This window comes from Nelumbo nucifera, chromosome 8 (assembly GCF_055504915.1).
Source record: "Nelumbo nucifera cultivar China Antique chromosome 8, China Antique-T2T, whole genome shotgun sequence".
NCBI lineage: Eukaryota > Viridiplantae > Streptophyta > Magnoliopsida > Proteales > Nelumbonaceae > Nelumbo > Nelumbo nucifera.
This window is the reverse complement of record NC_142656.1, coordinates 38,091,964-38,164,052: the sequence shown is the minus strand read 5'-3', so window position 1 is coordinate 38,164,052 and position 72,089 is coordinate 38,091,964. Positions and strand designations below refer to the sequence as shown.

The 72,089-nt window shown below is 41.5% G+C and overlaps 3 protein-coding genes, 1 non-coding gene and 1 pseudogene across 6 annotated transcripts in view; 2 read left to right on the top strand and 3 right to left on the bottom strand.

The window, feature by feature from the left end:
• Window positions 1–33,452: 33,452 nt before the first annotated feature.
• Window positions 33,453–40,848, top strand: LOC104589791 (potassium channel KAT1-like; annotated as a pseudogene).
• Window positions 40,849–43,523: 2,675 nt separating this feature from the next.
• LOC104589787 (peroxidase 16-like) lies at window positions 43,524–45,115 on the bottom strand. The gene is made up of 4 exons (XM_010248224.2): window positions 44,808–45,115; window positions 44,530–44,727; window positions 44,249–44,414; window positions 43,524–44,162 (listed from the first exon to the last, which is right to left on the bottom strand). The coding sequence occupies exons 1-4, from the start codon at window positions 45,012–45,014 to the stop codon at window positions 43,756–43,758; spliced, it is 978 nt and encodes a 325-aa protein (XP_010246526.1). The 5' UTR covers window positions 45,015–45,115; the 3' UTR covers window positions 43,524–43,755.
• Window positions 45,116–46,824: 1,709 nt separating this feature from the next.
• Window positions 46,825–52,167, bottom strand: LOC148789889 (uncharacterized). Its single transcript, XM_088893801.1, has 2 exons — window positions 51,655–52,167; window positions 46,825–47,004 (listed from the first exon to the last, which is right to left on the bottom strand). The coding sequence occupies exons 1-2, from the start codon at window positions 52,165–52,167 to the stop codon at window positions 46,825–46,827; spliced, it is 693 nt and encodes a 230-aa protein (XP_088749927.1).
• Window positions 52,168–53,125: 958 nt separating this feature from the next.
• LOC148789888 (small nucleolar RNA R71) lies at window positions 53,126–53,232 on the top strand. Its single transcript, XR_016079956.1, has one exon. It is a non-coding gene; the product is annotated as a small nucleolar RNA R71 (small nucleolar RNA).
• Window positions 53,233–64,799: 11,567 nt separating this feature from the next.
• Window positions 64,800–72,089, bottom strand: part of LOC148789887 (uncharacterized) — an 8,202-nt gene continuing 912 nt past the window's right edge. Inside the window, exons 2-4 of one of the 3 annotated variants that reach the window (XM_088892599.1) lie at window positions 68,736–69,068; window positions 65,971–68,457; window positions 64,800–65,180 (exon numbers count right to left, since the gene is read on the bottom strand). In XM_088892599.1, coding sequence (XP_088748725.1) covers window positions 67,960–68,457; window positions 68,736–69,065 — 828 coding nt within the window. In that variant the 5' untranslated portion in view covers window positions 69,066–69,068 and the 3' untranslated portion in view covers window positions 64,800–65,180; window positions 65,971–67,959. Of the gene's footprint in view, window positions 65,181–65,217 lie in introns of those variants that run through there. The other 2 variants (XR_016079208.1, XM_088892598.1) reach the window with 2 other exon arrangements.

Here is a 72,089-nt window from a genome sequence, read left to right as displayed (position 1 = left end):
CAAATTCGAACAGTATTGAGAATAACAAGTGTAGAAAAAAATAAATAAATAACAGAAACAAATCAATAAAAGAAACAAAATAAAAATGTCTGAGAATCCGATCAGAGGTAGTAGTTTCCGGATCTCTCCTTCCACCCTCGAACTTCTCGAGCTAGGCCTTCCGTCTTACTTGGGCGAATTTCATATCTGCAGAAGAGAATTAAAACATGAATTAAAAAATAAGTAAATTTGCATGAAGGAAAAATAAACTAAAACTAAAGAACATAAAGTAATTCTAAAGTTGAAGAAAAAGTGGTTAGGATTCAAATCTAGAGGCGGCAATAGTGGTGTTGGTGAACTGCAAGTAGGAACCCCTCCTCTTGCCTGGGCATCCTCCTCTTCCTCTACCCTTGAACTTCTCAAGATTAGCCTTCCTTCTTACTTGGGTGAATTGGCCAACCCCTTCTACAGGGCCCCCTGGGACCCTTTTTATAGAGAATGGTGGACACAATTGAAAATAGGGAGAAAGATGAGGGGCAGCAGCTGGGATTTAGCAAAGTCAGGGACACCCTAAGGTTTCTAATGGATGGCTAAGATGGTTTTGGGGTGATCCTATGGCTTAAAATAAAAGGAGAGGGTGCCCAATATTATGTAGGGCTGAGATTTGGGCGCCCAAAAATAGAGGGTGTAGATTAGAACATCTAGGGTTGAAGGGTTAAGATTAAAAGAATAGGTAGTGCCCTAGATTAAATGGTTGGGATATAAGATGGAGGGAGTGGCTGAGATTTGGAGGTGATGGGCTGAATGGTGAGGATTAGCAGAATTTGTGGCGCTCTATGGTTTAAAAGCTATAAAGGAGAGCCCTAAAATGAGTGGTTGAAATTAAAAGAGGTGGAGGGTGGAGATTAAACACCTAGGGGCGGCTAGGGTTTGCTAAGAGTGAAAAGATTAGGTTAAAAAGCCTCCCTAGGGTTTGATAAGGAGAGGGGAGCATGGTAAATTGGTAATACAAATAGGATGGGCGCCAACTCTGTTTAGCGGATAAGAGGCGCCCTCCTATTCTTAGTTCTTTACAGAAACACCCCTTCTCTCAGCTGATTTTCACACCAGCTTCCCAAAAACTACACTTTAGCCTAGAAAACTTCATATTTTTCTACATACTTTGCATAGAGACCCTCAGAGGTCACATAATTGGTTTTAACTGAGAAAAATGTACAATTTGACTACTCTAAGGCCGAAAATACACCTAAATTAATGCGCTTAAGGCATCAAAATGCAGGGTTATCAGCTAATGTGAAAAAGATCATAATACCAACACATCCACAATCATGTTCCTCGTCGCCCTAACATGAAACCCCAAAATAAATGCGATGACAAAAATGTACTTACTGATAAGCAGGGGGGCTAATGTAGGTACATAGTGGTCGCTAAGATCATCAGAGTGCAAAGGATACCAAATTAATACCACATGGACGCTTGCGATGAGTTCATAACTCATCGGACGTTTGTGATGAACGTTAAATGCACACAAATCTAAGATGAACCTCAGATATGCATAGACTTGCGATGAACTTTAGACATTAGTGGAGCTAAGATGAGTTCAACATCGGTGTAGAATCGTGACAAACGTAGGAATTGCCATAAACCAGGAATAAATATTATTTGCACGTGCACCTTTAATTCACACAAGTGGCAAGACACCCTGTGGTTTTTACAGAGGCATGTCTACTAAACGATGATGTCATTCACACCACGTTGGTTAAATGGGTCACAAAAGGAGATAGCATACGTGGATTATGAGAATCCTTAAGAGAAATGAAACCTTGTCTTCAAAGGATCTCGCTAGACATATGGCAAAACCCCAATGGCTCTCCTTAATTGTCAACATAAAGAAAAGATCCCCTTTCCTAATAGGAAATGTCTCCTTTTTAAATCCTTATCCTTATAGCCTTGGCTTTCTCTTTATAAAAAGGGAGAACAACTTTGGAGGGATGGGAGATCCATCATATGGATGGTCAAACCCTGTAGGAAGGTTGGGCGAAATTTCAAAAATTTCTTTCTCTCCCATCCGAGAATCGTATTCCCTAATTTAGAAAACTGCATTTTCAAGGTTCATTCTTGAATTAAAACTAAACCAGATCTGAAACCAAAAGGGAAGAGAGGGATATACTTGATACGAAGTAATAATAACTCCTAGTGTAGGTGTTCATGCCCAAGGAGAAGACCAAAACCCACCTCCACTGAAGATGACACGGTGTATGGTGAAGCAGGATCAGCAGGATGGTTCTTCAGCAAAAATCGAACAAGGGCTGGTGAGCATGACTTCAGATTGTTTCTTCTAGCAAGAAACAATATCAAGAACCTTTCTTAATCAATTCTACAGGTGGAAATCGAATTGGGTAGGAGCAGCAAGAACAGGGGAGAATTCTGCAGGTTGCTGAGTGTGTGAGAGTGCCTTTCAACTGAAGAATTTGCCCCTATTTATAGCCTTCTATGGATCAACCTCCTAATCCAATTAGGAGAGAGTTTCTTGATCCAAATCTAATATTTGGATCTGGACTCTTAAATGGATAAGACTTATCTTATCCTTCAACTAATCCTAATTTAAGCCCAGTTCAAAATGGGCTTTAGGCCCATTAAGTCACATAGCTCACTTACCCTTTAATTTGCTTGCTTACTTGGCTCTCTTTGTATGGAGTGGGAGCCTAACACCGATTTACACATCAGCGACATGGGTTCAGCCCAACCTCTGTTACAAGGCCTGGCCGAATTCACTGTAGGACACAGTGAACCCTTGAGTCCGTCACTATGGGCTCTTAATGGGCCCAACATTTATACTAAATGGTCCTTGGGTCCAGCCACCTTATGAAAACCCAAGGACTGAGGGCAGATGCAAGATTAGCCCATCAGGTATTACCCTCAATGGTCTTATACTTAACCTCTCAGCCCTTAATGATCATACATTGCCCGACAAGAGAGGACCTCTCCCTCGGCTGCAAGATATAGTGTTGCACTCTCTACTCACACGAATTTCGGGAATTAAAACCTTTTGCAAACATTTTGTGAAACCATAATGTATAACTATATCTTTATATAAATATATTTTGCAAAACAAATTTCAAACACAATTGAAATCCACTGCCAGGAGTTTAGGTTTCCATTAGAGAGAGTGCATTCCCTGATCATTCACTTTGTCCGACAAAGGGGCTGATCCTATCACTATGATCACCCACTCAGATGAATTGTCAGACTGTCCCAACATACCCAGGTTTTGACCCCCTCTAAGGATCTCACTGATTGGCATATCAAAGACAACACAATCCGACACCAAGTGAAGTACCATAATCGAGTTTAGGGGTCAGGTGTAACATTCCAGTTTTGTCCATCTATCTCCAAGGTTCAGGGCAATATTGGAATTTGGTCTGGTTCAGGGTTTCAAGAAAACCCACATTGCATGTACCTCAGGTCTCACCCTGGTAGATGAGAAAAGCCACTCCAACCAACTTGGTGGCACATCAGTGTCAGCATTAGCAAGGTAAATCTCCCCAGATCTATCCAACGGCTGTGAAGATTCTAAACTAACACAAGTCTCATAAGTGTCCAGTTTAAGGGTATTACATAGAAACACACCAAATCACATGAATCAATTATGCACTTTATTCATTTACAATAAATAACATAATGTACATCTATCTGATTGGAGCTAAGGGCATACACTACCTAACAAACTCTTCCCTGGGGGAGACAATATGAGAGAATTTTGACCTAGGGTTTCTCAAAAGAGTGACTCTCACTTCTCCCCTTTCTTCTTCTCTCTTCCCCACGACCTCTCTCTTTCTAGTCGTCTTCTCTAGACCTTTGGAGAGTTAACCAACCACCAATAGCTTTACCATGGCACCAACACCTACATAGGCTTGCGATGAGGTTAAAGCCTGAAACGAGCTTGTGATGAGCTTAGGGTCATCGCAGACCTACAAAAGACCCAAAACTAGGGCACCAAAAAGGAATCCAAAGTCACCAGAGAATCGCAATGAGCACGAAGCCATCACGAGCCTACGATGAGCTCAGAGGTATCGCAAACCTGCGATGAGCTCATGGCTATCGCAGGTCAAAGACGAACAAAGAAATATGTGATTTACCAACATCATTCATGATAAGATGCCCAGTAGGATTTAGAAAGACACGTAAGATTAGTAATGACATCATCCATTCCACATCAGTCTAGAAGACTCGCAAAAGGAAGTAGCATACGTGTATTATGAGAATCCTTAGATGAATGTTAGACAATGTATGCCCTTAACTCCAATCAGATTGATGTACATATGCATTTATTGTAATTGAATAAAAGTACATAATTGATTCATGTTATAATTGGTGTGTTTCTGTGTAATTACCCTTAAAGTGGACAATTATGAGACTCAAGTTAGTTTAGAATGTTCTCAGCCGTTGGATAGACTTGGGTAAGTTTATCCTACCATGGTTGACACTGATGTGCTGCCAAGAAGGTTGGGGCAGCCTGTCTCAGTTGCTAGGGTTGGACCCGAATCATATGCAATGTGTGTTTGTTCAAAACACTAAACCTGGACCAATTTCCAGTTATGCCCTAGACCTTGGAGACTGGTAGGCAAAACTGGAAAGTTACACATAACCCTTAGACTAGATTATGGTACTGCACTGGGTATTGGATTGGGTTGTCTTTGATGTGCCAATCAGTAAGATCCTTTGGGGGTCAAGACCTGGGTATGTTGGGGAAGTCTGAGAATTCACTCGAGTGTATGATCATAGTTTCAAGATCAGCCCTTTGTCGGACAAAGTAAATGATAAGCACTGCACTCTCTCTGATGGAAACAAAAACTGTCGGCAATCGATTTCAAACTTGTTTGAGATTTGTTTTGCAAAATACATTTATATGATAACATATATGTTATGTTTTAAGAAAAAGGTTCGCTAAAATTTTTGATTCCCAGGACCTATCCGAGTAGAGAGTGCAACATTGCACCTTGTTGCCAGGGGAGACGTCCTTCCCTATCGGGTAGTGGTTGATCATTCTGGGCTGAGAGGTTAAGTGTAAGAGGCCATTTAGAGTTGTTTTACCTGATGGGTTATATCTCACTTAAGTCCATTATCCTTGGGTCTTCATAGGATAGCTGGACTCAAGGATCATTTAGTGTAAATGTTGGGCCCATTAAGAGTCCATACTAATGGACTCAAGGTTTACTGTACTTGATAGTGAATTTGGCTAGGCTTTTTATAGAAGTCGGTCCGAACCCATATGGGCTTATGTGAGGTCATTGTTGGGGTCCCACACCATATAAAGATAACCAAATGGGCCAACAACTATCTAGGGTCGTGAGCAACTAACTTAATGGGCCTAAAGCCCATGATTAAATAAATTAATCAAGTAGTCACATGACAGCTTAAGCAGTCATGTGACATAGGCGAATATGGGTTTGGATTAGTAATTAGGATAAGAGGATAAGTTTTATCCACTTAAAGAGTCCAAATCCAAATAAATATTTGGATTAGGACCCTCCTAATTTGATTAGGAGTGCTGATCCTTAAGGCTTATAAAAGGAGGATGAAGAATTGCTCTCAGTTCTCTCCTTCTGCTCTTGCCGCCCAGAAACCCTAGTTCAACCTCCAGTTCTTGAACTGATAAAAATCAGTTCTGATTTTTAATTTTTGCAAGAAAATATCAGTTTTAATTCGTGCTCACCACCCTTGCTCGATCCAAGTTGTTGGATTACACTTTTTGCTGAAAGACTATATTGTTGAACCGACTTCGTTTCAAGTTGCGCCATTTTTAGTGGAAGTTGGTTTTGGTACCCTCATTGGGCATGAAGTACCACTTTGGGAGATACATTTGTGGAATCCATATCATGTATACTTGTCCCTTCCTTTTGGTTTCAGATCTGGTCTGGTTCTGTGCGAGAACGGTCCTTGAAAAATATAGTTTTTCTAAAATTGGGAATACGATTCCTAAAAGGGTAAAAGAAAATTTTAAAAATTCACCTAGCCATCTAGCATGGTTCGGCCATCCATATGATGGATTTTCCCTTCCTCCAATGGTATCAGAGCCGGGTTCAATCTTGAACCGCAATAAACCAAATCTGAAACAAGACCCAAATCGGTAGAACTATTCTACCCGATTTGTGCAGTTAGCAGTTTTCTGAGAAACTGGTTCTCAATTTTTGGGCAATTTGATCTGAATTTATTTTTTTTTATATTCTGATATAATCTTATAATTGTTTTATTATTATTTCTTAAATTTTTGGGCTGTTTGTGTGATGGAGATCGAATTCTTTAATTGGCGCCAAGATCGAACTCTGGTGTAATTAATAGAAAATTAGGGTTTTTCTATTTTTTTACATTGGAAAACATGCTGGAGCATGCGGAGAAGGAGATTTTTGCAGAAAATCAACAATATGCGATTAACTAGTTTTCTTGCAGGTTTGCAGCTCGTCCAGACCAGATTCAAACCATCACACTTGCAGCCCTAGATTATTTATTTTTGTTGTGATTGATTGTCAATATTCAGATGTTAAAATTTTTAGATCAAATTTCCATGAATTGTTGCATGTTTTGGACAAACCCTAGGCCGAATTGACCTAGTTTGGTCCAAATTGGTTAGACCAAACCAATGGTTTGATGGGGTCTGATCTCAGTCCCATGGGTCATGTTTTAGGTGGCTCAAATTTGGTTATGGGCCAAGGGTTTTATGACCCATCACATGGACCAATTCGGCCCCCTCTTGGAAACCTAGTTTATGATAAGTTAAAGCAACATCAGCCCATTTAAGCATTGTTGCTATGTGGGCCGAACTATTTTTTGTAGTTTAGCCCATACACCAAGATGAAATTTATGGACAATTCACGAGCCTTTAATGGGCTGATTGTGTATTAACTTAAATTAATTAGGGTTTTACAAGCTTTTAATTGATTGGATCAATTTGTGGTTGTGCTTGTGTTTGTTATGTGATGAATGTAATTCGTTCATGGGCCATAAGTGCTTGGCCCATGTTTAATCGTATGTGGCTCTCTATGAACACCATGACTAAATGCACATCATTTCCATGGTGCCCTCAGATCATTGGATGATCTTCCTTTTCAATAGGCCCCCTGATTAGCTTCCTCCCCAAGAGGAATACCACGGAACCCTACCCCATTTTGGGCCCATTTGAATCTGACTTTATGAAAGTCAGTGGGAGCCACTTTGGTATGACCTAAACCAGACCAAGGGACTATTCCCTCCGGATTAATATAAGTGGAAGAGATAGAGAATATCATATGATGAATTCTCTGAAGGCCTTCTGTCATTAGAATGAAGGCAGGCTGAATTGGTGGGTGGAGATGCACCATAAAATTGGGCTATCCATTTGCTGGTCCAATCGGTTGGATTACTTCATGAAATGATAGGGACGTCATAGACCGAGGTGGGAGAGGCCTATCCTAAAATAGAAGATTCTTTCATGATACCTTGGGGTCCACGATATGACGGGTCAGCACTTACTAGACAAAAAGGTTTAACCTAAAATGGCAATGAACCTTGTCTAGTGGAGGCCAAAGGGAAAACTCATTGGATGGGGTGGATATGATCCTTTAGAGAAAGTGGTCGGTTTGCAACTGAAATAGTTGGCTCAATGCACCTATGTGATTTCCCACATTTCCAGTGGCATGTGTCATGATCTCGTCACTAAGATAGGAGGGAAATCTCAGAGATGAATAAATGGAGATGGAACATAGATAAAAGACCATTTTATGTAAGATAACATGAATTAATTTTAGGTCGTGGACTAATATTTGTTGCTTTTTATCAGAAGTGGCACAAGACAATTCACCAAACTATTAGATGACAACAAACTTAAGGGACCTAATTATGCTGACTGGTACCATAACCTTAATTTGGTCCTGACGTCCGAGAAATTGGACAAGGTTACCAAGAATCCAACTCCGAATCGTCTAGGTGATAGGGCATCTGAGGTCCATATGAGGGAATATCAGGAATGGGAGAAGAAAAATTCTTTTGCCTGGTGTTATGTCGTAGTATCTTTAGATAATGCTATCTAGAGACAATTCGATAAGATCGAAGTCTGTAAAGACATTCTAGATAGTTTAAAGACAATGTATGAGGAGTAGAATCGTTCTTCCCATCAGAAGGTCCTCAAGCTATTGATGACCACAAGGATGACTGAGAGCCAGCTAGTTCATAACCACGCCATGTGGATGATGGAGTACATTAATGAATTGGAGGCTCTTGGATCCCAGCTCGATGATGACACTAAGACTGATGTCGTCCTAAACTCTCTGTCTCCCTCCTTTAATTAGTTTTTCATGAACTATAACATGAACAAGCTAAAGGTTAGCTTTCAAGAACTCAACAATATGTTGTAGAGGGTTGAAGAATTGAGAAAGAAGGACAAGCCAGTAGCCATGCTTGTTGAAGGTGGAAAATCGAGCAAAAGAAAGAGGAAGGGCAAGAAGAGGCCTCAGAAAAAGGTAGGCAAGTTGAAAAGGCAAAAGAAAGACAAGTCATCAGATGAATATCACTTCTATAAACAGAACAGACATTGGAAGAGGAATTATCCTCAATATCTAGAATCCAAGAACAAAGAAGGTAATTTTGAATCTCTTGTCATAGAGACCAAAATTACTTGGGGACATCTACAATAGTGGCAGCTATAGCTATAGGATTTGTAGATTTAATATTTAGAGAAGGAATTGTAATGCTTAAAGATTTTCTTTATGTACCGTTACTAAGAAGAAATCTAAATTCAGTTTCAAAATTGTGTAAGGATGGTTATTCTGTTTTATTTAGTGATAAGATTACTATTAAATTGAATAACAAATTCCTCACCTATGGAGAACTTGAGAATGGTCTCTATGTCCTCCGCCCTTCTCTAAAATGAACATAACCGAAACTACGTTGGAAATAATCCCCAAGAAAAGAACACGTGATACAGTTACATGCCTGTGGCATTATCAACTTGGCCATATTAATATAGATCGTATCACATTGGTAAAGGATGGTCATTTGGATTTTCTAATTGTAGAAGATCTTCCAACTTGTGATTCTTGACTTCAGGGTAAGATGACGAAATGACCATTTACGGGAAAACCTGAAAGATCTACGGGCACACTTGACCTAAAACATATATCAGTATGTGGTCCCATGAATGTTAGGACACGAAACCAGCACTATTATTTCATAACTTTCACCGTTGATTATTCTTGGTATGGTTACGTGTATCTAATGAGACATAAGTCTGAATCCTTTGAAAAGTTCAAGGAGTTTAGACAAGAAGTCAAGAAACATTTAGGGAGACAAATCAAAACCTTTCGATCAGATCGAGGAGGTGAATATCTCTTCGACGAATTTAGGGACTACCAAAAGGACAACAAGATTATATCACAATTGTCTCCTCCTACTACACCACAATTAAACGGTGTGTCAGAGAGGAGAAACCAGACTCTATTAGAGATGGTTCGATCACTTCTCGTCCATTCAGAACTACCTATATATACGTGCTGAGCCGGGTTCCAACCAAATCCGTTCCTAAGACTCCGTATTCGCTATGGACCGGTAACAAACCAAGTGTAAGACACTTGAAGATTTGGGGTTGTCGAGCACATGTTAAAAGAACAAGTGTAGACAAATTGGAATTGATGATTGCAAAATGTTTGCAAAAGGTTTTAATTTTCGGGATCCATGGGAGTAGAGAGTGCAACACTATACCTTGCAGCCGAGGGAGAGGTCCTCTCTTATTGGGCAGTGTTTGATCATTATGGGCTGAGAGATTAAGTCTAAGACCCATTGAGGGTTATACCTGATGGGCCAATCTTGCATCTGCCCACAGTCCTTGGGCCTTCACTAGATGGCTGGACCCAAGGACCATTTAGTGTAAATGTTGGGCCCATTGAGAGCCCATACTGATGGACTCAAGAGTTCACTGTGTTCTGCAGTGAATTCGGTCAAGCCTTGTAACACAGGCAGGGTTGGACCCATGTGGCTGATGTGTAGATTAATGCTAGGGTCCCACGCCATATAAAGAGAGCCAAACTAGCCAGCATTTAAAGGGTAAAGTGAGCAGTGTGACTTAATGGGCCTAAAGCTCATTTCAAACTGGGCTTAAGTGATTTAATTAAATGCATGAATTTGCATTTATAATCTGATTAGGATTAGCAGTTGGATATGATCAAGAAAAATCACTTCTTTTCTACAATAAGGGGGTGAATTCTATAGAAAGATCACTTCTTTTCTACAATCTTTTTCTCCCTCTACTCTTGCTACCCTGCCTATTTCGATCTCTACCTCTTGCAGTGATCAAGAACTATTCTTGATATTGTTTCTTGGTGAAGAAACAATCTAAAGTCGTGCTCACACAACCCTACACGATTCTTGCTGAAGAATCACAGGTTCTTACTGAAGAACCCTTCTTGCTGATCCTGCTTCAACATTCGTTGTGTCATCTTCAGTGTAGCCGGATTTGGTAACATCTTTGGGTGTGAACACGTATGTTGGGAGTTACTTCTATTCCGTATCAGGTATATCCCTACTTGCCTCGTTTTGGTTTCAGATCTGGTCCGGTTTGTTTCAAGAACGAACCTTGAAAAATGTAGTTTTTCTAAATTAGGGAGTAGGATTACCGGATGGGAGAAAGAAATTTTTGAAATTTTGCCTAGCCACCCTGCATGGTTCGGCCATCCATATGATGGATCTCCCATCCCTTCAGTAGTATCAGAGCCAAGTATAATTCTTGAACCAAATCATACCTGATTTGAATTTGTGCAAATGGGCAGATGGTGTTTTACCCGATTTGCGCAATTTAAAGTTTTTTTGGGAATTGGTTCCCAGTTTTTGGGCGTATGGTCTGAAAATTAATTCTTTATTTATCTACAAGAATTATAGAATTTGCGCACCCTACTGTATTATTCTATTCAATGCAGTCTATAAATAATTTTTTTTTTATTTTTAGACGAAATATATTGGATTTATTCTAATGTCAATTAATAGAGAAAATAGGATTTTTCTATTTTTTTCATTGGAAGAGATGCTGGTATGCATGGAGGAGAAGAAGGCCCATTCGTAGATACAAGATCTACAATCTGTGATTTGTAGAAAATGAACATGCAAACTATGACTAACTTTTTTCTTGTAGGATTGTAGCAACCCGAACAGCCCTCTGATTCTTGTTTTGCTGATTCTTGATTGTCTTTTATTAGCTTTAATTAATTTTCAGATCATTTTCTTGAATTGGATTTTGCAATAGACACCAAACCCTAGGCCGATTTAACCCAGATTGAACCAAACTGGTTGGACCGAATCTGTGGTTCAATATGAACTGTTCTCAACCCTAAATTTTGATTATGGGTCAGGGGTTTGATGGCTCATTACAAGATGCAATTCGGCCCACCCTGTAAAAACCCAATTTTATTAAGTTAAAACTGCATCAGCCCTAATTTAGCATAAATGCTATATGGGCCAAATTGCTTTTTGTAGAACAACCCATATACCTAGATAATGTTATATGATAATGTTATAGGCTTTAATGAGCTGATATTGATTTAACTTGAATTAATTTAGGGTTTTACACTTGATTTAATTGATTGGATCAATTGTGTGTTTGTTTCATGCATGTGATGTATGATGTGTGATGTGCTACGTACATGGGCCATAAGCAGTTGGCCCATGTTCATTTGATTAGTTTGCTCTCTACGCACACCATGGCTGAATGCACATCATTGCCATGTTGTGCATAAGATCATTGGATGATCTCCCTTCTTGATAGGCCCCACATTAGCTTCCTCCCCAAGAGGAACCGTGCGGAACCCTAGCCCGTTTAGGCCCCATCTAAATCTAACTTTGAGAAAGTCAGTGGAAGCCACTTTGGTTTGAACTAAATAAGAACTAGGGCATAATTATGCGTTCCCTCCAACAAAATATAAGTGCATGTAATAGGGAGATTCATATCATTAACTCTCTAAAGCCCTTCCATCATTAGTATAAATATGGGCTTATCAATAACAAGGAGATGCATCATAAAATTGGGCTATCCATTTGCTAATAAGTATGTTGGATTATTTCATAAGATGATAGTGGCGTCATAGACCGATGCGGGAGGGGCCTATCCTAAAATGGAAGACTCTCTCATGGTACATTGGCGTTCACCAATATGATTGATAAGCACTTACTAGACAGAAAGGTTTAACCTAAAATGGCAATGAACCATGTCTGACTAATGCCAAAGGGAAAGCTTATATGATAAGTGGATATGATCCTTCACAGAAGGTGGTGGGGTTATGCAGCTAAATCAATTGGCTCCATGCACTATATATTGTTTCCCACATTTCCAGAGACGTAATCGCAGTCTCTGTCACTGAGATGGGAGGGAAATCTCAAAGATGAATAAATGGAAATGGAAGATAGATTAAAAGTCATTTCTATGTAGTTAACATTAATTAATTTAGGTTGTGGACTGATAATTTGCTTTGCCTTTATTAGAAATGGCGAACGGATAGTTCACCAAATTGTTGGACGACAATAAGAATAAGGGCCCAAACTATGCTGACTAGTTCCATAACATTATGCTGGTATTAATGTCTGAGAAATTGGACAAGGTTACTAAAAACCCTGCTCTGGATCGTCCAGGTGATAGGGCTTCTGAGGCCCGTAGGAAGGAATATCAAGAATGTGAAGAGAAGAACTCCCATGCCTGATGTTACATCATAGCCTCCCTCGACAATCTGATACATAGACAGTTCAATCAGATCGAAGTGTCCAAGCATATCCTGGATAGTCTATGGACGATGTATAAAGAGCAAAATCGTTATACTCGATAGAAGGTCCTAAAGCTGTTTTTGATCGCTAAAATGATTGAGAGCCAAATGGTTCATGACCATTGTCTAAATATGATGGGCTGCACCAATGAACTGGAGGCTCTCAGGTCAGGGCTTGATCATGTCACCAAAGTTGATGCCATCCTAAACTCCTTGCTTCCCTCCTTCAATCAGCTTATCATGATTTATAACATGAATAAGCTAAATGTTAGCCCTCAGGAACTCAACAATATGTTGCAGAGGGTTGAAGAACTAATTAAGAAGGACAAATCGATAGCCATGCTTGTTGAATGTGGCAATTCGGGTAAGAAAAAGAGGAGGGCAAAGAAAAAGCCTCAAAAAGAGGTTAACAAGCATAAAAGGCAAAAGAAGGACAAGACATCAGATGCTTGCCACTTTTGCAAGTAGGCCAACCACTACAAGAGGAATTGTCAGTTCCTGGAGATCAAGAAACAAGGTAATTTCGAATCTTTTTTCATAGATACCAATTTGTTGGTCACTTCTGCCTCCTGGTGTATTGACTCTGGGGCTTCTACTCATGCGTGTAACTCACTATAGGGGTTCAAGAAAAGCAGAAGGCTGAGTGATGGGGAAGTGACTCTTTACTTGGGGACTTCTGCAATAGTTGTAGCTACAACTATAGGAACTAAAATACATAGTTTAAGGGTATTACACAAAAACATACCACAATAACATGAATCAAATATGTACTTTATTCATTTACAATAAATGTCATAATGTACATCATGCTGATTGGAGCTAAGGGCGTACACTGTCTAACACCTACTAGCTGTAGCAGCACACCATGATTATGAGATTTGGCAAATGAATGTCAAAATCGTGTTCCTGAATGGAGATCTTACTGAAGATATATACATGCAGCAACTACAAGGATTCATTGCTACAGGTCAGGAACACATGGTGTGTAAACTTAACCGATCCATATATGGACTGAAGCAAGTTTCTTGGAGCTAGAACATCCGGTTTGACTCTATGGTCAAACAGTTTAACTTTGTGCATAATCTGGATGAGCCCTATGTTTATAGGAAGACAGTGGAAGATAATGTTACATTCTTGGTTCTGTATGTAGATGATATCCTACTCATTGGGAATGATATGGGAATGTTAAATACGGTGAAAGTGTGGCTTTCACAGCAATTATCCATGAAAGGTCTTGGAGAACTCTCCTATATCTTGGGTCTTTGACTCTATAGAGATAGATCGAAGAGGATAATAGGATTATCCCAGTCTACTTACATAGACAAAATTGTCAAGAGATATAGTATGGAGAACTCCAAGAAAGGAAATGTTCCTTTCAGGCATGGAGTCACTCTCTCCAAGGGTAGGTCTCCCAAGACTCCCGAGGAGATTGATGGCATAAGAGAAGTTCCCTATGCCTTAGCCATATGGAGCATCATGTATGTCATGCTGTGCACTCGGACTGACATTGCTTAGGTAGTGAGTGTGGTGAGTAGATATCAATCTAATCCAGGACAAGAGCACTAGACAGCTGTGAAAAACATACTGAAATACCTTTGAAGGACAAAAGGAGTTTTGTCTGGGATTCGATAGTAGTTCACTATAGATAGTTAGGTATACTGATGCCGATTTTTAGTTAGATCCAAATGGTAGAATGTCTATATCTAGTTACATCTTCATGATGAGGTCTTGTGTAGTAAGAGTAACAGTCCACAACCCAAGCCGAGCACATTGTTGTAAGTGAGGTTGACTACGGATGAAGTGGTTCATCTTAGAATTTGGGATCCTACCACTATTGTGTGACAACACTATTGGTAGAGGGGACGTCCAGATTCAGAAGGTAGCATCAGCGGAGAATGTGGTAGACCCATTGACTAAGCTAGTGACATAGAAAGAGTTTGAGAAACATGAGGAAAGTATGAGACTCCTGCATGTACCCAATTGGACCTAAGTGTAAATGGGAGCTGTTAGACAATTATGCCCTTAGCTCCAATCAGATTGATGTACCTTTTGTTATTTATTGTAAATGAATAAAGTACATATTTAATTCATGTTATATTGGTGTGTTTCTGTGTAATACCCTAAAACTGGACACTTATGAGACTCGTGATAGTTTAGAATCTTTACAGCCATTGGATAGATCTGGGGAGATTTATCTTGCCAAGGCTAACACTGATGTGCCGCCAAGTGGGTTGGGGTGGCTTGTCTCAACTACTAAGGTGAGACCTAAGATGCATGCAATGTGGATTTTCTTGAAACCCTAAACTACATCAAATTCTAGTACTGCCCTGTTGGAGACAGATGGGCAAAACTGGAATGTTACACCTAACCCCTAGACTCGATTATTGTACTACACTAGGTGTCAGATTGGGTTGTCTTTGATAAAGTGAGCAGTATGACTGAATGAGAGCCAAACTAGCTAGCATTTAAAGGGTAAAGTGAGCAGTATGACTGAATGGGCCTAAGGCCCATTTTGAACTGGGCTTAAGTGATTTAATTAAATGCATGGATTTGGGTTTATAATTTGATTAGGTTTAGTAGTTGGATAAGATAAGTCTTATCCACTTGAGAGTCCAGATCCAAATGTCAGATTTGGATCAAGAAACTCATTATTAATTGGATTAGGAAGCTGCTCTAGGGAAGGTTATAAATAAGGGGGCAAATTCTACAGAAAGATCACTTCTTTTCTGCAATATTTTTCTCCCTCTGCTCTTGCTACCTTGCCTATTTTGATCTTTACCTCTTGGAGTGATCAAGAACTGTTCTTGATATTGTTTCTTGGTGAAGAAACAATCTGAAGTCGTGCACACAGAACCCTACACGATTCTTGCTGAAGAATCACAGGTTCTTACTGAAGACCCTTCTTGTTGATCCTGCCTCAACATTCGCTGTATCATCTTTAGTGGATCTAGATTTGGTAACCTATTTGGGTGTGAACACCTACGTTGGGAGTTACTGCTATTTGGGTGTGAACACCTGGTTTGTTTAAAGAACAAACCTTGAAAAATGCAATTTTTCTAAATTAGGGAATAGGAGTCCCGGATGGGAGAAAGAAATTTTTGAAATTTTGCCCAACCACCCAGCATGGTTCAGCCATCCATATGATGGATCTCCCATCCCTTCACCCGATGGAAAGGTTGAGACCTACAAAGCTCGTCTTGTAGCGAAAGGGTACACTATGACTACGAGATTTGGCATATGGATGTCAAAACTGCGTTCCTGAATGGAGATTTTACTGAAGATATCTATATGCAGCAGGCACAAGGCTCTATTGTTGTTGGTCAGGAACACATGGTGTGTAAACAGAATAGATCCATTTATAGACTTAAGCAAGCTTCTAGAAGTTGGAACATTCGATTTGACTCTACGGTGAAACAGTTTGACTTTGAGTAGAATCCGGATGAACCCTATGTTTACAAGAAATCAGTGGGAGATAAGGTTACGTTCCTTGTTCTGTAGGTAGACAACATTCTACTCAGTGGAATGATATAGTAATGTTGACTACAGCGAAGGTATGGCTTTTGCAGCAATTATCCATGAAAGATTTTGGAGAGGCTTCCTACATCTTGGGACTTCGACTCTATAGAGATAGATTGAAGAAGATAATAGGATTATCCCAATCTACTTACATTGACAAGATTGTCAACAAGTACAACATGGAGAACTCCAAGAAGGGATATGTCCCTTTCAGACACAGAGTCACTCTCTCCAAGGGTATGTCTACTAAGACTCCTAAGGAGATTGAGGGCATGAGAGAGGTTCCCTATGCCTCAACCATAGGGAGCATCATGTATTTGTGCACTCGACCAGACATTGCTCAGGCAGTGAGTGTAGTAAGTAGATACTAGTCAAACCCAAGACAGGAGCATTGGACTGCTGTAAAGAACATACTCAAATACCTTCTGAGGACAAAAGAGTTTTGCCTTGTCTTTGACGATAGTTCACTACAGATCCTCGGGTATACTGATGTCGACTTCCAATTAGATCTAGATGATCGAAAGTCTACATCTGGTTACATCTTCACGATGGGGTCCTGTGCAGTTAGCTAGAAAAGCAGCAAACAAGGGTCCATAGCAGATTCCACAACCGATGCCGAGTACATTGCTGCAAGTGAAGCTGCCAAGGAAGCAGTGTGGATGAAGTTCATTCATGAATTAAGAGTTGTTCCATCCAGCACATCACCCACTCCACTATTGTGTGACAACACTGAATCCATTGGTCAAGCTAAGGAACCAAGAGCCCACTCGAAGTCAAAGCACATCGAGAGGAAGTATCATGTACTTTGGGAGATTGTTGGTAGAGGGGACACAGATTTAGAAGGTAGCATCAGCGGAGAATGTGGCCGACCCATTGACTAAGCCACTCACATAGAAAGTGTTTGAGAAACATGTGGACAGTATGAGACTCCAACATGTACCCAATTGAACCTAAGTGCAAGTGGGAGTTGTTAGATAGTGTATGCCCTTAGCTCCAATCAGATTCATGTACATATGCATTTATTCTAAATGAATAAAAGTACATAATTGATTCATGTTATAATTGGTGTATTTCTATGTAATTACCCTTAAACTAGACACTTATGAGACTCGTGTTAGTTTAGAATGTGCTCAACCGTTGGATAAACTTGGGGAAGTTTATCTAGTAAGGCTGACACTGATGTGATGCCAAGAAGGTTGGGGTAGCCTGTCTTAGCTGCCAGGGTTAGACCCGAAGCACATGTAGTGTGTGTTTGTTCGAAACACTGAACCCAGAGCAATTTCCAATTATGCCCTAGACCTTAGAGACTAGGGGGCAAAACTGGAAAGTTACACCTAACCCCTAGACTCGATTATGGTACTGCACTGGGTGCCAGATTGGGTTGTCTTTGATGTGCCAATTAGTGAGATCCTTTGGGGGTCAAAACTTGGGTATGTTGGGGTAGTCTGAGAATTCACTCGAGTGGGTGATCATAGTGATAGGATCAGCCCCTTTGTTGGACAGTGAATGATCGGGACTGTACTCTCTCTAATGAAACCAAAACTACTAGCTGTCGATTTAAATTTGTTTGAGATTTGTTTTGCAAAATATATTTATATGATAATATATATATTACATTTTAAGAAAAAGGTTTGCAAAATGTTTTAATTCCTAAGACCCATCCGAGTAGAGAGTGCAACACTGCACCTTGCAACCAGGGTCAAGGTCCTTCCCTGTCGGGCAGTAGTTGACCATTATGAGCTGAGAGGTTAAGTGTAAGAGACCATTTAGGGTTGTTTTACCTAATGGACTTAGTGGTTCACTGTACTTGATAGTGAATTTGGCCAGGCTTTTTCACAGAAGTTGGGCCAAACCCATATGGGCTTATGTGAGGTCATTGTTGGGGTCCCACGCCATATAAAGAGAACCAAATGAGCCAGCAGCTATCTAGGGTCGTGAGTAGACCTGTTCATGGGCCGGGTCGAGCCGGGCTTGGGCCGGGCTTTTGCTCTTTTATTAACATAAACTTTTCAGGCCCGAGCCCGAGCCCAGCCCGACCAACAGGCCTAAAACTTGGGCCCGAGCCTGGCCCTCGTAAAAAGCCCGAAGCCCGGGCCCGAGCTCGAAGCCCGGGCCTGAGCTCGAAGCCCGACTTGGGAGTCTGAGCGTCGGTGCTCTCTGAGGATTGAGAGAATGGTGCTGTTGAGTTCGTCGATTCCTGGGAGTCTGAGAGTGAGAATAGAAACCCAGAAAGTGAGAAAATAGAAGATGAAAACAATGCCAGCTAGAGAGAGAGAGAGAAAGAGAGCTCACCGCGAGAGAGACGATCTAGATCTGGTGGTGCTAGCCGCCAGTGCCTGAGTTCGCAGAATGAAAATGGTGCGCCTGGGTTCTGGTGGCGCCGGTTGGAGAGAGAACTGAGAATGAGAAGAAAGAAGATGAAAACGGTGCTAGCTAGAGAGACAGAGAGAGAGAGAGAGAGAGAGAGATGACTAGTTTTAGTGGAGTCGGCCGTCTGTGACTAAGTTCGCAAGTGCAGTTGGGTTCACCGGTTCTGAGAGTTGAGAGGGAGAAATGAGAGCCGCCACTTCTAAGAGTGAGTGAGAAAGGAAAATGAAAAGAAAAAATTTAAATATTTAGGGTTAGGGTTAGGTAGTTTAGGAAAAGTCGGGTCAAGCCGGGCTCGGGCCGGGCTTTTTTAACAAATCCCAAGCCCGGCCCGTAAAATAGTCGGGCTCAGGCTTTTAGGCCCAAGGTCAAGCCCACGGGCTAAAACACATGCCCAAGCCGGGCCGGGCCGGGCCAGCCCGTCGGGCCACTCAGCCCATGAACAGGTCTAGTCGTGAGCCACTTACTTAATGGGCCTAAAGCCCATGATTAATTAGATTAATCAAGTGGTCACATGACAGGTTAAGCAGTCATGTGACATGGGCGAATATGGGTATGGATATGGGTTTGAATTAGTGATTAGGATAAGAGGATTAGTCTTATCCACTTAAAGAGTCCAAATCAAAATAAATATTTGGATTAGGATCCTCCTAATTTGATTAGGAGTGTTGATCCTTAAGGCTTATAAAAGGAGAAGGGTGAACTACTCTATTTATCAATCTGCTCTCAGTTCTCTCCTTCTGCTCTTGCTGCCTAGAAACCCTAGTTCGACCTCAAGTTCTTGAACTGATAAAGATCAGTTCTGATTTTTGATTTTTGCAAGAAACTATTAGATTCAATTCGTGCTCACCACCCTTGCTCGATCCAATTTAAGTTGTGTTGCTGAACCAGCTTCAATTTAAGCTGCGCCATCTTCAGCGAAAGCTAGTTTTGGTACCCTCTTTGGGTGTGAACTACCACTTTGGGAACTACATTTGTGGAATCCGTATCAGGTATACTTCTCCCTTCCTTTTGGTTTCAGGTCTGGTTTGGTTCGGTGCAAGAATGATCCTTGAAAAATGTAGTTTTTCTAAAACTAGGAATACGATTCCTAAAAGGGTAAAAGAAAATTTTTGAAATTTATCCCAGCCATCTAGCATGGTTCGGCCATCCATATGATGGATTTCCCCTTCCTTTAGCAAAACCCTAGCGATGTGCCCTTGACAACTAACACTAAATCAAAGATTCCCTTCCTAATGGTAATGGGAATAGACACTTTTGGTTGCTTCCTTTCAGGACCTCGGGCTCCCTCCCTATAAAAGGAGGCCTAACTCATAATGAGAACAACATTTTGATTGTTGTTCATAATGTGGCAATCTCACTGGTGGGTGGTCGAGTCTCCGAAAGTCTAGAGAAGGCGGCGAGAAAGAGAGGGGATGTGGAGAAGAGAGATGAAGAGAGGAGAGAAGGGTGAGTCCCCTTTTCTAAGAAACCCTTTTTTTGGTCCAGATCATCTATTGTTCCCCCTTTTTTGTAGAAAGATACCCTAATCTATAAGGAGAATGATTTAAAAGGAGACCTTTCCTATTAGGAAAGAGGATCTTTTCTTTATGTTGACTATTAAGAGATTATCATTGGGGTTTCTCCATGTGTCCAACGAGATCTTTTGAAGATAGGATTTTGTTTCCCTTGAGTATTCTCTATGTATGCTACTTCTTTTTGTGACCCTTTGATACTGATGTGGCATGGGTGACGTCGCTATTTGCATTGCTCACCTTTATTAGGCCCATGGGGCGTCCCATCATGCACATAATTTAAAGATGCACATGTATCTAATATTTATTCTTGGTTGTACAGTAATTCCATGTTTGCCATGGACCCGCGAAGGCTTTCAAGCTCATCACAGGTTCGTACGCATCCAAAACTCATCATGGGTCCACACATGTCTAAATCTTATCGTAAGTCTACGCATGTTTGAAACTCATGACAAATATATTAACATACCCAAAGTTCATCGCAACTCGTTTCGGACACGAGTTTGTCATAATCATGTGATGAGTTATGAACTCACCGCAAATGTCCAATGAGTTGTGAACTCACCGCAGGCATCTGTGTGGTATTAATTTGACACCTTTTGTGCTCTGATGATTTGAGCGACCACTATGTACCTACATTAGCCCACCTTCTTATCAGTAAGTGGGAACTTACTGATAAACAATTTTGTCATCGTGTTTACTTTGGGTTTTCATGATGGGGTGATGAGGAACAAGATTGGAGATGTTGTGGTATCCTGATCTTTTCGCATTAGGTCTGGTTATCATTCCTGTTTTTGATGAAAAGCTCTACGAACATTGTGTACAGAAAAATTTTATTTGGGTATTGTTGATAGCCCCCCTGCTTATTGACAAGTGTGAACTTTGTCAATAAGCATTTTGGCATTCAACTTAGTAATGTCCTTGGATGGGAAACGGGAGTGTTAATTCTATGATTCAACCCACTGTCTTTTGACAGGGTGTTATTTGTCGTATTGACTCGTACTTGTTTTCTGGGTCGTTTGAGTCATGCACGGAGTTTTTGACAGTGTTGGTGATGGTAAAATCATAGGAGCATTTTGTAAGGTATGGCTCAATACTTCCTATCCTTTAGCCCCCTTGTTTCTTGATAGAAGTCAGTGTATCAAGAAACAGGTGAAATGAATAGTTGGCTACTTTAATGTTTATCCCCCTTGTATCTTGATAGAATGTCTTCTATCGATAAACATTGGAGTGAGGTTTTCTAGGTGTGCGACCTTCGTTGTCTCCCTATGTGTGTGTGGGGGGGATGTTGCATGGGTGTTTCACGGGCAGAGTACTCAGCCCCCTTTTGCTTTAGTAAAAGGCATTGTTAGTAAAGCATCGGGTAGGGAAAATATGGCATGAAGGAAACCCCCCCCCCCATTTATTGTGCAAGATTTTGGAACATGCTAGCGTTGATGTGATTTGAGCAGCATACTTATATTCTTGTGATAATATCGTGGATCATTTATTTGAATTTGTAATTATATGGGGTGTGCTCCCTCTTTCTTGGGTGTTCCCTCTCTCTTGGGTTTGCCAAGGGTTTTCTTTTCCCAAGGTCCACTAGTGTGGTTGGGATTGTTGAAACTTTCCTGATCCAGCCAGGACATTTCACCACACTTGGTTATGTAAGTACTAAGATTGATTGTCATGTCTATTTGCCGATGTTTTCCATCATCCTCGAGGTTTTCGAGTTTTTTGGTATTTTCCAAAATGTTTCAACGCAATCAAGACAGCTAAGTGTCATCATATTAAATGTCATCGCATATGTGAAGATTGGGTGTTATCGCTTTTGGGAAAGTTAAATGTCATTGCATATGTGAAAGTTGAATGATATCATAACTAAGGGTTAATTAATATTGTATTTGAGAGAAATAGACATCATCACATATGAGAGGTAAATAACATCGCAAAAAGGTGTTAGACAGTTTATGTATGCCCTTAGCTTCAATCTGATTTGATGTACTTTTGTTATTTAGTGGAAATAAATAAAGTGCATGTTTGATTCATGTTGTTTGATTTAATTCTGTGCAAAACCCTAAAACTGGACATTTATAGAGATTCATGTTAGTTTTAAATGTTCACAGCCGTTGGATAAGTCTGGGGAGATTTATCCTGCCAAGGCTGATGCTGGTGTGCCACCAAGTGTTGGGATGGCCTGTCTCAGCCACCAGGGTAAGACCCGAGGCACATGCAGTATGGGATTACTTGAATCCTTGAACCGGACCAGATTTCCAGTCTTGCCCTGGACCTTGGAGATAGATGGGCAAAACTGGAAAGTTACACCTGACCCCTAGACTCGATTATGACACTTCACTAGGTGTCGGATCAGGCTGTCTTTGATATACCAATCAGTGAGATCCTTAGCGGGGATCAAAACCTGGGTATGTTGGGGCAGTTTGAGAATTCATTTGAGTGGGTGGTCATAGTGACAGAATCAGCCACTTTGACGGACAAAGGGTAATGATCGGGAATGCACTCTCTCTGATGGAAACCAAACTGCCGGCAGTTGATTTCAATCGTTGGAATTTTGTTTTGCAAAATTAATATACTTATATTTATATGTACGGTTTCAAAATGTTTGCAAATGGTTTTAATTCCCGGGATCCATGTGAGAGGGAAGTGCGGCACTGTTCCTTACAGTCGAGGGAGAGGTCCTCTCTTGTCGGGCAGTGCTTGATCATTAAGGGCTGAGAGGTTAAGTGTAAGACCATTTAGGATAATACCTGATGGGCTAATCTTGCACCTGCCCACAGTCCCTGGGTTTTTATAAGATGGCTTGGCCCAGGGACCACTTAATGTAAGTGTTGGGCCCATAGGGTCCATATGATGGACTCAAGGGGTTCATTGAGTTTTTCAGTGAATTCGGCTGGGCCTTGTATTAAAGGCTGGGTCGAACCCATGTGGCTGGTGTGTAGATCAATGCTTGGGTCCCACGCCATACAAAGAAGCCCAACTGGGCAGCAGATTGGAAAGTAATTAGACACTGAACACTTAATGGGCCAAAAGCCCATTTCGAGGTGAGCTGATATGATCACCCATCCATGGGGCGAATTTGAGATTGAAGTTAGTAAAAGGATTGGGCATTTAGCCTTATCCACTCTTAGAGACCAAATTCAAGTTAGATTTGAATCTGGTAACCTCCTGATAAGATCAGGAGTAAGCTAACTCTATCTGCAGAAAGGATTAAGATTATCCCCTATCCAAATACTGATTTGGATTGGGATAACTCCTGATTTAGGAGGTTTCTTAATCAAGAAGAAAGGAGGAGAAAAACAACAGATTTCAAACCAAGGAAAATCGCAAGAAAGGTTCCTGCGAATAGAGATCAGATTTCGTACTCTCCATAAAAAGAGAAAAGCAGTTCAGCCTTTTCGTTTTTGGAGATCTCCTCCTGCCGCCGCCATCTACCTTTGCAAGATTAGATCTTTGCAGAAAAAGAAAGTCAAGAAATCTGTTCTTGACATCAGTCTTGCAAGAAAGACTGAGAAGGATTCAGTGTTTAGTACTTCCAGAGGATTCTTGTGAAGGATCCTGTGTGTAGGACACACCCTGCTGGTTCTGTTCCATCCACAGCTGTGTCATCTTCAGCAGGAACGGATCTTGGTGCATTCTTTGGGCGTGAACACCAACTTTGGGAGATACTGCTTCTCCGGATCAGGTATATTCCTCCCATTTATTTTTGGGTACAGATCTGGTTTGATTATGGTTCAAGTAGGATCCTTGAATATTATATTCTAAATTTAGGGAATATGATTCCCAGTTGGGAGAAGGTAGGAAATTTTTGAAATTCGCCCACCCATTCCGCAACCTTTATGGCGTCCATTGGATGGATCCTACCATTCTTTCAAAAGGAAAATTGAAGTTCATTGTGCTTCGGAAAGCTAAGTGTTAGAAAATCTCATCGCATTTCAGGATACTATGTATTTCATTGGTTATTGCTCCTGGGGTTGCTAGGGCCTTCACATGGAGCATGTGGCATTTTGGACTAGCCAGGGCATCCTGAAACTAGCCAGGGTATGTATGTGTGCACTTAGGGTTGCTAGGGCCTTCACATGAAGCATGCATCATTGTGGAACCTACCACAACATCCTGGAACCGACCAAGGTATGTAAGTGTACGCCTGGGGCTGCCAAGGCCTTCTCATGGAGCATGCGGCATCATGGAACCGACCATGGTATCCTAGAATCAGCCAGGGGTATGTAAGTGTGCGACTGGGGTTGTTAGGGTCTTCGCATAGAGCATGCGACACCATGGAACCAGCCACGGCATCGGAATGCCTTTAAACTAGGAATAAATATTAGTTTAGGATTCAATGATGATCTTTTGGCAAAACGGTGTCCTTCTTCCGCAAAATGGTGCTTCTTTCCTTAAGCCTTTGGTCTCTGTTGATTCCTTCGTCAAAACCATTGGTCTTTCAGTGGCCTAATTCGAGATTGTGGTAGAAAAAAAACTTGAGTTGTGATGTCGGACAGAGTTTGAAATGATTCTACAATGAGTCCTCTTCGTTTTAGATCATCTTCTCAAACAATTTCAGTAACTTTGAGCCGTGCACATCATGGTTCCGATAGAGTAGTGTTGCCAATGCTGGATGACAATGATTTGCAGTCATTGTCGGTTATGTAAGGTCGAGGGAAACAAGGAGTTTGATGCCGAGTATTTGATTTGTCACTGAGAGGTAACAGTTTGGTGTCGAATTCTGCTTGCGACCTTGGGACCTGTCTGCCCAAGTGAACTCAATGAAAAAAGGATCGGTTCAAACTTAGGGGATTGAAGATGACAAGTTGGGCCTCTAGGGGTTTTCTCATTTTTATCGTCGGAAGAGGATGACGATGAATAGCGCCCCTTCTTCGGTCAACTGGTGGAGGGGAGGGAGACATCACCACCCTTGTTCAGCGTTAAGAGTAGGAAGATGAACAATAGAAAAATGGGAATATCGTTCGAGCCAACCGAGAAACTCAACTTCTTGGAGCGAGGGCATTAGGATGAAGGATGCGGGACTTGCGCTCCAAAAAATCCTGATCTAAACTCCCCCTCCAAGTTTTGTCACTAAAAGTGTTGTAAAAAAGTTATTTTGAGAAGGACGAAGCATCTTTTGTGTTAAATCTCCAGAGATTGGAGACAAAACCAGAGATTCTAGTGTTGATAACGTGGCTATCTCGTTGGCGGGTGGTCAAGTCTCCGAAAGTCAAGAGAAGGTGACGAGAAAGAGAGGGGAAGTAGGGAAGAGAGAGGAAGAGAGGAGAGAAGGGAGAGTCCCCCTTTTTGAGAAACTCATAGTAAATATATCAACATACCCAAAGTTCATCGCAACTTGTTTCGGGCACGAATTTGTCATAATCATACAATGAGTTGTGAACTCACCGCAGGCATCTGCGTGTATTAATTTGACACCTTTTGTGCTATGATGGTCTGAGCGACCACTATGTACCTTCAATAGTCATAGCCTTTAGCCTACCCTTTTCCTTTAGTCATAACAGGAACAATATTCTGACTCATAACGAGAAAAACATTCCGCCTGACAACTAATAGTCATAGCCTTTACCACCACACTCACACAGGGAAACTCTTTAACTAATAATTATAATTTTTAAAATAAATAATAATTAAAAATTAGGAAATTAATCTTCAAAAAAAGTACTCTAAAACTATTTGACTAAATATTTATTAAAATTTTCTAAAAAATTGAGTTAGGAAATTAATCTATCAGAAATTGCTTAATATTTATTTAAATAACAATCCAAAGTTATTATTTTAAAAAATAATTATGAAATAATTTAGCAAAATTATTAAATCTATACTCACTGGTTTATACCACTTGGTTGACTTAACTACTCTTGGTTTTACATTAATTAACATTAAATGATTTACTTTTAATTAAACTTAATGTAATTAACCATAATTACATTAATTTACTATAATTACATCATATTGATTAATAGTAAATAATTTAGGCTTAAAAAGTAAATAATTTACATTAACTCGCATTAATTTATTGTTATTGCAAATAACTATTTACTATACATTTTTGCTAATCAACGATAATTTCAATAATTTTTGAAAATAATCATAAAATGTTGTAATTTATTGTTATTTAATTTACTGTTAGTTAATTAGTTATAGAAAATTATTAGAATTGTAGGGATGGCAATTTTCCCTATAAAACTAGGGCCCTACCTTGCCCCACCCTAAATGGGGCAAGTTTTCTTGAATTTTAAATAGGGATGGTGAAGAGACAAGGTGGGGACGAGGAAAATACTTCTTCTCCAAATAAAGGACGGGGAAGGGGCGAGGTTTGCATATAATTCCCCAAACCTGATAGTAAATTAGCAAAATATCAGTAGATTTAATATTGATTTTTAAAATATCTCAAAGTTTTCCAATATTCTTATATTCCTAAGATCCCACAATTTCATTTATAAAATACCTCCAATTTGGCAAAATCCAATTCCTAAAATACCCTAAGTTTCCATAATCCTATTAATAAAATATCCATAAATTGGAATATTTTCAGGTGGTCGGCTCGGGGTGGGGAAAATTTGGGGATTCCCCATACCTAATAGGGAATGGGTGCCTCGCCTTGTACCGGCCTCACCACCGGGGATGGGGCGGGGATGAGGTAAAGTTTCTTGACTACTAGGGTGAGGAATAGGGAGGAGTGCCCCATCTCGTGCATCGAATGGGGCCTCGCTATTATATATACTAAAATAGAAACATGACATGTCATGGCCTGAGCTTTTTCCCTTACCCCAACCGAGATCTCTCAGCCCCTCATCATTTTAGCCATCCTTATGAAGGGATGGGAAATCCATCATATGGATGGCCGAACCCTGCAGGAAGGTTGGGAAAAATTTCAAAAATTTCATTACTCTCGTCTGTGAATTATATTCTCAATTTCGAAAACTGCATTTTCAAGGTTCGTTCTTGTAACCAAACCGGGCCAAATCTGAAACTACGATTAGGGAGGGATACACCTGATACGGAATCCACGCAAAACGCTCTTCCCAATGTAGGTGTTCACGCTCAAAGAATATACCAAATCCTCCCTCCACTGAAGATGACACAGCTTAGGATGAGGCAGGATCAACAGGTAGTTCTTCACCAAGTACTTGTGATTCTTCAGCAAGAATTGAATGGGGTAGTGAACACAGCTTCAAATTGTTTCTTCTAGCAAGAAACAATATCAAGATCAAATCTTGATCAGATCCAAGAACTGGAGATCGAACAGGGTAGGGCGGCAAGAGCAGGAAGAAAAAGTATTGAAGGCAAGATCAGTCCAACTGACTTGTCTTCTCTCTGTGTTGTGTTTGGTGTCTTTTTCAGATCCGCCCTGCTCTCTATTTATAACTTTAAAGAGACAACCTCCTAATTTGATTAGGAGTTTCCTGATCCAAATCCTTATTTGGATCTGGACTCTTTAAGTGATAAGGATAATCCCTTATCTTATCTATAGTTCAAAATCATCTTATTCCTAATCAAATTAGGAGTTTACCGATCCAAATCTCTATTTGGATCTGGACTCTTGAAGTGGATAAGAGTTATCCTCTTATCCTTATCTACTGATCCAAATCCAGATCTGCCACTATTTAATTATTCCAATTAACACAATTTGAAATGGGCTTTTAGGCCCATTAAGCTTTCAGGCTCACTTCCTTTTAATGCTGGCTAGCTTGGCTCTCTTTGTATGGCGTGGGACCCTAACATTGATCAACACATCAGCCACATGGGTTCAGCCTAGCCTCTATTACAAGGCCTGGCCGAATTCACTGCTGAGTATAGTGAACCCCTGAGTCCATCACCATGGGCTCTTAATGGGCCCAACATCTACACTAAATGGTCATTGGGTCCAGCCATCTTATGAAGGCCCAAGGATTGTGGGCAAATGCAAGATTAGCCCATCAGGTATAATCCTCAATGGTCTTACACTTAACCTCTCAGCCCTTAATGATCAAACACAATCCGACAAGAGAGGACCTCTCCCTTGGCTGCAAGGTATAGTGTTGCACTCTCTATTCACATGGATCCCGGGAATTAAAACTTTTTGCAAACATTTTGAAACCATAATACATATGTATATCTCTATATAAATATATTTTGCACAAACAAATTTCAACGGTTGAAATCAACTGCCGGCAGTTTAGGTTTCCATCAGAGAGAGTGTCTCCCTAACTGTTTCCCTAACTGATCGAAGGGCCTCAATCTGATCGAAGGGCCTTAATGTCTCCCTAATTGTTTCTCGACCTCTTGCCTGAACTCTTTGATCTTTTCAAAGGATTCAGACTTGTGTCTCATTAGGTACACATAACCATACCGAGAGTGATCATCGGTAAATGTTATGAAATAAATGTGCTGGTTACGTGTCCTAACATTCATGGGACCACATACATCAGTATGTATAAGGTCAAGCGTGTCTGTTGATCTTTTAGGCTTACCGTTAAATGGTCATTTCATCATTTTACTCTGAAGGCAAGGTTCACAGGTTGGGAGATCATCTACAGTTAGAAAATCCAAAGGACCATCCTTTACCAACCTTGTGATATGATCTATGTTAATGTGGCCAAGTCGGTAATGCCACAGAAACGTGGGATTAATTGTATCACGGATTCTTTTCTTGGGGTTTTTATCCGACGTAGTTTCGGTTATATTTGTTTCCGGAGAAGGATGAAGAACATAGAGACCATTCTCAAGTTATCCATATGCGAGGAATTTGTTATTTCTTTTGATAGTAATCACATTACTAAAAAGAACAGAATAACCATTCGCACACAGTTTTGAAACAGAAATCAAATTTCTTCTCAAATTGGGTACATAAAGGCAATATCTTAATGTAATTATTCCTTCTCTGAAATACAATTCTATAGTTCCTATGGTTGTAGCTGCAACACTTGCAGAATTCCCCAAGTAAAGAATTACTTCTCCGTCACTCAGTCTTTTGCTTATCTTGAACCCCTACAATATATTACATGCATGAGAAGTGACAGGCATCTGATGCCTTGTCCTTCTTCTGCTTTTTAGGCTTGCTAGTTTTCTTCTGAGGTTTCTTCTTTGCCTTCCTCTTCTTCTTGCACGATTTGCCACCTTCAACAAGCATGGCAATGGGCTCATCATTCTTTATCAGTTCTTCGACCCTTGCAACATATTGCCGAGTTCCTGAAGGCAAACATTTAGCTTGTTCATATTGTAATTCATTATGAATTGATTGAAGGAAGGAGGCAAAGAGTTCAGGATAGCATCAACTTTGGTGACATAATCTAGCCCAGATCCAAGAGCCTCCAGTTCATTGATGTACCCCATCATCTTAAGACAATGGTCATGAACTAGCCGGTTCTTGGACATTTGTGCGGTCATAAACTGTTTTAGGACCTTCTGACGAGTAGAACGATTTTGCTCTTCATACATTGTCCTTAGACTATCCAAGATATCCATGGACACTTCAATCTGATCAAATTGTCGCTGTATCTGATTGTGTAAGGAGGCTATGATGTAGCACTAGGCAAGAGAGTTTTTCTCTTCCCATTTCTTAGCAACTTTGTCCAATTTCTCGGACATCAGAACCAGCATAAGGTTACGATACCAGTCAGCGTAATTTGGGCCCTTAAGCTTATTATCATCCAACAGTTTGGCGAATTGTCCGTTTGCCATTTCTGATAAAAGGCAAAGCAAATATTAATCCACACCGTGATTTGATTCATGTTATTTACATAGATATGGCTTTTAATCTATGTTCCATTTCCATTTGTTCATCTCTAAGATTTCCCTCCTATTTCAATGACGGAGACTATGAATTATGTCTCTGAAAATGTGGGAAATCACATATAGTGCATGGATCCAACTATTTCAGCTGCATAACCCCACCACCTTCTGTGAAGGATCATAACCACTCATCCCATGAGCTTTCCCTTTGGCCTCTACCAAACAAGGTTCATAGCCATTTTAGGTTAAACATTTCTGTCCAGTAAATGCTTACCCATCATATTCGTGAACGCTAAGGTACCGTAAGAGAGTCTATAATCAAATTATCAAGAAACTGAAGTCAGAGGGTTGCACTGTGATTTTCTTGGATATCCTGCAAACCTGTAAAGAACATTTAATCATAGATTGCAAAATTGATATCTGCAAAATCGCATATCCCAGAACTCCTTTCTACGAAATCTTCTTCTCCTCTATTGCGCACTTCAGCAATCTTCAGATGGAAATAAAATAGAAAAACCTAATTTTTCTATTATTACATCACATCGAATTCCTATACAATTTGTCTAAAAAAACAAAAAATTATTTACAGACCAAAATTGAATAGAAAAGAAATCGCAAGGTGAGCCAATCTTGGCACCAAAAAGATTCGATCTCCATCACATGTGCAACCCAAAAATTCAAGAAAGATTTACAGAACAATTCTATAAATATGATAGAATAATAAAGATTTATTTTCCAGATCATCTGCCCAAAATCTATAAACCAATTCCCAGAAAAAACGCCAACTGCGCAAATTGAGTAGAACGCCTTCTGTCAATTTGCGTAGATTCAGATCTGTTCTAATTTGTTCAAGACTTAAACCTGGCTCTGATACCACTGAAGTGATGTGAGATCTATCATATGGATGGCCGAAACCTACAAGAAGGTTGGGCAAAATTTCAAAAATTTCTTTACTCCCATTTGGGAATCCTATTCCCAATTTAGAAAACTGCATTTTCAAGGTTCATTCTTGTAACCAAACCGGACCAAATCGGAAACCAAGATTAGGGAGGGATATACCTGATACGGAATCCATGCAAAACGCTCCTCCCAACGTAGGTGTTCATGCCCAAAGAGAGTACCAAATCCTCCCTCCACTGAAGATGACACAACTTAGGATGAGGCAGGATCAACAGGTAGTTCTTCACCAAGAACTTGTGATTCTTCAGCAAGAATCGAATGGGGTAGTGAGCACAGCTTCAAATTGTTTCTTCCAGCAAGAAACAATATCAAGATCAAATCTTGATCAGATCCAAGAATTGGAGATCGAATAGGGTAGGGCGGCAAGAGCAGGAAGAAAAAGAACTGAAGGCAAGATCAGCCCAAGGATTGTGGGCAAATGCAAGATTAGCCCATTAGGTATAACCCTCAATGGTCTTACACTTAACCTCTCAGCCCTTAATGATGAAACACTACCCGACAAGAGATGACCTCTCCCTCGGTTGCAAGGTACACTCTCTACTCACATTGATCCCGGGAATTAAAACTTTTTGCAAACATTTTGAAACCATAATATATATGTATATCTCTATATAAATATATTTTGTAAAAACAAATTTCAACGGTTGAAATCAACTGCCGAAAATTTAGGTTTCCATCAGATATAAATATATCTCTATATGTATATCATTCACTTTGTCCGACAAAAGGGCTGATCCTGTCTCCATGATCACCCACTCAGATGAATTCTCAGACTGTGATCTCACTGATTGGCACATCAAAGACAACCCAATCTGACACCTAGTGTAGTATCATAATCAAGTCTAGGGGTCAGGTGTAACATTCCGATTTTGCCCATCTATCTCCAAGGTCCTGGGCAATACTGGAATTTTGGTCCGGTTCACGGTTTCAAAAAAACCCACACTGCATGTACCTCAGGTCTTACCCTGGCAGCTGAGACAAGACACCCCAACCAACTTGGTAGTACACCAGTGTCAGCCTTGGTAGGATAAATCTCCCCATATCTATCAAATGGCTGTGAAGATTCTAAACTAACACGAGTCTCATATGTGTTTAGTTTAAGGGTATTACATAGAAACATACCACAATAACATGAATCAAAATATGCACTTTATTCATTTACAATAAATGTCATAATGTACATCATGCTGATTGGAGTTAAGGGCATACACTGTCTAACACTTTGCTCCCTCATGAAGCCACCTACCTCATCACTCCTTCCTCCCTCTCTCATCTTGACATCTCAGAATACCTGGCCCTTCCCTCTTTCCTCTATGTTTATCCCTTTGGATATCCCTTCCTAAAACTATTCCTAAAATCTCTCTCTACCAAGATCTAATCTAATCTTGCCAAGTGGCACCACTATCCCCCACTTTTTCCTAATTTATCTATAATTCATATTTATCTCCTAAATTATCTTTAATTTAGTAGAGAGTTTCTCTCATAAATTATTTCTAATTTCTATTTATCCTACCCAATTTTCACCTATATCTACACAAAAGACTAGCATCAATTTAATAATATTCATATTATTAATAATTTTATACGAATCTTTGAAATGGAATCTTGGTGTAATGGAGGGCTAAACAAAAGTATTTTAGGCTGATTTTTTGTGGATAGGGGTTTAGGGTGTCTAGGATTTGATAAAACGTCTGATTGGTTTTGGAGGGCCAAAATCATGGAAGTTTGGGCCAATGAGAGCATCCAAAATAAAATATTTGTTCAATGGTGGGGCAAATGGAGGAATTTTTAGGTTGAAAATTTATGGATAGATGTTTTTGATGTGTTTAGGATTCAATTGTGGGTTCTTCAAGCTAACGAGAGGGTTTGAAAGGGAATCTTGGTTTGACGAAAGAATAAACGGACACTACAAGAAAATTGTTGTATACCAATGGCTATTTTTACCGATGGAAATAACTGTCGGTGTAGATGTACATATACCGACCGGTCATCTGCCGTCGGTGAAGAATATCTCTACCGACAATGTAAAAATTAAAAAAATCGTCTCTCTCTCAGTCCTCTCTCTCTTAGTCCTCTCTCTCTCATGCGCTCTATCTCAGTTGACTCGTCTCTCTCTCAGTCCTCTCTCTCTTACGCGCTCTCTATCTTAGTCGACTCTCTTTCTCTCTCATTCGTTCTCTCACTCTCGCTCACTCTCTATCTCAATATCTCTCACACGCAGTGGCACATCAGCATTTGGCAAGTATCTCATTCACACATCGGGCGGCATTTGATTGAGTTAAAAATCCTTTTCTCTGATTTTTAGGTTTTTTCTTGTTTGAAAAAATCAATGGTTGTTTTCTAGTGTTAAGTGGCCATTATCTAGTATCTCGTTGCTTTCCTAGAAATAACATCGTATTAATGGTGTCCTGTAACAAGAAAAATAATTTCTCTACATCGTATTAATGGTGTTTGTCATCTCAATGAACCCTGATGCTTCCTATTGCAACAAGACTGGCAGACCACGTCATCCTTGTATAAGTCAGTCATCAGCCAGAGAACAATGGGATTTAGCTAAAAAAGGAAAAGAGAAAACCAAAGCAATATTACTTCTTCAGTATGTTCTTTAAAAAACTAGAAATGTCAATAAAAGATGGGTGTTGTGGCAGATGATTGTTGGTGGTTCTTTGAAAAACCAGAAATGTCAAAACTGTTTGCTTGTAAATTAGGTAACCTTAGGTCAGTTTTCCCTTGGGGGAAGGAGTTTAGGACCAGCAACTTTGCTATATAACTTCAGATTCTTTGCCAAACTTCTGGTAGGTATTTCCATATATTGAACCAATTGATAAGCAAACATGAATTAATCCTTTTATAGGCAAGATTTGATAGTACAATGCAAGTAAAATGTCTAAATATAACTATCTTCAGGATATGACAATTAGGTAAGGACTGGGAAATTTTTTAAATTTACAAGGAAGTTTCAATAAATATTATTAGAAAAACATGGTTAATTATGCATTTAATACTCTAAATTCTATGTAAAGAGATTACAAAAAATCTTAAACAAGCACCAATATGTACAAGAATAGATTGTGTTATTTTCATTTTCTTAAGCTTTATACTTTCCTAGTGATTATAAAGCAAAGACCAAAAACAAATGTCTAAGTAACAAGGGAAGAATGTTTATTTGTAAACTGCAATTTTGGAATACAAGTTAATGGCTTATTGCTAGTCAAGCTAATCTGCTGTGAATCCACAGGACAAGGACAATAATATTCATTAAGCTGGTTTACATTCTTCCAGACTGGAGAAGGACATTCGTTTTGATTATTTTTGGACTCGGTGCACAAAGCTCATCTTGGTAGGCCTCTAAGACTTTGCCTTCTCCATTCTTGGATTCCTACCTAGAACTTCTACTTCTATCAAAATTATACGCCCTTTCCTGTTAACTGCAGGTCACTCTGTTTGCAGTACACTGTGCTGGATGCTTTAACTATCTGATTGCTGACAGATATCCCAATCAAAATAGAACCTGGATAGGTGCTCTAATGACAAATTTTAATGAAAAGATTATATGGGACAGATATGTATCAGCAATATACTGGTCTATCACAACACTAACTACAACTGGTTATGGTGGTATACATGCTCAGAATCCAAGAGAAATGTTGTTTGCTATCTTCTATACGCTATTCAACTTGGGATTGACATCTTACCTCATCGGCAACATGACAAACCTTGTTGTTCATTTGACCAGCCGCACCAGAAACTTTGTATGTTACTCCACTTCAAGAGCTTTTCTCTTCTTGCTAAAATAGTTATAGAGATATACGCAATCTTGGTAAGCAGGCCATAATAAATCCAATTACCAGCTGTTACTATAACCACATTTGGACATTTATATATAAATAATGTCATGAGAAACAAGTTCAAAAACAAAGCAGAATTTATTTACAAATGGAACTGCATAAAAATTCTGAAAACCAGGCATCACTTCTTATTATTCGTTAAAAATTAGGTTCTTATCTATACATCCATAGGATTAGTAGCATATCCTACATTGTATTCAATGCTGTAGAGGGATACCATCCATGCCGCTTCTGAATTTGCAGCACAAAATCAATTGCCCCCACACATTGCCGATCAAATGTTGTCTCACAACCACCTCAAGTTCAAAACAGAAGGATCGAAAGAGAAGGAGACCTTGAATGGTCTACCAAAGGCCATTCGTTCAAGCATAGCACATTATCTCTTGTTCCCTATCATTCATAAAGTCCATCTTTTCAAAGGGGTTTCCAGTGATTTCCTTTTCCAATTGGTAATTACTTCACATAGTTCACAAACTTCCATCGTTAACTTTTTTTTTGTTTATCTGCTAGGATTGAATACTGATTTATTGTCCCAAAAAACAAGGGTCATGGAGCAATAGCCCCAGCCAAGAATTGCATAGTTCCTTAGAAATATCTGTTTATTTTTTTAAATATCTGTTTATTGAATTACTCCTCAAAGTTCCATGTTATGTAAATGAACTTTTTCCTTCCATAATAAGGTTTCAGAGATGGAGGCTGAATACTTTCCACCCAAAGAGGATATAATTCTGCAGAATGAGACCCCAACAGATCTTTATATACTGGTCTCAGGAGCAGTGGTCAGTGATCTAATACTAATTTTTTTATTGGAAGCTGCATATTCATTTACGAGACACTATCTTTTGATCCTCTATAATGCCCACTGCTAACTAATTTAATCTGGTTGCTGATTGTTCTATGGTTTCAGGATTTTATAGTATATGTTGATGGGCATGAGCAGGTATGATCTTTCTGCTGCTCATATTAACTGTCAATAGAGTAAAAGACATGGAATAGGCCTAACTTGAATTCTTCATGAATATCATATACATGTCCTTGGAAAAGCAATTTCAGGAGAAATGTTCAGAGAAATAGGGGTTTTATGTCAGGCCGCAACCATTCACTGTTAGAATCACGGAGCTTTCTCAAATCCTACAGTTGAATAGGAGCTCACTAATGAACATTATTGAGGCAAATAAAGAAGATGGAAGCATTATAATGAGCAACCTCTTCCAGGTATATATTATATGGATAGAGCTTTATACTTTAATGGTTAATCCTTTTCTTTTGGAAAAATGTGTGCATGAGAGGGGGGGACAGGTTTTTCGGTAATAAAAGCTAAATGCTCTATGTTCCTTTTCACAGAAACTGAAAGAACTTGAAGGTTTTGGCTTCAGACAAACATGTGCATATTCATGCCTGAACCTCAAAGAATGGCTCCATGAAGGACCACAAAAGGAAAAAAGTTGTTTTCATGTGGGATGTCAAGAACCTTGTCCACACACAAACTTAAACCAGGATGCAAGAGAGCAATATTCTAGTGTCAGAAGCTGCAGAAAGGGGCAAAGAAAACACAGTATATGATCTCATTAGATGGGGAGCTGATGCTAATTCAACTGACACATATGGCCAAACATTCCAGAATATTGCTGTTCACAATGGGAATCTTGAAATAGTTAAGATTCTTCTAGAAGGAGCAAATATAAACAACTTAGATGCTAGATGGTGGACGCCAAAGGTTATTGCAGAGCAACAAGGACCAAAAAACATTTATAACCTCTTACCATGTTATGAGAACAGGAGAAGAAATTTAGAAGAACATAAAATAGAATTCATTGAGAAAGAGACAATCAAAGACATTGAGAAGTCAAAGAAAAGATGGAAGAAATGGAAACTCCAAATTTTGCAGTACCTGTGAGAGCCAAGTTACAAAATTGACAAACATAAGAGTCACAATCCACATGCCCTTTCGAAAGGAATGTACAACCCAAGAACAATTTGGGAAGTTAATTATCTTGCTTGATTTCCTAGAAGAGATATTCAAGGTAGCTGGTAAGTCTTCTTTTAACTCAAGAGTATTTCATTATAAACCTGAAAATTCAAAGGTAAAATTATGGCACTAGTTAAAGCTACTCTCAAGTAAACATAGCATAGAAAAATTAGCTGGACCATGCTTCTAGAAACTCCCAACCATGAATTTGAAAAGCAGGAGCATTCTTTCTTAATTAGGCTATATCTATTCTCACAGAAGTACTATGTGAAACTGCAGGTCAAAAGTTTGCAGGTTACCATCCAACAAAAGTTGTCAATGCACAGAATGCAGAAATAGAAGACATCAGTGTTGATGAGGGCGGATTTGGCCCTCCAATGACATTGTGACACCTGGCACCTCATGCCAACTAAGTGCAGCCTTCTTACAACTAGACAGCTCGAGTTCGCCACTGACAGCTCGCTACAGGCAGCTCGCCACTAGGCAGCTCGCCACAGGCAACTCGCCACCAGGCAGCTCGCCAATAGGCAGCCCGCTACAGGCAGCTTGCCCTCATGTAGCTTGGAACCTCAGAACAACTAGGTGACACCTGGGACCACTTTGGCAACAACTTGCCTTTGTTAAGTTGGTGTCCCACCAAGCGTAGTGTGGCACAGGCGCAGCCTGGCACAGGCATGGCCTGGCACAGGCATGGCCTGGCACAGGCGCGGCCTGGCACAGGCGCGAGCTAGCAGCCTGGCCCTGGCACGACCTGGCCCTGGCACGAGCTGGCAGCCTGGCCTAGGCACCGACCTGGCGGCCTAACACAGGCACCAACCTGACAACCTTGAGGAGCACACCGCTGTACACTATATCTTGCAGGACCGTACTTCGTAACGGCTATATTAGTTCACCAACTCCCCGGTTCAGACGGGAAGGGACAACCTTACTAGTTGATGGCATTTTTCCCACCTAACACGAAAGCAGGTCCCATCACAGCGGGAATCCAGGAACTGCTCCACCTAACCCACGAGGATTCTAGTATATAAAGACCTCACCCCCTAGGGGCAAAGGTATGCTAAAAGAGAGAAAAAAGGATGGTAACCCCTGCTCTCTAGCTCTCTCATTCTATAATATCATCTTCAAGCTCTCTACTATCAAAGTGCTAACATAGCCATCGGAGTGACCTCACCGGGTAAACACCCCCGGGTTCTCTGATTTTGGTTCTCGCAAGTTCCTCAACTCCCGCCGTCTACATGGATGAGCTGATCATCTCCTGTAGGGAGCAGTCAGGATTCACCACCAAGCAGCTCATCAAGGTATCTCACCACAAGGCAGTTCGCCACCAGGTAGCTCACCACCAAGCAGCTCATCAAGGTAGCTCACCACAAGGCAGTTCGCCACCAGGTAGCTCACCACCAAGCAGCTCACCAAGGTAGCTCACCAAAAGGCGGTTCGCCACCAGGTAGCTCGCCACCAAGCATTTCATCAAGGTAGTTTGCCACCAGGCAGTTCGCCACAAGGTAGCTCACCACCAGGCAGTCCGCCCCTAGGTAGCTCGCCACTAGACAACTCGCCACTAGGGAGCTTCACTTCAACCTTTAAGTCACAGGCCACTGAGGAGCAGACGAGATGACTTAGCCAAAAAATCGACACATCACGAAAAAATGATACGTGACCGGAATCGGTTACATCATTTGGCGTCGTTTGTGGGAACATGCTACAAAAAGCTAAGTTCCCATCCTACAAAATGCTAAGTCCTCTTCTCCCAGAAAGCTAAGTCCTCACCTTTTTAGAAACTGAAGCTCTCGCTTTATAGTTTCCCTTTTTTTTTATGAACTCAAAGGAACTGAAGCTCTCGCTTCATAGCTCTAAGGTGCCCACCTGGCGGTCGGGCGCGGCCTGCGCGTGGCCTGGCGGCCTGGCACAGCCTGCGCGTGGCTTGGAGGCTTGGCACGGCCTACGCGCGGCGTGGCAGCCTAGCGCGGCCTAGCACAGGCGCCGACCTGGCGGCCTGGCCCAGGCACGAACTTATGAATTGAAAAGGCTCCAGCCTCAGAAAAAAGTAAGCAAGCTCTAGCTCTCAGATTGTGATTTCTAGCTAGCAGCCTACAATGAGTAACTTAGCCATCGGAGTGACCTCATCGGGTTAGCCACCCCGAGTCCTCTGACATTTAGATCCTTGCAGGTCTCTAAAGAGCAACGAAGCTCATCAATCCAGCTCAACACCTAGTCAGCCCAGCGCCTCACAGGCCTGTACCCAGGCAGCTCGACACCTCACAGGCAGAGACCTCGGCGCTATAATAAGACCCAGTTGCCTCTACGGCATGGGCACCACTACTGAAAAATCCAGTCGCCTCTACGGTATGGGCAACACTACTGCTGAAAGACCCAATCGCCTCTTCAGGAATGGGCAAAGTTCAGGAGTGGACTACGAGTCCCTTCCAAAGCCTAAGGGCCACTACTGCTGAAAGACCAAGTCGCCTCTACGGCATGGGCAACACTACTACTGAAAGACCAAGTCGCCTCTTCAAGCATGGGAAAAGTTCAGGAGTGGACTACGAGTCCCTCCCAAAGCCTAAGGGCCACTACTGCTGAAAGACTCGATCGCCTCTACGGCATGGACATGGGCAACACTACTGCTGAAAGACCCAGTCGCCTCTATGGCATGGGCAACACTACTGCTTAAGACCCAGTTGCTTTGTCGGCATGGGCAATGTCCAAGAGTGGACTATAAGTTGCTCCTAGAACCTAAGGGCTAAAGTACCGAACTAGAAGAGACCTCGGCACCTAATGGGCAGCTCACTTCCAAGAAGCTCCCAGAGCCTAAGAAACTGAATCAGTCTTACGAGCTCGTCGACTTACTGGCCAAAAGTAGAAATCTACTCCCTTCGCCGAGTTACTTTCAGCTCGGGAGTGGGGGGCAAATGATGAGGGCGGATTTGGCCCTCCAATGACATTGTGACACTTGGCATCTCATGCCAACTAAGTGCAGCCTTCTTACAACTAGACAACTCGATTTTGCCACAGGCAGCTCGCCACTAGGCAGCCCGCTACAGACAGCTCGCCCTCATGTAGCCTGGAACCTCAGAACAACTAGGTTACACCCGGGACCACTTTGGCAACAACTTGCCTTTGCTAAGTTGGTGTCCCACCAAGCGTAGCCTGGCATAGGCGCAAGTTGGCAGCCTGGCCCTAGCGCGAGCTGGCCCTGGCACGAGCTGGCAGCTTGGCCCTGGAATGAGCTGGCGGCCTGGCCCAAGCACCGACCTGGCGGCCTGACACAGGCGCCAGCCTAACAACCTCGAGGAGCACACCTTCATACTCTGTATCCCGCAGGACTGTACTTTGTAACGACTATATTAGTTCACCAACTCCCCGGTTCAGATGGGAAGGGACAACCTTACTAGTTGATGGCATTTTTCCCACCTAACATGAAAGCAGGTCCCATCACAGCGGGAATCCAGGAACTGCTCCACCTAACCCACGAGGACTCCAGTATATAAAGACCTCACCCCCTAGGGGCAAAGGTATGCTAAAAGAGAGAAAAAAGGATGGTAACCCCTGCTCTCTAGCTCTCTCATTCTATAATATCATCTTCAAGCTCTCTACTATCAAAGTGCTAACATAGCCATCGGAGTGACCTCACCGGGTAAACACCCCCGGGTTCTCTGATTTTGGTTCTCGCAAGTTCCTCAGCTCCCGCCGTCTACATGGATGAACTGGTCATCTCCTGTAGGGAGCAGTCAGGATTCACCACCAAGCAGCTCATCAAGGTATCTCACCACAAGGCAGTTCGCCACCAGGTAGCTCACCACCAAGCAGCTCATCAAGGTAGCTCACCACAAGGCAGTTCGCCACCAGGTAGCTCACCACCAGGTAGCTCACCACCAAGCAGCTCATCAAGGTAGCTCACCACAAGGCGGTTCGCCACCAGGTAGCTTACCACCAAGCAGCTCATCAAGGTACTTTGCCACCAGGCAGTTCGCCACAAGGCAGCTCACCACCAGGCAGTTCGCCACTAGGTAGCTCGCCACCAGACAGCTTGCCACTAGGGAGGTCCACTTCAGCCTCTGAGTCACTGGCCACTTGAGAGCAGACGAGATGACGAGGTACTTAGACAAAAAATCGACACATCACAAAAAAATGATACGTAACCGGAATCGGTTACATCAATTGTCATTTGAGATGGAGATCACCTGTTTTTCCTTCAAAATGATAATGAAATATAAATCACAATGTGACAACCATTATTTAGGAGAATATAGATACAATGTGGATTGTAGATATACAAATAGTTTATAATTTGTAGGCAATTATAATGAGAATAAAAGGAACAATAGAACATGTTAATAAAACTTGGCCTTCAAAGCCAACAATCATACTGGAAAATTGAGTAATACAATTACATTTGATCACAGTTAACTCATGATAACCACAGAAAAACATAGTTTTTTGGTTTCAATGAAAATTTAGGTTATTTTTTGTTAAGCTATTGCATATTGTTTAGTTTTTTGATGTATAGTTGTTCTTTCTATATTGGCCATTTTGGTCGAACAGGAATCTAGAGAAAACATTTTTTGATGTACAAGTGTTCTTTTTTTATTGGACATCTTAGTCAAACAGGATTGTAGGGAAATATAAAAAAAATACCACATATACTGATAGACTATATCTGTTGGTATATCCTGAACCTATACCGACGGACTACCTCTGTTGGTATATCCTGCACCTATACCGGTGAACTACTTCTGTTGGTATTGGTATAAAGTGTACCTATATCGACGGATGAATTCGTCGGTATAGCAAAATATGCCATACCCCATACCTATGATGTACACCGATGGATAGCTTGACCGACAGTTTAGAAAGTCATCGGTATAGGTGTCTACACCTTATACTGACAGATAAAATCCATTGGTATAGGTTTATATCGACGATCTCTTACTGGACGCATTAGTTGATCGTCGGAGTAGATCATTTAGAGCTTTACCAATGGATTATATACATATACTGACGGATTTGGTCGGTATATGGCATATTTCCTATAGTGGGAGAAGAATCTTGGGTTAAATTTTAGGGGTAGATATTTTAGGAGGTCTTAGGTTTGATGACGATGTTCAAGGGATTTTAGGTACTTCGAAGGGATCAGAATGGTTTGATCAAGTGCTTGGAGTAAATTGGGGCTTCGAGAGTGAATTGAACAAAAATTAAGTACTAATGAACTGAAACTAACTAGAAAATACTAGAAAACCAACCAATTCAAGTGAAGTTAGGTCGAGTTGGTTGGTTTCATCGATTTCATCAGTTTGATGAACCATCTTAGCTAAAATTAATTATTGTTATTTTTGTATTATAAAAAATTATGAAAAATATTATATAAAATATAAATAATTATTAATTATTTAAAAATCAAAATATAAAACAATTATATACTTTTATCTATTTGTATTGTTTAGCTTTCACTTAACAAAGCCCGTACATCGCACGGGTCCCCTCTAATTGTAATGAAAGAAAGAGAAATAACAGGCAAATGTGAAGCTTTCTTGCAAATGGAATTCTTCCTATCTATAGTATACAATCGTTCGCTAATGACGTCTGTCCATGGCTAGAGTTTTGTGTGCACGGTGCACCAATTTTTTTTTATTTGTTTCTTCTATCCTATTCTCTCAGACTAATTGTTCAAACTGTCATAGTAGTTAATTTTCTCATCTTAATTATTTATTTTATGTTTGAAACTGTGCTTTTAAAACCGGACTGGACTGGAAAAACTGGGAACCGGTCACCCGACGGGTTCCATTTCACCCAAAAATTGCTTTTTGGCCCAAAACCATTAATTTGGTACACAAACCATTGACCCGGGTGGTCAAACTGGATGATGGTTTTTGGCTATTTTTTTATTTTTTTTAAGTTTTTTATTTTTTTGTCAAAACGGCTAATCTGTTTACTGGACCAGAAAAACTGGGAACCGGTCACCCGACGGGTTCCATTTCACCCAAAAATCGCTTTTTGGCCCAAAATCATTAATTTGGTCAACAAACCATTGACCCGGGTGGTCAAACCGGATGATGGTTTTTGGCTATTTTTTGATTTTTTTTTTAAGTTTTTTATTTTTTTGTCAAAACGGCTAATCTGTTTGGACCGAATGGTCAGATCATTCAACCTGCGAACCGGACCCAGAACAGTTCCTTGTCCGGTTTGGTTTTAAAAACCTTGGTTTGAAAAATTAAGAGATAGAGAAACTAATGGGCCAAGCTGGTCCGTTAAATAGCTCACATGTAAAATGTAAACTGAGGTGCCATGTGAATTCTCCCCCTGTTCCTATCCGATTTAAGTGCAACCCGGTACACATGAAAGCGAGTGCAGGAAATCTGAACTCTAAGTAACTTTACCCAAAACTGCATGGGATAAGCAAGTTAGTAGGTAAACTTGAAAGAAAGCTTGGTGTTTGACCCAAGGAGCTACAGGTAATTTACTCCGATTTTTATTTATTTATATTAATTTGTTTGGTCGTGATTGGTGCAAATGCGAATACAATTTTGTTGTTGCTTTTATTATGACAATTACAAAAAAAAAAAAGAGGCTTTTGGTCTCCTTTCCAGATATTTAGCTCTCGTGTAAAATTTACTTTGATTTTTGAAAACAAACTTTCTTCCATTCTGAATGCGAAAATGATAGGTGTAAATTTTCTTCATATCCATGCAAAAACACTCTTACCAAACAACCACAACTCCACAAGACTGAAAGTGCAAATTCACTTCGGTTCTGCATTTGCACTCTTGCCGAACAGAGCCTATATCTCACTTTATTTGTAAAGCAATTTCTTTTGAACTAGTACACAAGTAATGGAAAGTGAAAGTTTTATTTCATCTAAATTACAAACAAACAAAACAAAATAAGACCTATTTAATGTAAACCAAAATTTGCACCTCCTAGCTACTTCCACACCAGTGCAAATGAAATTAAACAGGAAACAAATTAGGCCTAAATTACAAAGACACCCCCCCGCCTACCAAAAAAACAAACTACAAGGGCACCCCCTACCAAAAAATAGATCTGATTAACAAAATATTATAACTAATAAAATGGGAAGATAGAACACAGACTCCACGCCAACATGCCATAGATAACAAACTCTGTTAATTCACCTTACTACAATCACGACGAATTTCACCCTGTCTTGTAGTCTTAACTCCCACCCTTCCAAGCTTGGTGATGGCAGTAACAAAAGCTTCGTAGAATGCTGTGGTGTTTGATGCAAAGAGATTAACAGTGTCCCTTGATCTAGGATCCGTATAGAGTGACTGATCAGAAGTGAATAAACCCATCCCTTTCTGAAGGTTCTTGTAGTAGGCATTGTCAAATATCTGAGGCGTGGCTTGGTCCATTTGAACGGCAATCCTGGAGTCCACATTCATGGGGCATATCGCTTGGAGCTGCCTAGCGTAATTCCAGTTGAGTGTTGGGTCAAGATTACTAGAGCGGCTGAATTTGTAAAGCCTGTTCATGAATTTGCTGCAGTGAGCAAACCCAATTGTGTGCCCTCCTGGAAAAAACGTGATTCAGTTCGGTAACTGGAAACAGACAGAAGAAATTGGATGCAAAAAAGTTCATATTGTTTTCAATTGGTACCTGACAGTGCGATCATATCTGTCTGAGTAAGACCGTGCCAGCTGAACAGGGCGTTGAGCTGGTCTAAATTGAAATAAGGTTTAGGAAGATTGTGCTGAACACTTGCCTTGGTTGATATCCTCCCATCTAGCCTTCCAACTTCAACTTTATAAGATGGTCCTCCTGTCTGCATTAAAAATGCAAGAGAAAGAAGAATAGACAGTAGTTGATTTTTCAGTATAATCAAATCCAAATGTAGTAGACATGACAAGGTCAGCTTGATAGTTTAATTGATTAATTACCAAGGCTATCACATCTCTAGTGGCCAAGGCCAGTATATCAGCACATGAGACCTTATTGGTGCACATAGGATCCTGATCAACAGCAGCTTTTGCTTTGGCCACTGTGTCGAATCCATCTCCTGCAAGTGAAATGTCGTCAGGGTGATCCATCTCCGCATTATGACTGGGTGAGTAAAGAAGCACCGAAGCATCACACCCCTAACAAGAAGAAAATGCCAATTGCATAAATGAATAAATGAATCAATCTAACAAGACTCCAAGGATAGTAGTCATCGTACCTTCACAAAGCAATCATGGAAGAAGAGTCTGAGAGTAGCTGGGGCAGTCACAAAGGTCTGCAGGAACTTCTGCGTAACTGCTGTGCGTACATATTGTTCAACATTGGGGCAGATGTCTTTGTAATAATCTGTTCGAAGCTGAGCAGAAGCTGTGGCAAGAAGAGTAAGAGCAAGGATTGACAGAGCAAAGAGTCTGTGATGCTCCATTCTTTCCGTTCTTCACTTTTCGTAATTGCTACCGAGATAAACAAGGTTTATAGGAGTGAAGATGAATGAGAGAATGTGAACTCGATCGCTCTTCTCAAATCTCAAGAACATTGACTGTAGAAAAATAATTCTGTAAGACTGAGTTTGAAGTGGGCAGATTTTAAATGTAATATTGTTCATTACCCATTCGAGCTTGAAGGTTATTATTATATTATATACAACTGCAATTGTTTAAAGAATGCGAGTTGACAAGATCAGTAGAAAATTAATTGAGTTTTACGAGAGTGAAGGGAAGTTAATGAATCTCTGCCTTCGATGAAAAAGGGAAAGAAAAAATATAATGCGTGTAAAACAGGCTAATTAAACAATTACGCGTGAACATGTCAATGTTCGATACGTATGTATGGAGTCACATATGGTATGGGTCACTTGGGAATTGGGGTATGCTGCTTAAATCATTACATCTACGTGTGGCAATTTTCTCGTTCTTAAACGGGTGCCCCGCCCTGCCCTGAACGGGGCTGGTTTTCCCGTCCTTAAGCGGGGGGGGGGATGGAGGTAGGGGTGTTAATTGGACTGGATTTGGTCAAATCCGGTCCAGTCCAATGTGAGTCCATTATAAATGGATCAGGTCCAATTCAGTCCAATTCAATCCAATGAATGTTTTGGACTAATTTGGACCGGTTCAATTCAATGTCTAGACCGTCCAATCTGTTCAAATTCATTTTGATTTACATTGGTTTCTGATGGAGGGTGATTTGACCCGACTTCCTAACTAAGGGACATGTGGATATGACTTGACGTAAGTGACAGTTCAGCATGACAGCCTGGCCACAACTCGGCGTAATGAGCTTGCTGAAACTCCAGCAGAACAGCCCGTCACGAGACAGCTCGCTACAGTTCGTTACAGAACGGCTTACTGCAATGCAGCTCGCTATTGGAGCTCGCTACAAAGGAGCTCGCTACTGAGTAAACCGGAGCCTTCGGGAAACTTCTTATCCGACAAGACCGTGCTTGTCAGACTACTTCCACGTCTCTTGTCTGGCGACGCAGCACCTGCCAGTCCAAAGGACTGCACCCACGTCTCACGTCAGGCGGCGTGGTCGTACACGCCAGCTCTGCATAACGTCTCTCAAGTGACAGGATTGTACCCTGTGATGGATACCTGCGCCAATCAAATCAGCCTGACGAATAACGGCTGTAGCAGAGAATCCGAGGTGGTTACACCCGATTTGGCAGCGCATTAATATATAAGAGCTCCGACCCCCAAGGAAAAAGGTAATTGAATTTTTGGTAATGCGCATCTCCACTCTTAGCTCGTCATTACTCTCTAAGCTTCTCTCTCAGAGTTCTAACTTAAGCATTGGAGTGTTCCCGTCGAGCGAGCTCCCCAGGAATCCTTCATCTTCTCTTTCTCAGGTGCTGTCCGTAGCTAGCTAGGACCGAGTCCCCTGCCAGCTAGGAGTGACCAGATTGCACTACATCAGTTGGCACCGTCTGTGGGAACGCTTCAAAAAGCCTTCCACCAAAACTTTGTAGACTTCAGTTCTCATGGCTTCCTCTAGTAACGCAGCATGCAGTGCAGAAATGAGCACCGTCGGGGAGCAACTCCAAGTCCCAGCGGTGTGTATTGGACAGTTCACCGTCCCACTCTCTGCGGATGGAGTTCCCATTCTGAACGTGCCTCAAACAATGGCACCCGTGAATGCTCCACTCCCTTTCACAGTTGGAACAGCCTTCACCGAACCATCCCTTGTTCCTCCCGTGACAGCCCAAAACCAGCTTGAAGACCTAGTGCAATGCATGCGAGCTATGCAAGCTCAGATGCAACAAGTTCAGCAATTCCAACTATATCAGCAGCAAGTGCTGCACCAAGTATCTCAGCATCACTATCAGCAGTAGTTTCCTCCGCTGCCTCATACCCAGCAGCCCCTTCCTCCTCGACATCCGGCCGTGCAACAAGTTCGGCCTCGCCGTCAGAACGAGTGTCCTTCTCACCGAGGAAGGAAAGATCAATCACCCCTGCCTCGCCGCACGCAGTCAGGTCGGGAGGGTGCCAACCTACCAGGCCCGCATCGCCTCAGCTTTCTGAGTTCGTGGCCCCGCTTGTGGAGAACCGGTTTGAGGTCTTAGCTGCAGACTCCAAGCAAGATCCCTCTATCCGCAACCATCACCAGCAGTCCGTCCCCCTCCCTACGAAAACTGTGCCCAATAATACCGCGGCCAGCAACACCAATGCGGAGCCCGCAAAAAAGCAGCGGAGACATCGCCGAGCTCGCCGAACTACAACACACAACCTGCCTAAGCTCAAGGGTAAGGAAGAGGTAAGTTCGGGTGAAATAAAAGCCACTCCGCTCCTCTTTGTACCATCCCCTCTGTCTCTAGAACTCTTGGCCATCCCAATGCCCAAGGACTTCAAACTACCTCCCCTGGACAAGTATGACGGATCATTTGACCCAAATGATCATGTAGACGTCTTTCAGTCATAGATGCACTTGGCAAGGGCCAATGAGTCCTGCATGTGTGTGGCTTTCTCCACCACTTTCAAAGGAGTGGCCCGTACATGGTACAGGAACCTCGCTCCCGGATCAATAAGAAGATGGGCGCAATTCGTGCAAGTCTTCACTTCTCACTTCGTCACCAGCAAGCGGTGCCCGAGGACCAAGGAGAGCCTCCTTGGCATAGTCCAGAGGGAAGGAGAATCTATCCGAAGTTAAATCAAGCGGTTCAACGACGCTTGTTTACAGATATCCAACTTGGAGCCCACAGTTCGGCTTACCTCGGCCAAGAGAGGCATCACGCACAAAGACTTCAAGTGGCACGTGATTGTAAATCGGCCCAAGACGGTAACCGAGTTCCTCAAGCTCGTGGACTAGTTTATAGGGACAGAGGAGGAAATCAACTAGAAGGGTGAGCAGATCCTTGAAAAAAAAAAAAAGAGAAGCCAAGCCCTCGACCCAGGGGGACAGCAAGAAGAAGAAAAACCTAGCTCGGGGGGCAAGGCCAGGTCAGCCTTTCCAAGCTCCACCAGCAGAGAGGACATACTACACGCCCTTGAACGCGGAGTAGGCCGAGATCCTTATGGCGATCAAGGATGCCCCGTACGTGAAGTGGCCACCCTGGCTGAAAGGGGACCCTAATGTAAGGAATAAAAAGTTGTATTGTAGCTTCCATAAAGATCTTGGTCATAGTACCGAGAGTTGTAAAAACCTCCACGACGAGATAGAGGAGCTCATCTGTTGTGGATACTTAAAAAATTTTGTATAGAATAATAATAATAAAGCAAGTCGGTAGGGGGAGCAAAGCAGAGACGCTCCCGAATTCAACAGGCAAGCAGGTGCAGCCGTAGAGGCAGCCCCCAGAAGAGAGACCAGTTCGGGGGACTATCCATGTGATCGTCGGAGGATTGATCGTCGCGGGCTGCACCTCGGCTGTAGCTCGGACATCAGCTCGCGAGATTGAAAAGGAAGACCAGAACCCCCCGAAGCGGCCAAGAACGGAAGACCCGATCTTCTTCCCGGAGGAGGACGCGCATGGGGTCCACTACCCCCACGATGATGCACTCACCGTGAAAATAAGGATCAATGACTTCGAAGTCAAGCGTGTCCTCGTCGATTTCGGCAGTTCGGCGGACATTCTTTTTAAGGTGGCGTTTGACAAGCTTCAGCTCCAAGAAGGTGATCTTAAGCCCGCAAATACTCCCTTGGTGGGCTTCAGCAGAGAGGAAGTCAGGCCCCTGGGGAGAATCACTATACCTATGGAGGTCGACACCTGGCCTACTATAGTGAGGCTCAACCATGACTTCTTGGTGGTCGCGACTCCCTCCCCGTATAATGCCATAATAGGTCGGCCCATCACCCACGCCCTACGTGCGGTGGTCTCCACCTACTATCTGGCGATGAAGTTCCCCACGGACTTCGGAGTTGGGGTGGCGCGAGGCGATCAGCTTGAGTCTCGCAAGTGCTACTTCACCGCCTCAAAGGGAAAGCCAAGGTGGTAGACGACCTCGAGCTGGAGCGACCTGCGGAGCAGTGCGAGGAGTGAGCTGCACCCACAGAAGATACTGTCTCCGTCCTGACTTCGATAGAGGACCCAACTCGGACACTCCAGATTGGTGCTTCAATCGATCCTCTGCAATCCCAACTAGAAAGTTTTTTACTTGAAAATTTAGATGTTTTTGCATGGTCCGCAACAGAGATGCCCGGCATAGACCCTAGCATCATCACTCACAAGCTGAATATTGATCCTGTAATTAGGCCCGTTAGATAGAAGAAGTGCAACTTATCCCTAGAGCGTTGGAGAGCAGTTGGCGAGGAGGTTGGGAAGCTCCTCGCAGCCGACTTTATCAGGGAAGTCCATTACCCGAGCTGGGTGGCCAACCCCCGTTCTGGTCAAAAAGGCTAATGGTAAATGGTGTATGTGCATCAATTATATTGACCTGAATCGAGCTTGCCCAAAGGACTGCTTCCCACTCCCCAGGGTCGACTGTTTGGTGGACGCGACCTTAGGGCATGAGTTGCTGAGTTTCTTAGACACCTATTCGGGCTATAACCAGATCAGGATGGACCCTACTAACGAAGAAAATACAGCCTTCATAACCGAGCTCGGCCTGTACTGCTACAAGGTCATGCCCTTCGGACTGAAAAATTCCGGGGCAACATTCCAGAGACTTGTAAATAAATTGTTTGAGTCGTTGATTGGCAAGAAAATAGAATGTTATGTAGATGACATGGTCGTCAAGACTTAGTTTTCAAATGATTTAATACAAGACTTGCATTATGTTTTTGAAACTCTACATAAGTTTAACATGAAGCTAAATCCAAATAAGTGTGTCTTCGGTGTCACCTCGGGTAAATTCCTAGGGTACATCGTCTACCAGCGTGGCATTGAGGCCAACCCAGAAAAAATTAAGGCCATCCTAGATATGAGACCACCCCGAAAATTGAAGGAGGTTCAGAGGCTGAATGGCCGCATAGCCGCTCTGAGCCACTTCATGTCCAAATCAGCAAATCACTGCTTGCCTTTCTTTAAGGCAATTAAAAGCAAAGGCTTTGAATGGACCGAAGAATGCCAGATTGCGTTTGACGAGCTCAAAAAGTACCTCGCCAGTATCCCGGTCTTAACTTGAACCGAGGAGGGCAATGATGAACCTACAAATTATATATAATTTTTGAGGACTTTAGCATGGATTTTTATGCCGATTTTATTAATTTTTGCCTTAATTTAGCTTAATGCTAAGAATAAGTTTCAGGGGTAATTAATCCAAGAAAATGAAGGAAAAAGGCAAGAAAAGAAGGTTCAAAAAGACCAATTTCAGCCCAGCCTGGTTGTGGAAGCAAGAGAAAGCACTTCGGCCTAAGAAGAGCAAGTGGATTCCTTGAGAAAACCCAAGAAAAGAAAGCCTAGCTAAGAGTAGAATTCAGCCCAGCAAATAAGGCCCATTCTCAGCCCAAAAGAGCAGCTCAAAGTATAGCTATCATGTGCTAAGAGAGAGCCTAAGTGCAGCCCAAATAGCAGCCCTTAGGAGGCTTTCAAGAGAGCTCTAGAAAGTTCAAGAAAGGGGTGTAATACACCCCATTCTAGAGGCTTCAAGAAGGGGCAAGAGCCCCCTTGAAAAACTATATAAGGAGGCCTCTAGGAGGGGGGAGAGGTGTTCAATTGCTTGAGAGGAAGGCTCTCACACTCTTACAGGTTTGGCCACCTTGAGAGAAGAGAAGAGAAGAAGGTTAGGCGCAAGGAAGAAGAAGAAGAAGAAGGGCTAAAAGAAGTTCAAGTCAAGCAAGCAAGAAGAAGAAGGTGAGTTCAAAATTGGGGGTTTGTGATTCAAAGATCTTTTGTAACAACTCAATTGTAGTTTCATTCTCCTTTAATTTGAATTCAGTTTCTTTGTTATATTTTCTTTCTTCTTTCTCCTTCTTCTATTCTTTCTTGATGTATTTCAGCTTGTAAAATTTCAGTCCAGCAATCAAATTCATTTTGATTCATTCGAATGGTTATCAATTGTACTTGAAGTTTTTTGAATATGAGTTAAATTGTAGATTAATTCGGCCAATTAACCTTCAAAACTCATATCTGAATTCTCATATCTGAGATTGCAAGATCTGAATTGCTTGAAAGAGAATTCAAATCTGGAAATTTCAGATTGGCCGAATGGATCTAACGCTTGGAATTCCTAGAGTGCTTGAGAGAGACTCTATGAATTCAGATCTACTATTCAAGAATTGAATTGAGTGCAAGGTTAGAGATAACTTGCACAATTCAGTTGGTGATCAATTCAGATTTGAATTGATGCCTTAGAAGTGTTTGTGTTCTCACAGCACTCTTAATAACTTTTCTTTTTGTAAGGGATTTAGTGCTGCGGAAATTATTACGGGGAGATCTGATGGTTCCTCAAGGAAAGCATACTCTAAATGGGAAGGTAATTGCTTCAATTCAAGGATGGGGGGAGGGGTTCTTGGGATGATGGCTTACCTGATGGTCTAGGCAATTTGCCTAAGTTCTCTAACTTGAGAAACCCCTTTCCCTTGAATTGAGGCTTATCATTTAGGTATGCTATCATGAGGTTTAATTCTTCATTTTCTCCTTTTTCAAGGTCTCCCTACTGGAGGCAGAGTTCAAGAGGATCAGCTAATCTACTTACCTGGAAGCATTCATCAATTGTCAATTCAATGGCATCAATCATAAAACAAGAATCATCACTAGAGGGTGCATGTTTCATAGCATCAAACATTTTAAAAATAACCTCCTCATCTTGTATCCTAAGGCTGAGTTGTCCTTGTTGGACATCAATCATTGCTTTCCCGATAGCTAGGAAAGGTCTCCCTAAGATCAGTGGGACTTCTACATCTTCTTGCATGGATCTATCAACCAATTGTAATGCCACTCTAGTGGGTTGGGGTTCATTCAATCCCAATTTCTTGAAGATAGAATATGGCATTAAATTGATGCTAGCTCCCAGGTCACATAAAGCTTTTTCAATTTTTAGACTGCCTATAGTACAAGGAATAATGAAACTCCCTGGATCTTTAAGTTTCTGAGGCAACTTGTTCAGAAGGATAGCAGAACATTCCTCATTTAAAGCAACTGTAGCCACATCTCCCAGTTTCCTTTTGTTTGCCAATAATTCTTTCAAAAAGCTTTCATAGTGTGGCATCTGGGCTCAAGTATCAGCAAAAGGAATATTAATGTGTAAACTTTTAAAAATTTCAAGAAACTTACCAAATTCCTTCTCCAATTTCTGTTGCTTCAGCCTATTAGGGAATGGAACTTGTGGCTGCTGGTGCATCCCTTGTTGTGCTTCTGGTTGTTCCTTCTTCTGTTGTCTTGTCCCAAGACTTGTTTCTACCTTGGGTTCAGCCCAATTCTTCTTTTCTACCTCGGGCAACTCTTTTCCACTTCTTAAGGTAATAGCTTGCACCTGCTCTCGTGGATTCACTTCAGTGTTGCTTGGAAGAGTTCCCGGCATTCTGGAAGAGATTAATTGTGCCAATTGCCCCACTTGGTTTTCTAGGTTTTTGATTGAGGCTTCCTGGTTCTGGAACCTGGTTTCTGCACTTGCTATAAATTTTGTCATCAGTTCCTCCAAATTGGACTTTGGTTCGGGCTGATGATAAGTCTGGTGGAAAGGCTTTGAAGTATGCTGACTTGACTAGGATTGATTTGAATGTCCCCTCCATCCTGGGTGAAAGGTATGGTGACTTTGGTAACCCTGCTGTCTTGACGAATTGCTGACATAGTCGACTAGTTCAGTAGATGGCCTAAACTGATTACCAACTTGGCAGTCAGTGCTGATGTGGCCTCCCCCACACAATTCACAAGTAAGAGGCTGTACATGCATGGCAGCTATCTGCATTTCATCAATTTTCTTACTAAGTGCTCCTATTTGTGCAGATAGTGCCGTATAAGTATCAACATTATGTAGGCCTTGCTGCTTCCTAGTTTGAGTCCTTTCAGAATGCCATTGATAGTTGTTGGCTGCCATTTCCTCAATAAGTGCATGGGCAACCTCAGGAGTTTTATTATTTATGGATCCTCCGGCTGCAACATTTAGTATGGTCTTATTTGAGTTAGTAAGACCATTATAGAAAGTCTGCACTTGCAGCCAAATGGAGAGGCCATGGTGAGGAACTCTCCTTAGCAGCTCCTTGTATCGTTCCCATGACTTGTATAAAGATTCCCCCTCTTGCTAGAAAAAAGTAGTGATGTCATTCCTCATTTTAGCAGTTTTAGAAGGGGGAAAATATTTAGAGAGAAAACAACTTGCCATTTCATCCCACGTAGCTATTGATCCTGTTGGTAATGAATTCAGCCATGCTTTGGCTTTATCCTTCTAAGAAAATGGGAATAACCTCAGCCTAATGGCATCATCTCTTACCCCATTGTGTTTGAAGGTGTCACATATTTCTAAAAAGTTAGAAATGTGTGCATTGGGATCTTCGTGGGCCAAACCACAGAATTGCACCGTGTTTTGAATCATTTGTATGATGGCCGGTTTGATCTCAAAGTTGTTAGCAACAATATTGGGCCTGATAATGCTAGAGGCAACTCCAGTGAGTGTGGGTTTGGCATAATCCATCATAGTCCTCTGCTCAGCCATTTCTTGAGCTTCTTGAGCTTCTTGAGCTTCTTGTTGGACTTGTTTGGTTGCTCTTAGATGGACACGGAGAGTTCTTTCAATCTCCAAGTCGTAGAGGATTTTCTCTAGCTCGACTCTGCTTGTCAGAAACTATGAAAGTCAAGGCAATAAACAAGATAATACAAAAGAATATAATTACCTAAGCCTATCATAGTTAAGATAAGTACAATGAATTATTGTCACACAAGTACCAATCATAAATAATTTCGAACCAGCAATCCATTAGTTGTAGCATCTGCTTTTAAACCTACAATTCTTTAGGATTGTTGGTTCAAACAATAATAACTAAAATTTGAATTGAAATGCAATGTACACTACTGTATACATCCATTCACCTCTACTGGACTGAGGGCAGTTTATCAAAGTTGAATTGACAATGCCTTCAGATGACATAATTTGAGCTATAACTCGACCTGAGCCAGGTTCAGGTTTGTGAGCTATGCAAGTGTATGGCTTCAAGAAATCTTGAAGAATTCTTATGACCTGAAATCAGGTCTAATATTGACCTGCATAAGCTGCTGCTATTGAAAGCAGTTTAGTTCACAATGAATCCAATCAATATTTTGGTTCAGATTCCTTATGAATTCATACAAATGTCCCATAAGCCAAAAATAGCAACCCATAGGGCAGCAGTAGCAAACTAATCATTCCACATATTTTCAAATTCAAGGCATTGCATTAAAACTATTGAGGCATCAAAAATTCTTAAAATAAACAAACCTTTCCTTAACCAAATCAGCTCAGATAGAGCATAGCACAAGTTGTTTAAATACAGCAAAGTCTGCCCTGTTGGTCTGTTCACAATTCCAGTTCAGATCTGGGTGATTTCAATCAAATACAATTTTGCAGCTACAGCAAATTTTTGCAGCAGCTGAAACCAAATATAAAGCTAATTATTCCATCAAATATAGCAGCTACTTGATACCAGGTCAATGGATCTGCAATATGCTGTACTCAATGATACATCAATCAGGGCTGGAATGAGATCTGAATTGAATTAGGGCTGGGGCCCAGATGAAAGCTCCAATATTCACATCTTATTCGAAGTACTCACATCTATCATAAATAATCAGGCTGAGATCAGGTCTGCAATGCATACAACCTGTATATGCTGCTGCAATCCGGATTAATGGCAACAGTGGGCTGAACTGTTGATTCAGCCCAGGTTTTGCTTCAGACTTCATATCAGCTCCTATTTGTCTAGCTCAAATATATTAAGCTGTTCAGTTCACAAATTTACAGAAACCTGAAATCAGGTTTGCACTGTTTGGCATTGTTACTGCTGCAATTTAGCAGTGTTGCAGGACAGAACTGAGTCCAATTTCAGATCAGATCTCATAGCAATCAGAGCTGGCCATCTAAAACTTTGAATTTACTAATGGACATCCAAGACTGTGTGCAAGAGGTTTAAAGCAGAAACCTGAAATCATGATGGCTCAAATTAAGTAGTTGCAGAAACCTTAAATCAGGTCTGCTAACTGTATACTGTAAGCAGCCCTAAATGCCAGTATATTACACTCATCCAGTTCAGATCTGGTGCAAGTGGTTTAAAGATAAAAAAATTCAGTCCACATATATGATTATCAATCCACAGATATAACACAAACATTAGTCCACAGACAAACAGTCAATCAGATCAGATGAAAGTAATTTAAAGGATAACAAAAACATCAGTCCACAAATATGATTTCAGATCATCAGCCCACATACTGCCTCATGTCATCAGTCAGTCCACAATAGAAATCAAGTGCACTCTGATATCATCACACATTGCTACTATTTCATCAATGATGTAGATCTGATTTTTACACATTTTTAGTATACTGCTACAAGTCCACATCAATGAAGCATCAATGAAATATACTGCAATCATAAATCAGATATGATGCATCAGATTGCAATGTGACACATTGCAGTTTTTGGTACTGTTAATAACTGAATTCAGATCTGAGTTCTGATCTCAATTGCCCTTCTTTGCTATCCAACTATTTTTGGGGGCTGGAAGATGTATAATAGGGTGAACTGGGGTGATTATGGCTCCCAATTCACCTCATGATTGCATCAGTTCAGGTCTGAGTTTTGATGAACTCAGATCTGAAATGTTGCAGATCTGCAGTATCAGAAGAGAAGTCTGAAATAGAGAATTGTGTGGAGGTGCTGCATTACATTAAAACTATTGAGGCCTCAAAAAAATTTCTCAAAATAAACACACTTTTCCTCAACCAAATCAGCTCAAAAAAAAAATCATAGTACAAGTTATCTAATATTGCAAAGTCTGCCCTGTATCCTGCTCTGTTCACAGCCCCAGTTCAGATCTGGGTGAATTCAGATCTGAATTTCTTTACCCAATGCTATCCAATTGTTTTTGGGAGATAGCAGATTTTTTCTAGGGTGTATTGGGGTGACGATAACCCCCAATTATCCTTTAAATTTACATCAGTTCAGGTCTGAGTTCCCTTGAACTCAGACCTGAACTGTTGCAGATCTACTACAGCAGAATTCAGATCTGAAGATCTGAATCCTTACTTTCCATTCTTTTGTTTATATGGTTCTTTTTTTTTCTCTTCTTTTCATTTTCTATATTTTTTTTCTTTTTGTATTGAAAGAAAAAAAAATTATAGAGAGCTGAAACATAAGTAGATTTTTTTTTTTCGGTTGAGTGCTGCAATTCTGCTATAGCAGATTTGAGTGCCGAATGCAACTCAGATCTGCAACACTCATGATTTTGTGATTTTTTTTTCTTTTAGAGGGTAATAACTTCAAGATAGAAAGCAAAACAGATCTCCTTTTATTAAAATTAAACTGAAACAAGGAAAATAAAGTAATCTACTAAAGAGAAAAGAAGCATAACTACAGTAATACAGCAGTTGCATTCAAAGCAAAAATGAAAAATTAAGCAAATTAAACCAACTATGAATGCAATGCTGAATGAGACCAGATTAAAAATGCTCAATGTTTCCTAATATTGTTTCCCTAAATCCCTGGCAACGGCGCCAAAAACTTGATGTGGCTCATTATGACACTAGCAAGTGTACTAGCTGTTCAAGTAATAAAGTAGTGAGTGAAGTATTGTTCCCATGAGGATTTAGGAAACAAGTATCAATACTAAATTGAGTACTTCTTATCTGATTAACAAATAAATCAAAACTTTAATGAAAGCTAAAAATCCTAAACTAAATATATTTAAATCATTGGCCCAATTGCCTTCAAATCAGTTTAGAAGAGAAAGCAGTAAATGTCAATCTCAGAATTCAGCAAACTATCAATTTGGATCATTCGAATAAATCATGATTGAGCCTTGGTTTGGTGAAACCCCAAGGTCATGAACAACCTCTCTCAAGCACATGTTCATCCTATGCATGAGTGACGGTTCTTCTATCTCTAGCAAGAATCTAATCCCCATGCATGCATTTCTTCAAACACTTCTAAGGCATCAATTCAAATCTGAATTGATAACAAACTGAATTGTGCAAGTTATCTCTAACTTTGCACTCAATTCAGTTCTTGAATAGTAGATCTGAATTGCTAGAGTCTCTCTCAAGCACTCTAGGAATTCCAAGCGTTAGATTAATTTGGCCAATTAACCTTCAAAACTCAGATCTGAATTCTCAGATCTGAGATTGCAAGATCTGAATTGCTTGAAAGAGAATTCAGATTTGCAAATTTTAGATTGGCCGAATGGATCTAACGCTTGGAATTCCTAGAGTGCTTGGAGAGACTCTAGGAATTCAGATCTACTATTCAAGAACTGAATTGAGTGCAAGGTTAGAGATAACTTGCACAATTCAGTTGGTGATCAATTCATATTTGAATTGATGCCTTAAAAGTGTTTGAAGAAATGCATGCATGGGGATTAGATTCTTGCTAGAGATAGAAGAACCGTCACTCATGCATAGGATGAACATGCACTTGAGAAAGGTTGTTCATGACCTTGGGGTTTCACCAAACCAAGGCTCAATCATGATTTATTCGAATGATCCAAATTGATTGATTGCTGAATTCTGAGATTGACATTTACTGCTTACTCTTCTAAACTGATTTGAAGGCAATTGGGCCAATGATTTGGATAGATTTTAGTTTAGGATTTTTAGCTTTCATTAAAGTTTTGATTTATTTGTTTATCAGATAAGAAGTACTCAATTTAGTATTGATACTTGTTTCCTAAATCCTCATGGGAATGATACTTCACTCACAACTTTATTACTTGAACAGCTAGTGCACTTGCTAGTGTCACAATGAGCTACATCAGGCGATGTTTTGGAGCTATACCTCTCTGCAAGTGATGAGGTGGTCAGCTCGGTACTAATAAGAGAGGTAGATAGAGTCCAACGACCTATCTACTATGTTAGCAAGGTGTTGCAGGGAGCAGAGACGAGATATCCAGAGATCGAAAAGTTGGCGTATGCTCTATTTATTGCAGCTCGGAAGATTCGCCCGTATTTTCAAGCTCATACTATTGTCGTCCTCACCAACAAGCCTCTGAGGCAAGTCCTACTCAAGCTTGAGGTCTCTGGTAGGTTGACGAAGTGGGCCATCAAACTCAGCGAGTATGACCTTCAGTACAAGCTACGAACTGCTATCAAGGCCCAAGCCTTAGCCGACTTTGTCGCGGAATATACTTTTAACACCGAAGTCCCCAGGCCGGTCGAGCCCGAGGTTCCCTGGCCGGTTGAGCTCGATCATCGTGAAGTAGCAACCAGTGCGGCTTCTCTCCTAGTTAGATCAAACCTGAGCTGGGATGAGGAGCCCTGGATCCTTCACATAGATCGCTCATCCAACCAACAGGGCAACGGAGCTGGGATCGTTTTGTATGGGCCAAGTGAGGTGAAACTGGAGTATGCGCTACGCTTTGAGTTCACGGCGTCCAACAATGAAGCGGAATACGAGGTGTTACTAGCCAGGCTGGCTCTAGCAAACGAAATGAAAGCCAAACACATCATCGTCTGTAGTGATTCCCAGCTCGTGGTTAACCAAGTTACAGGTGAATACGAAGCCCGCGAGCCAACCATGATCGCCTACTTAGCCAAAGTAAGAGAGGTCTACTCAACTTCCAGTTGATTATTTTACCAAGTGCGTAGAAACCGAACCTCTCACGACGATCACAACGCGGAATGTGCAAAACTTCTTTTGGAAAAGTATAGTGTGCCATTTCAGATTACCCCGAGAACTAATCTCTGACAACGGTAAGCAGTTCGAGGATATTAAATTCCAGAACTGGTGTAAAGATATGGGGATTCAACAAAATTTCACCTCGGTAGAACACCCTCAAGCAAATGGTCAGGTGGAGGTCACAAACAGAGCCATTCTCCACGGACTGAAGGCACACCTCGACCGAGCTAATGGACTCTGGGTAGACGAGCTACCTAGTGTACTATGGGCTTATCGGACCACGGTAAAGACCGCAATAGGTGAGACTCCCTTCAACCTCACTTATGGCACTGAAGCAGTTATCCCAGCTGATATCGAAGTTCCCATGCTACGTCTGGAAGTGTATGATGACAAGGTAAGTGAAGATGAGCTATGCACCAACCTCGACCTACTTGACGAAGTACGGGACCTCGCATACATTAGGACCGTGGCCTACCAGCAAATAGTAGCTTGGTACTATAACGCAGGGTCAAGAAGTGGAACCTCCGCGTCGGTTTCCTGGTCCTTCGTAAAGTTATGGTGCCTGAGCCCAGTGTTGGTAAGCTCGGTCCAAATTGGGAAGGACCCTACCAAGTAAAGTGGGTGCTCGGGGAAGGAACGTATGAGCTCGAAACCCTAGAAGGGAAACAAGTACCTCAGACATGGAATATTGTCAACTTAAGGCAGTATTACCTATAATCACCGAGCTGAGTGGATTGTAGTCGCTCTCAAAGCCTAAGGGCCAATACACCGAGCTAACAAAAGACCTCGACACTATAAGACCCAGTTGGCTCTTCGGCATGGGTGAACTCCAGAAGAGGGGTGGACTGTAGTCGCTCCCAGAGCCTAAGGGCCAAAACGCCAAGCTAACGAAGACCTCGGCACTATAAAACCTAGTCGCCTCCATGGCATGGGCGAACTCTAGGAGAGTGGACCATAAGTCACTCCCCCAGCCTAAGGGGTAAAACGCTGAGCTAACGAAGACCTCGACACCGTATAAGACCTAACCGCTTCGTCAGCATAGGCTAAGTATTAATACCAAAGGCACAGGCAGCTCGGGTGTGGATCCTATGATGCATAGCCCGCCCTGATATACAAGTTGGACCCGCTAGGGACAACTAACTTCAACTTAAGTAACCCAGGTGCATACAGGTCGGGCATATGCTCACTATGTTGATCACCTCGGTGTATATTATAAAGTCATCCCTACTAAGTACGTGGAGATAGCTTGGGATGACGATAGTCGAGAAACCCCACTTTGGGTGCTTATCCCTAGCAGTTCGGGTGAAATGGTCACTTCGGCAAAAGAGAGAATCGCACAAATACTTAGCAAGAAAAAGAAACATTTCAATACTAGTTTTAAAAAAAGAAACTGGGCCTAACAACCTGGGAGAGTACATCAGCAAAGCAGAAAGAAAAGAAAGAGAACCGGACTCAGCCGCCCGGGAGCAACCACTTCAAGAGAATCATTTTTTAGAAGAAGAAAAAAGAGAGCAACCAGCCTCAAGGACCCACCTCCTCTACCTCCTCGTCACTCTCCTCCAGGGAGTCAGGCTCCTCCTCCTCCGCCGCGTCCACCATCTCTAGGGCCAGGTCTCTCATTGTTACGCCCTCAACGTTAAGGCCGGAGAACTTCTTCTGGACCAGCCACTGACAAAGTTTGAATCCTGAGCGGTAGGACTTAGAGCCGTATTTGACCTGGAGGTCGTGGAACTGCTGGGACTCTTTGAAGTCCTCCACCACCTTAGCACGCTCTACCTCCACTGCGGCGTCGAAGTTGCGGGTCCTCTCATGGAGCGTGGACTCCAAGCTCTAGACTTGCTGGCGAAGATGCTCCCTCTCCGCCACCACCCTCGAAGACTCCTCCTTGTAACGGGCGCTCTCCTCAGACAGACGGGAGATCTATGCTTCCTGGTCCCTAACGAGCAGCTCCTGTGCCTCGCTCCCCTTCTGAACCTGGAGGAATTCCTCCTGGGCCTGGTCGAGCTTGCGTTGGAGGCTCTACACATTCGACCTCTGTTTGACGGCATCCTGGGAGTGGATAGCAGAATGACAGGCCATGGCGTGGATGGCGGAGTTTAGCTGCCAATAGAAATTCGAAGTAAGGGGGAGAGAAAAGAGAAGGGAGGGAGAAAAAGGGAAGAAGCATACACTTACCACCATGCAGTGAGACGAGGCCAACTTGGCGAGCTCCCTATGGTGCATCCCGGCCCAACTCGCAACCTCATCATGAGTGATCGCCCGTCGACTCCTCCACGAGGCCATGAGGAAGTTGGTGATGCTTTCGTCCCTCCCTCTGTAGGAAACCGCGGGACGATGGTGGGGCCGGACTGCACGGCTGAAGGGTACTGCTCCTGGGGTGGGATCTCTTCTTCTTCGCCACCTCCCGCAGCTACTCCCTCAAAGGGCACAGGCGGGACCTCCGGCGGCGGAACAAAAGCTGGGTCCACAGCCTCGAACTCGGCGGCCCCAAAAGTGGACGCCTGGTAGGGGCGCGACCTCTTCACCCTGCGCTTCTGGTTGCTCGACAGAAGGCGATGTGCATCCATACCAGACATGTTTGCTGCAAGAATCACAAGGCATTAGTAAATTTCAAAAAAAAAAAAGAAAAGCAGCAGGGGAAAGAAAAGGTGACCTAAGGGTGACCTATCGGGGCTCAAGCCGGCCTGCACAAGCTTGTCTTCAACCAAGTAGTCCCAACAAAGGAAGCCTACCCCCGCCCAAGACTGCAGCATTTCCCAAACTTTCGGGTTCAGCTCAATGCCCAGGTCCTAAACAGCGGCCCTCCAGTGGGTCGGAAAGGGCCACCCCTCGGGGTTGCGAACTACAAAATAACCCCGCTTCTAGGCTGGGATCCTATTTGGCAGATCGTGGAGGAGTTTGAAGCAAAAACAAGGGGAAAAGTAATACGAGGGCCCCTCTGAAGGGGCTCTAGGGGAGGCATTCTTAATTGAAAGGATAGTGGTAAAGATGTCAAGGGAAAGAGGAAGATAGTACTCGGAAAACTGAGAAATTGTCCCAACCACATTCCGGATTGAGTTCGGATGGAGTTGGTCTATGGTGACATTAAAATGGGTGAGAACCTCCACTATCAAAGGATGTAGAGGGAGTCGGAGACCAGCCATGACCTACTCCTCAAAGACCACAATTTCGTCGTGTCCGTGTTCCCAGGGATAGTTAACAGATGGGAGGCTGTAGATGAGATCCTTGGGGAGGTTATAGTAAGAGAGTAGGGCCCGAAACCTCTCCATTGACATGGAGGAAGGGCTGAAACTATCAGGCTCCTGACCCCGGGAAGTGGAAGCAGAGTTACCGGAGGCCTCACGGACTTCTGGAGCCTGCCCTTCAGGGAACCCCCAAGCTCCCCCCATGCTCGAGGGGACCTCGCCCTGATTACCATCTCGGGAAAAGCCACCGTAGTATGGATACCCAAACATTGTTTGGACAGAATAGAGGACTCACCAGAAAAGTGAATTGAGAAAATGACGAAAACGGAGGGAGCTCGAGCAAACAAGGCGAAGGCGCAACCTCAAACTCAAAGCAAGGCAAGTTGGCATAAAGAAAATGAGGCATGGGGCCCTCCTATTTATAGCCACTATGCCCAAAAAACCAACGGTCTCGATCAAAGCGGACCCAACGGCTTGTAATAAAGCCGACTGCACGTCCTTCGAGACTGAAATAACGCTGACTGCACGTCTTCCGAAACTGAAGGCAGTTTGGTGCGTTTTTTGTCGCCCAAAAAATCCAGAAGTCGCCTGACATCTGCGTGCATACATCATGCGATCAGTCAACCTAGTTTAAATTATGGGTCAAATCCACCCATCACTTCATGAACTCCCCGAGCTAGGGTGAGACCCTTTGCCTGAGGAGTGGGGGGCAATTGATGGAGGGTGATTTGACCCGACCTCCTAACTAAGGGACACGTGGATATGACTCGACATAAATGACAACTTAGCGTGACGGCCTGGCCACAACTCGGTGTAATGAGCTCGCTGAAACTCTAGCAGAATAGCCCACCACGAGACAGCTCACTACAGCTCGCTACAGAATGGCTTACTGCAAGGTAGCTCACTATTGGAGCTCGCTACAAAGGAGCTTGCTACTGAGTAACCCAGAGCCTTCGGGAAACTTCTTATCCGACAAGACCGTGCTTGTCAGACTGCTCCAATGTCTCTTGTCCGGCGGCGCAACACCTACCAGTCTAGAGGATTGCGCCTGAAGGGATGAGAGATCCATTGTATGGATGCCCAAATCTTGCGGAATAAGGTGGGCGAATTTCAAAAAATTTCTCTCCCTTTCAACTGGGAATCGAATTTCCTATTTAGAAAATCATATTTTCAAGGATCAATCTTGAACCATAAACTGAACCAGATCTGAACCAAAAGGAGTAGGAGGGAGGTATACTTGATACAGAGAAATATTATCTCTCAACGAAGGTGTTCACGCCCAATGAAGGATCCAAAGACTGCTCCCACTGAAGATGGCGCCGTGTAGGAAGGAGCAGAATCAGCAGTGTTCTTCTCCAAAAACTCTGTCCTTCGCAAGAAATAGCAGGATGGCACGTGAACACAACTATCTATCAATTCTTTCTCAAAGAACTGATGATAAGATCGAATCTTGCTTTCTCCCACAGAGTTGGAGATCAAACTGGATGTCTGGCGGCTGCAGGAAGGAGGCGGCAAGAAAGATTTTCACAAGGATTGCAGAAATCTTTCTTCTGGGATTTCAGCTCTGAAGAGAATGTGAGTATCTATCTCTAAAGGCTATCGGCCCCTCCTTCTTTTGTAATCCTAAAAGATCAGCTCCTAATCCAATTAGGAGCTGCTGATCCAAATCATATTTGGATCAGACATCCTTTTAGACGATAAGGATAAACCCTTATCTTATCTGGAGATTAGATCAACCTTCTCCCAATCTCATTAGGAGGTTTCTAGATCTGAATCATATTCAGATCTGGACTCTTTGAGTGGATAGGGTTAAGACCCTATCCTATCTGCTGATCCATCTCAGAATTCGCCCATATTTAACTTATTAAATAAGTCCAGTTCGAAATGGGCTTTAGGCCCATTAAGCTTATGTGCTCACTTAACCTTCCTAACTGCTGCCCAGCTGGGCTTCCTTGTATGGCGTGGGACCCAAGCATTGATCTACACATCAGCCACATGGGTTCGGCCCAGCCTTTGTTACAAGGCCTGGCCGAATACACTATTATGGACAGTGCACCCTCTGAAACCCATCAAATGGGCTCTATGGGCCCAACACTTACCCTAAGTGGTCCCTGGGCCAAGCCACCTTGTAACACCCAAGGACTGTGGGTAGATGCAAGATTAGCCCATCAGGTATTATCCTCAATGGTCTTACACTTAACCTCTCAGCCCATAATGATCAAACACTGCCCGACAAGAGAGGACCTCTCCCTCGGCTGCATGGATCCTGGGAATTAAAACCTTTTGCAAACATTTTAGAAACCATATAATATACTTTTATATCTCATATAAAAAATACTTTGCAAAACAAATCTCAACGATTGAAATCGGCTGCCGGCAGTCTTGGTTTCCATCAGTGAGAGCGCATCCCCGATCATTACCTTTGTCCGACAAAGGGGCTGATCCTGTCACTATGATCACCCACTCAGATGAATTCTCAGACTATCCCAACATACCCAGGTTTTGACCCCCGCTAATGATCTCACTGATTGGTACATCAAAGACAGCCCAATCCGACACCTAGTGTAGTATCATAATCGAGTCTAGGGGTCGGGTGTAACTTTCCAGTTTTGCCCATTAATCTTCAAGGTCCAGGGCAATACTGGAAATTTGGTCCAGTTCAAAGATTCAATTAATCCTACACTTTATGTGCCTAGGGTCTCACCCTGGCAGCTGAGACAGGCCACCCCAACCGACTTGGTGGCACAACAATGTCACCCTTATCAGGATAGGTCTCCCCAGACCGAGCCACTGGCTGTGAACATTCTAAAGTAACACGAGTCTCATTAAGTGTCCAGTTTAAGGGTATTACACAGAAACATACCAAGGGAACATGAATCAAAAATGCACTTTTATTCATTTACAATAAACTCATAAAGTACATCATTCTGATTAAAGCTAAGGGCATACAAAACTGTCCAACAACACCCACGTCTCACGTCAAGCGGTGTGGTCGTACATGCCAGTTCTGCATAAAGTCTCTGAGGTGATAGGACCATACCCTGCGACGGATACCTGCGCCAATCAAATCAGCCTGACGAATAACGGCTGTAGAAGAGAATCAGAGGCGGTTACTGATGTGACTCATCGTGACACTAGCAAGTGCACTAGCCGTTCAAGTAATAAAGTTGTGAGTGAAGTATCGTTCCCACGAGGATTTAGGAAACAATTACCAATACTAAACTGGGCACTTCTTATCTGATCAACAATAAATCAGAACTTTTTGTCAAAAAGCTAAAAATTGTAAACTAAAATCTATCTAAATTATTGGCCCAATTGCCTTCAAATCGGGTTAGAAGAGTAAGCAGTAAATGGCAATCTCAGAATTCAGCAATCTATCAATTTGGATCATTCGAATAAATCATGATTGAGCCTTGGTTTGGTGAAACCCCAAGGTCATGAACAGCCTCTCTCAAGCGCATGTTCATCCTATGCATGACTGATAGTTCTTCAATCTCTAGCAAGAATCTAATCCCCATGCATGCATTTCTTCAAACACTTCTAAGGCATCAATTCAAATCTGAATTGATCACCAATTGAATTATTCAAGTTATCTCTTACCTTGCACTCAATTCAGTTCTTGAATAGTAGATCTGAATTCCTAGAGTCTCTCTCAAGCACTCTAGGAATTCCAAGATTTAGATCCATTCGACCAATATGAAATTTGCAGATCTGAATTCTCTTTCAAGCAATTCAGATCTTGCAATCTCAGATCTGTGTTTTGAAGGTTAATTGGCCGAATTAATCTACAATTTAACCCCTATTCAAGAAACATCAAGTACAATTCATAACCATTCGAATGAATCAAAAAGAATTTGATTGCTGAACTGAAATTTTAAAAGCTGAAATAAATTAATAAAGAATGGAAGAAGGAGAAAGAAGAAAGAAAATATAACAATGAAACTGAATTCAAATTAAAGGAGAATGAAACTACAATTGAGTTATTACAAAAGATCTTTGAATCACAAACCCCCAATTTCGAACTCACCGTCTTCTTCTTGCTTGCTTGACTTGAACTTCCTTCAGCCCTTCTTCTTCTTCTTCCTTGCGCCTAGCCTTCTTCTCTTCTCTTCTCTCAAGGTGGCCGAACCTATAAGAGTGGGAGAGTCTTCCTCTCAAGCAATTGAATACCTCTCCCCCCTCCTAGAGGCCTCTTTATATAGTTTTTCGAGGGAGCTCTTGCCCCTTCTTGAAGCCTCTAGAATGGGGTGTATTACATCCATTTCTTAAACTTTCTAGAGCTCTCTTGAAAGCCTCCTAAGGGCTGCTATTTGTGCTGCACTTAGGCTTTCTCTTAGCACATGATATCTATGTTTTGAGCTGCTCTTTTGGGCTGAGAATGGGCCTTATTTGCTTGGCCGAATTCTACTCTTAGCTAGACTTTCTTTTCTTAGGTTTTCTGAAGGAATCCACTTGCTCTTATTGGGCTAAAGTGCTCTCTCTTGCTTTCACAACCGGGCTGGGCTGAAATTGGTCTTTTTGAACCTTCTTTTCTTGCCTTTTTCCTTCATTTTCTTGGATTAATTATCCCTGAAACTTATTCTTAGTATTAAGCTAAATTAAGGCAAAAATTAATAAAACCAGCATAAAAATCCATGCTAAAGTCCTAAAAAATTATAGATAAATTGTAGGTTCATCAAATACCCCCACACTTGAGTTGTTGCTTGTCCTCAAGCAAAGACATCAGCCATAAACTGAACATTCCCCCTTCTATTCTCACCATTTACCGGGTGAATGTTTAGGATAGAAATGCATTGAGTAGTCGGGGAACTTTTGTAAGTGTTCAGCTCTTATTCTTGTAAATTACCATTTAACATATGTATAAGATCCAAGAAAAGGAGAATATGAATTTCTTCAAAGTTCAGCCTTTATTCCCAATCAATATATAAATTAGCTCCTTAATTGTCAAAGTTAATAATCTAATTGCTCTAAGTTTCACATCTGTAACTATATCTTAATGAGAGTTCAACTTTAGTATGCCCCTTTGAACCTTAGATGTCACCACAATTACTTATTTCTAAGGGTGAGTGCATCTTATGCTCCATCTCACACTGGTCACTTGCTTGAGGTAGGTAAATAGGACTCATGTTCTGAGCTGCTAGTTTTACTATTTAGCTCAAAACAGCGGAGTCAATTTGGGCTTAATTATTGAACGTCATGTATCAGTAATTCAGATGTGCACTAGCTTTCTTGACCATTAACAATGAAATCAAGGGCTTTCATACACATGAAGGTAGTCAGGGCTAGTCATGCTAAAAGGCATATTCAGCTCCCCTTTTCTCATGCATATATCAAACTGGGTTATTCACAAGAATAAAAACTTAACAAGTACATCGGTCTCCCTCAACTCATAGAATTCCTTCTTAAAAATCATTAAATAAATTGTAATGAACTTGAGGGGTTACAGTCTTTTTTTGGTTATGTCATTGCCTGCATATGTGTGTTGGGGTGAATGAGGTGCATGGTTTCAGCCCCCATACCCTAGCCTTGGGCTCACTCCCCCGCACTTAAGATGAACATTGTCCTCAATATTCCTAGTGTTAGGGAGTTACAATAAAACCAACAAGAGTAATACCAAGGAAAGAGAAGGGTGTATAGAGGACTTCCCTGAAGATCATTCTTAAATTCTGCAATAGGCTGTCGGTGGGGAGCTTCCTCTGCTAGAAATCACTGCAACTAGAGGGGGAGATCAGTAGCTTTATTCAATTAAATTCAAAGAAAAACTAACTAAACTTAAATGTTATGAATGAAAAAGAAAAACAGAAAGCAAGTAAGACAGCTTATGACTAGGCATCTGAATTGGGGATTCTCCCAACAGCCTCTTGTTCTCTTGGGTTGACCACGGTGTTGCTTGGTAAGGTACCCGAAACCCTTTCTGAAATCATCTGTGCCAATTGCCCAATCTGAGTTTCCAAGTTCCTTATCGATGTTTCGTTATTTTGAAATCTAGTTTCCGCACTAGCTATGAACTTGGTCATCAGCTCTCCAAGTTAGATTTCAGTTCCGGCTGATGGAAGTTTTGGTGGAAAGGCTTAGGTGCATGTTGATTATGCCATGGATGATTCAGGTGGCCTCTCCATCTGGGGTTATGGGCATGATGGTACTGATTCAGGTGGCCAACAAAGTCTACTTGTTTTGTGGACTGAAAAGACTGATTGCCAAGTTGGCATTCAGTGCTATTATGGCCACCCCCACACTTATCATACTGTACATGCATAGCTGTCATCTGCATCTCATCAAATTTTTTGCTAAGTGCTCCTATTTGTGCAGAGAGAGCTGTGTATGTATCCACATTATGAAGGCCATGCTGCTTTCCAACTGGTGTCCTTTCTGAATGCCATTGGTAGTTATTGGCTGCCATCTCCTCGATGAGTGCTTGGGCAACCTCGGGAGTCTTATTGTTTATGGAGCCCCCAGCTGCTGCATCTAAGATGGTCTTGTTTGAATCGGTCAGACCATTATAAAAAGTTTTCACCTGCAGCCAAATCGGAAGGCCATGGTGAGGAACCCTCCATAGTAGCTCCTTGTAACGTTACCAGGACTCATAGAGAGATTCCCTCTCTTGCTGGAAAAAGGTAGTAATATCATTCCTCATTTTTGCAGTTTTAGGAAGGGGAAATATTTAGAGAGGAATCGACTAGCCATTTCATCCCACGTGGCTATAGATCCTGTCGGTAATGAGTTCAACCAAGCCTTGGCTTTATCCTTCAAAGAAAATGGGAATAACCTCAGCCGGATGGCATCATCACTTACCCCATTGTGTTTGAAGGTGTCACAGATTTCCAAGAAGTTAGCAATATAGGCATTCGGATCCTCATGGGCCATACCACAAAATTGAACCGTATTTTGTATCATTTGTATTATGGCCGGTTTAATTTCGAAGTTATTGACAACAATAGTTGGCCTGATAATGCTGGAGGCAGTCCTGGTGAGGGTGGGCTTGGCATAATCCATCATAGTTCTTTGTTCTGCCATTTCTTGTGCTTCTTGTCTGACTTGCCTAGCAGCTCTCAAATGGACACGGAGAGTCCGTTCAATCTCTGGGTCGTAAAGGATCTCTTCCAGTTCAGGTCTGCTTGTCATAAACTGTAAAGGTCAAAGCAATAAAAAAGCCAATATTCACAAAAGAAAATAAATAACTAATCCTATTACAACTGAAAATGTAAAGTGAATTATTGGAATACAAAAACCCACACCCTAACATAAATAAATGAAGCCGATAATACTAAAAGCAGATCTGAACCAACATCTTATTCAAGGTTCCTTTATCTACAACCATCGATTGCAGCATCTGAATTCAGATCCAATTCAGTTGAGTTCAGATCTGTAAGTCTTTGGTATTGTTAGTTCAGAGAAAATTAACAAATAATAATTCAGATCTGAGTTGTATATCTCATACACACTCATTGGTATACACTGCAATATACATCCATTAAGGCTGGAATCAGATCTGTGATGCTTTAGGGCTGATATCAGATCTGATCTAAAAAATATATTAAGAGGACCTGAAATAAACTGAAACCAGTCCTGAGCTAGGCTTGGTTTAAGGATTTTAAGCTCTACATTTGAAGCCCAAACCTGTATAGCTTATGCATATCAAACACTTGCAAAGACCTGAAAATCAGGTCTGCAATGTTTGGTATTGTTAATTGCTGCAATTCAGATTTGATGTTAGCAGTTTTACAGAATTACATAACAAAACTCAGTCCAAAGATATTTCAGATCAGATCTCATATCAAACCACCTACACTTCATATCTGTAACTTTATTAGAAATCAGAGTTGGCCAACAAAAACTTTAAATTTAGAAAATGGACATCCAAGCCTGAGTGGCTCATGTTAAGGGATTGCAGAAACCTGAAATCAAGTCTGCAGTGTTTATACTGTAAGCAACCTGGATTTAGATCTGAATGCCAGTATATTACAATCTAAAATATGAAGCTCTTTTTGGACCTTTCAGGCCTTACAAACATCAGTCCTGCCTGAGTGGCTCATGTTAAGGGATTGCAGAAACCTGAAATCAGGTCTGCAGTGTTTATACTGTAAGCAACATGGATTTAGATCTGAATGCCAGTATATTACAATCTAAAATATGAGTTTTTTTTTGGACCTTTCAGGCCTTACAAACATCAGTCCTAATCTAATCCAAACATCAATTTAGATCGGGTGCAAGAGATTTAAAAGATAAGAAAACATCAACTTCAAAGAAATTTCAGATCATGTACTCATACTACCTCAGATTCTCATGCACTTCAGATCTGATTTTACCATTCATGGCTTATATTTTCATCAATGAGGCAAGTCTAATGCATCAAATTGTGAATTGGGTGTTGTCACTACCCGAATTCACATCAAAATTGAGTAGGTTCAGGTCTGAGTTCATCTGAACTCAGATCTGAACCTAGCAGAATGCAGACCTGCAACCAGCTGAACTCAGATCTGAACTTCAAATCTGAGTTTCAGATTTGAAAGCTCACATGCTATTCTTTCATTATTTTCTTTTTCTTTTCTTTTTCTATTTTTTTCTTTTTAAAAAGGAAGAAAACTAAAACAAAATACAGCAATGCAACCAAAATATTTTTGGATGAGTGCAGGTCTGATTGATGAATGCAATTCAGATCTGAACTCATTTTGAGATTTATAAATTTTTTTTTTGAACCAAAAGAAGAAGAGAAATTTGATTTACATAAGCTACATTAAAATTGAAACTAAGGATGGAACAATCAAGTATCAAGAGAAGAAACATGGCTCCATCAATGTAGCCCTTGATGGAGTATACACTTATTGGAATGTAGTACACACGGCTGCACACACCCATTCAAATCTGCTAGACTTTCTATTCATGCACAGCTGAAATCAGAGCTATCTAACTCGAAAAATTTCAAAGATCAGCCCAGGACCATTCACAATGCCAATTTAGTAATGTTAATTGTAATACAAACTTGTTCTCAAACCTACCCTGATTCAGCCTTGCTGTAGCAGGTCTGTTGTAGCAGCCCTGCTATAGGTCAGAACTCTAATAGAAAAATGGTGTGGAAGTGCCACTTTGCATGAAATCTCTTGAGGCATAAAAAAAATTCTCAGATTAAATATACTTTTCTTCAACCAAATCAGCTCAGATAGATCAGAGTACAAGTTATCTAACATTGCAATGTCTGCCCTGTATCCTGCTCTATTCACAGCCCCAGTTCAGATCTGGGTGATTTTAGATCTGAATTTCTTCAACCATGGCTATCCACTTGTTCTTGGGGGATAGCAGATTTGTTCTAGGGTGTATTGGGGTGATGATAACCCCCAATTACCCTCAAATTTACATCAGTTCAAGTCTGAGTTCAGAGGAACTCAGATCTGAACTGTTGCAGACCTGCTACAACAAAACTCAGATCTGAACTCAAGTCTGAGTTCTGATCCGAATCCTTGGTTTCCAATCTTTTGGTTATATGGTTCTCTCTTTTTTTTTTCAATTTCTATATATACATATATATATTTTTTTCTTTTTTTTTGTGATGAAAGAAAAAGAAGATAAAGGGCTGAAACATAAACAGATTTTTTCAACTGAGTGCTGCAGTTCTGCTATAGCAGATCTGAGTGCCGAATGCAACTCAGATCTGCAACATTCAGATTTTTTAATTTTTTTATATTTTTTTTCTTTTAGAAGATAATAACTTCTAGATAGAAAGGAAAACAGGTCTCCCTTTATTAAAATTAAACTGAAACAAAGAAAATAAAGTAATCTACTAAAACACAACTACAGTAGTACAGCAATTGCAATCCAAGCTGAAATGAAAAATTAAGCAAATTAAACCAACTATGAATGCAATGCTGAATGAGATCAGATTAAGAATGCCCAATGTTTCCTAATATTGTTTCCCTAAATCCCCAGCAACGGTGCCAAAAACTTAATGTGACTCATCGTGACACTAGTAAGTGCACTAGCCGTTCAAGTAATAAAGTTGTGAGTGAAGTATCGTTCCCACGAGGATTTAGGAAACAATTACCAATACTAAACTGGGCACTTCTTATTTGATCAACAATAAATCAGAACTTTTTGTCAAAAGCTAAAAATTATAAACTAAAATCTATCTAAATTATTGGCCCAATTGCCTTC

Excerpts from the sequence above, each read along its gene's own strand:
- LOC148789889 (XM_088893801.1), bottom strand. The coding sequence starts at position 52,167 with ATGCCACACTATGAAAGCTTTTTGAAAGAATTATTGGCAAACAAAAGG. Across the intron at positions 47,005-51,654 it reads CAATTGATGAATGCTTCCAG|GACACTCGTTCTGACGGCGA; the intron begins GTAAGTAGATTA and ends CTCGGTGAGAAG.
- LOC104589787 (XM_010248224.2), bottom strand. The coding sequence starts at position 45,014 with ATGGAGCATCACAGACTCTTTGCTCTGTCAATCCTTGCTCTTACTCTT. Across the intron at positions 44,415-44,529 it reads CTAGAGATGTGATAGCCTTG|ACAGGAGGACCATCTTATAA; the intron begins GTAATTAATCAA and ends TTTTTAATGCAG. Across the intron at positions 44,163-44,248 it reads AGATATGATCGCACTGTCAG|GAGGGCACACAATTGGGTTT; the intron begins GTACCAATTGAA and ends CGTTTTTTCCAG.